Source organism: Electrophorus electricus, chromosome 5, assembly GCF_013358815.1.
Source record: "Electrophorus electricus isolate fEleEle1 chromosome 5, fEleEle1.pri, whole genome shotgun sequence".
NCBI classification, from domain to species: Eukaryota; Metazoa; Chordata; class Actinopteri; order Gymnotiformes; family Gymnotidae; genus Electrophorus; species Electrophorus electricus.
The window spans coordinates 28,360,869-28,421,816 of record NC_049539.1 but is presented as its reverse complement, the minus strand read 5'-3'; the positions used below and the strand labels follow the sequence as shown (position 1 = coordinate 28,421,816).

The following is a 60,948-nucleotide window of genomic DNA, read 5'->3' as shown; positions in this document are numbered from 1 at the left end:
ATGACCATTAACCATTAACCATTAACCATGACCATGATAACCATTAATCATTAACGATTAACCATGACCATGATAACCAATAATCATTAACCATTAACCATGACCATAATAACCATTTACCATTTACCATTAACCATTAACCATTAACCCTTAACCATTAACCATGACCATGATAGTCATTAACCATTAACCATGACCATGATAACCATTAACCATTAACCATTAACCATTAACCATGACCATGATAACCATTACCCATTAACCATTAACCATGACCATGATGACCATTAACCATGACCATGATAACCATTAACCATTAACTATTAACCATGACCATTAACCATTAACCATGACCATGATATCCATTAACCATTAACCATGACCATTAACCATTAACCATTAACCATGACCATGATGACCATTAACCATCAACCATTAACCATGACACATCCAGGGCAGGGGTGTGCCAGCCATGGTGAGCACACGATGCAGCGCCCATGTTGCTGCACACCCCAGACACCCCGTCACCCACCGGAAGAAAACCTGTCAGTGACACTGATCTAAGAAAAGCAAACAGATCCTGAAAATTACGAACCAACCCAATGTCCCCTGTTCTAACCACTCATCTTTTTAAATTTCTAATGTTACAATTTTTAGAAGTTGAATCTTCCAAATTAAAAAAATTGTAAACAAACTATTTATACGTGTGATTTTAATTAAGAAGAGCAGAGAGTCTCAGTCCCTTATTACATTAATATTAAACAAAGATAAAGACTCTGGTGATTATAGGCCAATCTCCTTAATACCGCTTGATGCTAGAATACTGTCCAAGATTTTGGCAAACAGATTAGACGGAGTAATTGTGTCATTGATCCATAAGGACCAGGTCAGTTTTATTCTAAACAGAAATTCCTCTGATAATATTAGGTGTGTCATTACTATAATGTCAGCAGTATCTGATGCCAGTATTTCTGTTGCTGTGATCTCTTTTAATACTTTAGAATGTTTATTTACATTTACGGAAGAGATTAAATCAACAAATCTCACATTATTGATTATTTAGAGCTTTCTGAACAGTCTGATATTGGCATAACATGTCCAGCGGGAAAGATAAAAAGTTCTTGCATCAGGAAATTCCACTTTTGCTCAGACACACTGCATTCCCCCTCATCACTGTAAACCTGCTGTTCAGACACACTGCATTCCCTCTCATCACTGTAAACCTGCTGTTCAGACACACTGCCTTCCTCCTCATCACTGTAAACCTGCTGTTCAGACACACTGCATTCCCTCTCATCACTGTAAACCTGCTGTTCAGACACACTGCATTCCCTCTCATCACTGTAAACCTGCAGTTCAGACACACTGCATTTCTCCTCATCAAAAATGTGTATATAGTAAACATGCATTTAATGAAGTCAACCAAATCCAATGTCAGTCCGCCACCTAGTGGTCTCATTGCTCTATGATAATGGATTCAAGACATGTGCTAATTGGCTATCCCATCATGAGCTGAAGCAGGTGCATTATGAAAGTGAAAGTGCTTGGGAAAGCAAAGGAGAGGACAGTCTCCATGACTACATGTCCAACATGAGAGATTAGAAGGGGCTTCACTGGTACAAGACCACCTACTGAGAGAAACGTTCAGGTGACTCTTATGTATTTCAGTCCATCAAATCTCAATTTATCATCATTTGACCCAAATCCTCTTCTGTAAAGGTTAAAATTCATCATTTGACCCACAAGCTTGACAATAACTTCACAGTCTCAAAACAGCATTTTTTTCTACATGAGCACAATTAATGATTCCATAAGTCAAGTCAAGTTTGTCATTTGTATAAACATACAGGACATTAATGCACGGAAGTGTTTGTGGTTAGGCTCGGGTGACTCCTCTGCAGCAGTATTAACATTTATACATGTAACTAATGATGAGATGACAATAATATACTAAATATAAACAGAATAAACAGAATATACAACAGCAGAGTAGACAAAATAAACAATGTGACTTCAGGAGTCGACAAAATAAACAATGTGACTATTGAATATATTAGCCAAGGGTAATCTGTAGATAAACTACACACTGTATATTAATAGTGACTATGTAGAAATGTTCAAGTAGTAGTGTGCTAAAATATATTAATAGTAGTAGTGATAAAGTGCCACAGTGAACTGATACTGGGAAGGACTAATTGTTTCACATCCTGTTTAAGAGTCTGATAGCCAGAGGACAGAAACTGTTTATCAGCTGGTTTGTTCTGCGTGTGTGCTGCGGACCCTCCTGCTAGATGGCAGCCCAGTGAACAGGCTGTGTGCTGCATGGTTAATGTCTAGCTGAATCTTAATGAACTAATCATGGACTAATGAGTTAGTGTTATTCACCATGAATTAATATATTAGTAATCATTTATCATGGTTACTGTCTAGCTGGATCTTAATGAACTAATCATGAACTAATGTGTTAGTGTTATTCATCATGAATTATTATATTAGTAATTATTTATCATGGTTACTGTCTAGCTGGATCTTAATGAACTAATCATGAACTAATGAGTTAGTGTTATTCACCATGAATTAATATATTAGTAATCATTTATAAGATGTATCTAAGCTCTCACTTCATAATTATCTGATCATGAATAGATCAGAAAGTCAGATGTTATGCTTAATTGGGTATTTAAGTGTTATGCTTAATTAGATAATGAATTGTGCCATTGCACATGTGCAGGAACAATGGAACTGCATTTAGTTAAAGTAAATGTTCAGAATGTTGTGAGGTTACTGTGTGTAGGGTTTGGAGTTGGGGCTCCAGGAGCTTTAGGTGGCAGGTCATATTTCCTAGAATAACCAGAGATGTTTCTTCACCTCTTGCCTTCTTTAAATGTGTTTTACAATAAAAGCCTCTTTGTGGGCACTGTCTTTGAGGACATGTCCTGCTGTAATAGTCACAGTCTACATGTGTCTTTGAGGACGTGTCCTGCTGTAATATTCACAGTCTATTAATATTCACCGTTGTGTTAGTCTGTGTTGTGTGAAGAGCTGTGTATGTTGTGTTAGTCTGTGTTGTGTGAAGAGCTGTGTGTGTTGTGTTACTCTGTGTTGTGTGAAGAGCTGTGTTGTGTTGTGTTAGTCTGCATTGTATGAAGAGCTGTGTGCGTTGTGTTAGTCTGTTATGTGAAGAGCTGTGTGTGTTGTGTTAGTCTGTGTTGTGTGAAGAGCTGTGTGTTGTTATGTTAATTTGTGTTGTGTGAAGAGCTGTGTGTTGTTGTGTTAGTCTGTGTTATATGAAGAGCTGTGTGTGTTGTGTTAGTCTGTGTTGTGTGAAGAGCTGTGTGTGTTGTGTTAGTCTGTGTTGTGTGAAGAGCTGTGTGTGTTGTGTTAGTCTGTGTTGTGTGAAGAGCTGTGTGTGTTAGTCTGTGTTGTGTGAAGAGCAGTGAGTTGTTGTGTTAGTCTGTGTTGTGTGAAGAGCTGTGTGTTGTTGTGTTAGTCTGTGTTGTGTGAAGAGCTGTGTGTGTTGTGTTAGTCTGTGTTGTATGAAGAGCAGTGAGTTGTTGTGTTAGTATGTGTTGTGTGTTGTGTAATTGATTTATTATTTGTTATTATATATTAGCTAAATATATGCAGCTGACGTGCTGTGATGTCTTAGGGTTAATATGATGAATGTGAACCTTGATGGCAAAGTTATAGGTTAGTTCATTATGTAACATAATGTAATATTGAATATAGTCTGATAATGTGCTCTCAGTGTACTAACTAGAGTAAGTGAGTTATAGGTTAGTTCATTATGTAACATAATGTAATACTGAATATAGTCTGATAATGTGCTCTCAGTGTACTAACTAGAGTAAGTGAGTTATAGGTTAGTTCATTATGTAACATAATGTACTATTGAATATAGTCTTATAATGTGCTCTCAGTACTAACTAGAGTAAGTGAGTTATAGGTTAGTTCGTTATGTAACATAATGTAATATTGAATATAGTCTGATAATGTGCTCTCAGTGAACTAACTAGATTAAGATCTCAAAGTGCTTATAAAAGTGAAAACAGAATTATTTTGAATTAATAAATCATATTCAATCATTTAATCAAAGCTGTGTTTAAACAGAAACGTTTCCTGCACTTATTTTTAGTTTGAATAAAATTGTTGTATTTTTCAAAGTTCAAAATCAAAACTTGAAGTTTCAGTTTCAATTTAGTTTTTCAACTGCAACGTTCATTTTCAAATTAATGAAACTATTGCTGCAGATTTCGTTCCACAGATAACAAGAGAGAGTAAGATGTATGTATGTATTTATATGTGTGTATAATACAGCTAGGGAAGGTGGGCTCACTCGGGTAAGGCACGGATCCTTTTTCGGCTTCCAAAATTTATGGGCGAGATATGGAGCCAAGAAGATTTCAGGTGAAAAGGTAAGGAATGAGCGCTTTAGACTGCATGTGATCACACGGCAAATTTTTAAATGAATGCTCACTACAGTCTGTACGCTGGACTACACAATGTACACATGCATGCATGTGCTCACCCACACACAGTGCATGCATTCATACATGTGCACATAGATAAGATTTTTCTCAAAGGAACCCTCTTTCCTACTGTTCAAATACAGCAGAGACCTACCACTAATGAGATAATGTGAAACCTGGTTGATGGGGAAATGTATTTTGCAGGTCATCTAAGACAGATTTTGTTTCAACTTCTTGATAGAAAGTGACATAAAAACATTACATTTTGTAAAGGGACCAGTCAAACCCCTTAAGATGAAATTAATAAATATCTTATAGAATTCAACTCATATGCCAGAAGACTTGGATTGCACCCAAATAAAACTTCATAAATAAAAATGTAAAAATATTTTAAAAAACAAACTAAAATGGGCCTGAAAAAGAGGAAGTCTTTGCAGTCTTATTCATTTCATGGAAAAATATCCCCTCATAATTTACACCCTTCGGTCATTCACGTTGTCATGCATCCCACCGACACACAGACATACAGCAACACACACACACAGTTTGTCCTATTGCTCCTGTGGTGAAGGTCACGTCTCGATCCGTTTTTTTGACTGAGGACTCGCTGTATTCCTCAACTTGCAGAATCAGCAAGTTCTGTGTAGTGTGAACATTAACCCCCTTCTGAGAGTGTTTTTGTGTGTAAACTGCTTTGGTTCCACACTGAGTAATGGCATAACAGGGGGATGTTATGACTTTATACGTTGCATGTTCTTTCTCTCTCTCAATATATGCACAGCTGTAAGTTAATAAGCCACATATTTGACTCTTGAAGTAATAAAATCAAACTGCATTAGCATGTGTACATAAGTGAATTTGCTTGGAATTATAGACCTCTTGATCCAAGCTCTCTTAACATTCAGACAGATCAATAGAATGAATAATGCTTCTGATCATGAAGTTTATGGACCAGCGTGTCCTGATAAAAAAACAGCTTCCTGTCTGGAAACCCAAGAAGCATTTAAGATCAAAGCACATTTTTTCACAAGATGGCAATGTTTCCAGCATGTTTTAAGAAAGTGGCCCTGCTTTGACCAAGAAAAAACACATAGCTACAGTGTTCCTGTATAACTATTTCAGTCACCACTGCCAGTTATTAATAAATGTTGAATAACACAATAAAATCTGTTTCGGCATTTCCAGTTAAATACACTGAAGTCTGCATATTGTAATGTCACGTTCTGTCAGTAGTGTTTTGATTGCTAGATCAGCAGAAAAGACAACACAAGCTCCTAATGCTGGGGTATTTAAATCGAGGCTTTGTGGGTGTGACGTCGGCGGCAGAGATGAAGCGAGAGGTGAAGTTCCAGTAACAGGATCTTTATTATCCATTCTCTCAAAGCAGCGATACCGAGTCTAGTGGCTTTTCAGGAGCAGAGTAACGTCTCTCCAGTAGGCTTGTGTGGTTTGACTAATAATGTGCAGCACCATCCCTCCGGTGTTCTTCTCTCCCGGCCTGTAGGTGACCTTGAACTGAAACTGGGAGAAGAAGATTGACCACATGGCCTGCCTGACATTTAGTCTCTTGGTGGTCTCGAGGTATTCTAGGTTCTTCTGGTCAGTATAAACTGTGAATGGGTGTATTGCTCCCTCAAGCCAGTGCCTCCATTCCTCAAAAGCGAGCTTCATAGCCAGAAGCTCACGGTGCCCAACCCTGTAGTTCCTCTCTTGGAAACTGAGCTCAGCAGAGAAGTAAGCGATGGGCCACAGGCCACCTCTCTCTCCCGTGTGTTGGGAAAGTATTGCGCCCACTCCCATGTTGGAGGCGTCTACCTTTATCACGAAAGGTCTCTCAGGGTCGTTGTTGCAAGACGGGAGAGGTTGTGAAAGTGTTCCTGAGCTACTCGAAAGCCTTGTGGACCTCCTGAGTCCACTTGATCCTTCGCACAGGTCCCCGCAGCTGGTCTGTGAGGGGCCTTGCCAGTGAACTGAAGGATTTAATAAACCTCCTATAAAAGTTGGCGAAGCCCAGAAAGCATTGTAGTGCTTTGGGTGTAAGCGGCCTTGGCCACGCCTTCATCTTGCCTGGTTGCATACTCACACTCCCTTGTTGAATAGCGTACGCTAAGAAGTCGACCTCCTTGCAGTGGAATTTGCATTTCTCAGCCTTGCAATACAGTTGGTTCACTAACAAGGTCTGTAGCATGGCCCGCACGTCACGCACATGTTGGTTCCGGGAGGGGGAATAGATCAAAATGTCGTCGCTAGAGGCGATGACGGATATTCCCAAAAACTCCCTAAAAACCTCATTAATGTAGGCCTGGAAAATCGACAGGGCCGTTGCCAGACCACACGGCAGAACTAAATACTCATAGTGGCCCTTGGAGGTGCTGAAGGCTGTTTTCCATTCGTCTTTGTCCTTGATCCGGATTAGGTTGTATACGCTGCGTAAATCCAGTTTCGTGAAATACCTGGCTCCTCTCAGTTGTTCAAGTGCTGCTGGTACCGGGGGAAGGGGATATGGGTACTGCACCAGCAGCTTGTTGAGTCCTCGGTAGTCCACACAAGGTCTCAGGCCCCTGTCCCTCTTCTTTACAAAGAAGACCCCTGCTGATGCCAGAGAGGTCGAGGGTCAGACATACCCTTGTTGCAGCGTCTCTTTGATATACTGTCCCATAGCCTGCTGCTCCTCCTGAGAGAGGGGGTAGATCCTGCACCGAGGGGGCACCGCTCCCTCCTTGAGTGTTACAGCGCAGACCCAGTCTCGATGCGGTAGAAGCCGAGTGGCTTTGCTGGAGCTGAAGACCTGCTCCAGGTCCTGGTACTCTAAAGGAATAGGCACCTACCCATCAGCTTCAGGGCTTTCTATTGAAGTAGCCTGGAGGGGTACTGCCTTGTTTGGGAAGCACCTCCGATAGCAGGACGGTGCCCACTGCAGGATCTGGTTTTTCGTCCACAGCAGACTCGTGTGGTTTGACTACTAATGTGCAGCGCTGTCCCTCCGAACCTGTGGGTGTACAAATACGCATACAGGTAAATGAGACGCAGGTGTCTCCTGTCAGAAGACAGGTGATTGCGAGCGGGGAAAGTGAGTGAGACAGTCCTAGTCTGGCAGGGGCGTATCCCCCCCTTTAGGGAACCGACCAACCGTGAAAGTGGGGAGTAAACAATCTAAGTGTCGAAGGCCTGCACAAGCTTCCTTCTAAATTACATCTTTAAAAAAAACATATAGCATATTTAATAATATTTTTTCAATGCATAAAGGTTTCTTTAAAGATAAATAAAATAAAAAACACTAAACCCCAGCTAACCTTTGACATGTCTGCTGTGAAAGAAAGTCAGTGCAAACATGTGTGATGTTGATTTTGTGGGCTATAATTTCAGTAATAACTTGGAATATTACAAACACATAGTGAATACATAGATCTGTTTATTGTGATATTTCATTTATTCACAGTGGTGTATGTCGACAGCTCCCTGTGGTAAAGACAATGCAGACAACACTGATGAGATTAGCCAGGTCTGTAATTAGTGTGAATAGTGCCCAACACATGATGAGTGTACTGCCGGGCCGGTGCAACCGCTGGGATGACTCTCTAACACGGCCTGCCCACAAGCACAGAGACAGACGAGTTTGGTGCCAGAATAGTGGCTCATGGTGCTTATGGCAGAGATGACGGAGGTGTTGGCGGTGGTGCTGGTGTCTTTGCGAAGGTCTGCTCCTATAGCTTCAGGCCTCAGACCTGCCCAGATTATGGCATGCAGGTCAGTGGAGTTGTTGGATTTGTGTGTCTTGCAAGCACTCAGCTGAAGTTCCATTTGTTTACCTGCACCAAGCTGATCGGTTCACATTTGATCAACAGCTAATATTGTAATACAGCAGCTTGGGGATTTCCCATTCAGCTGGTTCTGCACTACATGCTGTGGCTTTCCCACAGGGAAACTGGACATCCCCCTTTGGTGTGTGGAGAGAAGGAAGTGGGTCCCTGATTGCAGTTCCTTCCCTCTGATCTTTTCTTTTCTGCTCCCTCATGAGGAATATGGCTGAACACAAAAAGCCCCAAGTGTCTTTGGGTGTTTAAGTGCTAGGGAACTAAATGAATCATTGACTACTCTCTCACTCACTCTCTCCACAGCACAAAGACACCATAAACCAACTGTGTGATCATGTCACATGTCCCCTAGTTGAACTGGGGAAACCTAAAAGCAAGCAAGGGAGGGAGGCATGAAGATCAGAGAAAGCACATCAGAAGGAGAGCCAGAGCTCAGGCTGAATACCTGAAGCCCACTGTCTTGAGCAAACTGTTCAAGAGTAAAGTGCCTTGCAAACTGTCCATTATGTATTCAACAGTCAACGCCATTCTTGTTCATTCCTAGAGCATGGCATGAAAAAGCATGCAGTGCCTGTTAACCCTTTTAGAGTGAGATAACACTTATACTTAATCCCAGCCAAGAAGCTGAATTGTAGGAACAGAGCCAGTGAAGCGCTGGGATTCTGGCCCATCTCATAAAACTGCAACAATCACTAGATTCTACTGATTCCCCAATCCGAGCTAATGTTTAATTTATACTGGAGGCAGCACAACACAAGTGCACTTCTCATCCAACACGAGATCATATTTGAGCAGCCAAACACTAGAAGCCCGTGGGTCTTTTGTGCATCCAGTTGACTCCAGGGCTCCTTCAGCCGAAGGCAGAGCAGATCGGAGCGCGATCCTCTGCTGGAGTCCAGCCATGGTTCTTCCATTTCAGGTTGAAATTTGGTTCTCCCCTGCTTTGGTTGTGCAGTTATTGGGCTTATCTTTAAAAGCTGATAAACTGCTCTTTTTGCTCTTTGGAACAATTGGTAAAAAAGCTTGCCCTTGCTGCAAGAGTTCAACAGCTTTGCATAAATGTGTCTCTGTCTCTCTGTCTCTCTGTTCCTCCTTCTTTTTCTTGCTTTCCCTCTGCAGGCTGGGAGGAGAGGACCTGTGGCTGAAGAAGGCTCTGGCCACTGCTGGCTACGAGGTTCATTGTTTCGATCCCAGCATCGACGCGGCACACCTACAGGACTCAGGGGTGTGGCTGTACCAGCTCTCCATTGACTGGAGGGAGCCAAACCCAGCCATCTCAGCACAGAGGCAACGCAGCAGCACCAAGAAGCTGGCCGCGATCCTCAATGACTTTGGGCACAGACAGTTGACGCCAAACACCGCCAAGAGGTTTAACTTTACAAAGCCATCAGGGCTTTTAAATGTGCAAATTGGATGCTTTGACATCTTCATAGTCAAAGAGCACTAATTAAACGTTCCTGTAGAAACTCACTTTAGAGTTGGTGTTTTAGATGAGCCTCCTTAGCTATGTGTGTCATTGATGGCTCTTAAATGGAACTAGATTTCATATTCTGAAATGCGATGACATGGTCAGCTAGACATATGTGTTACATATGTGAATAGTTTCCAAGGGTGTACTTTTTCCTGGAACAACCAAAATAACAAAAACAATGAAAAATCCATAGTTTGTCTCCAAATATTTTGTAAATAATATGACAAAAAGAGAAGAAATTCTCTGGAGCAGAAAATACTGTCATGCACACTGATACTATGGTCCCTAATTCAGTAAGCTGCTTTGTGAGACAAGGGAGGTTTGTTGAAGTGTTAGTTTGTTACATCACAGTAAACTGAAAATCACATATGCATGTGACACCCCCACAAATTTAAAAATCAGACTACATAAAGTGAATCACTGCAAAAAAGATGGCTTCTGAGATACCATCCAAGAAGAACTCCATTAACTCTGTACGTACATAACCATTTAAAATAACAATCTCTAAAAGTCCGGGTGATTTAAAACAAAAGGGGGGGAGGTCTTTATAGAGGTTACCGGCTCTTCATTCAAATTCGTCAACACCTGTCATTCAGTCACTCTGCTCACAGCCAAATTAACCGAGGAATCACTCTCAGCAACTCACACTTCCTAAAGACTTTTCATAGATTCTAGCCGGCCCCTGAAGACTTCTTCTAGGCTCACTCTACTCTCCTAAGACGTGCCGTACATGCACATTTACAGTTATCCCCAAAAGCCTCAAGCTCAAATAATCTTCACCTATTACTACTACTCCTGTCCTTTGGTTACCTAATTAGAATACATCCTCCATCTTCTAAAGGACCAAGAAAATCCAGGGGAAAATAAAAATGAAATAAACTGTTTTAATGTTTGCTTTAAAATGGGAACATACATTGCACCTCTTTAATAACTGTTCAACCCTTGCTTTATAACTATGCCTACAAGTTTAGCCCACATGATATGCCCTTTCAACGTACATTCATTACTATTAGTATTACTGCTATGCTTGCAAAACGATCGGACAAACAAAGAAAGCAGTGAGTGCGCTTCACGCCCTGCTCTACACGCTGTGACGCAGGGCATCTATCCTGACTCATTCTGCATTCAGTCCTGAAAGCTGCGAGACACTCTCCACTGAATGGGTTTATCCTTGCATATCATCACGTTATCATTTAGCAAAACCTGAAATTTTCGCAGTCCTGCCAGGTATACCGCGCAGCCTGATAGCTGTCTGCAAAGCAAATTACAGCTGTATGTATGGAGTCTGTAGCGTGAGCACACTGGTTCATGTCTGTGTAAAATGAGGTCGTGTTAGTGCTGTGCCCTATGAATATTGGGAACTTTTCACACCCAGTTGTTTTAATGAATTGCTGACCCGTATTTAAAGCAAAGGCCACCATGTCATGTCACAGCTCGAGCCAAGAACTTCAGTACTGGTGCCACGTCCTCACTTGGTGCAGTGATACGCTTGTATTGCACTACATCACAGCGACAGCGCTGTCAAATGCCTACAGTCAGCGGGGCGTGCAATGATCTCACAGTTGACATATTACAACGCCCATCTCATCAGTCAATGTCTTTTTCAACTTCGCTCTGAACAGAAAGAACTATCTCCCCACCCCCATCCCTTTATCAAAATGATAATTGCTTCGTATTTATGCACCATATCCCAAGATGCCAGGCTTTTTTGTCACTCTCATATATCACTCTCCCACCTTCTCACGCTCTGAGTTTAATCATTGCAAATTAAATTCCGGCCCTTCACTGAAAAGCCTACAAACCACGCTCTGGTGCGTAGCATCAGCAAGTCGATGCTTTATACTCTATCGATTAAGCTTCGTGGCCCAGGTGGAAAACATTCCAGTAATAGAGTGCTCTCCAGAATTATTGACACCCTTGGTAAAAACAAGCAAAACCTCTTGTGAAAGATGTTTCTTGTTTATCATCTTAATTCAAAGGAAAGGGAAAAAAATAGAGACAATCTCTGGGGACTCTCGTCTTTAGCGCAACTCAAAGGTTTTCAGTGGGGTTTAGGATGCTTCTGTGGACACTTTGGTTTCTGAAGCTTCTGTGGTCACTGAAACATTTCTGTATGAATTTGGAAGTATATGCTCTGGATTCCAGTCACATTAAAAAAATAACAACTATCACCTATTCCTAGATTATCTTTTCTGGGATAAAAGGTTTCTTCAGAGTTTCAATGATGTTTACTGAACAGAGCAAATAATTTATTGGCATCGATATTTTAGACACATAGTGTCCTCAGGATTTAATCTGCTTTTACAGTTTTCCACCTGTGATCCGTGGAGGAAGTTTCACCTACTGTGGAGGCAAAATACACTTCCTTTTCCCAGCCGTTTTAGCTCATTTCAAATTTTCCTAATCATTCTCCTAATAGTGAATATAGTATAGTGGATATAGTAATAGTAGGAGTGGCATTATTTATTACAGCTTTTGTCTCATCTGATTGATTAAGGTCATTAATATTTAATACCATTTGTATATTCTCTAATGTTGATGGGTGATGAAAGGTATCTGGCTTGTGTGTTGCTAGATATTTACACCCAATGAAATAGGAACTCATGCAAGATGACTTAGGAGTTCCTGTAGACTCAAGGGTTCTTACAAAAAGGTCAAAGGTCAAATGTGAATGTAAATATTTGTCAGCTTTTGCTTATAAGAATATATAGAATAATGAAATATTTTTAAGGAGAAAATTGTTTGAATAACTTGAATGACGGGTTCAATTTCTCTATTATCCATATAAGATGATAAACAACAGATATTTTCTCACATGACTTTTTGCTTGTCTTAATCCTAGACAAGGAAAAAATGTGATGAGTCAAAAGGTGCTAATATTCTTTAAGACAGACGTTCAATAATGATAGACCATTCTGTTTAGCTAAACATGGAGACAGAGTAAATGAAGATAAATATGCAACCACATATACTTTCCACCCACTTCATTAGTGACATTTATTTCTAAGAAACACTGTGTGCAATTAGATGCTGTTAGCCCTTCTGTTTCTGTGCAGTTTGTGCTTGTAACCCTCAAACTCACTGGGTGGTTTCTGACCACAGGATGACCTGTTGCCTGGATGTTTTCGGGGGTAAACCACTCTAAACCCATGGAGGAAGCTGACACATGGAAAAACTACAGTGCCTGATGCAATCATACTGGCACAACACCCACAGCCCTGCCACCACCGTGTCACTGTCAGTGACTCTTTGAAAATGTCCCACTACCCAAATAACATCCTGTCAGAAACTGACCACAGGTGACTGGGATAGTGTGTGGCTGACATATAGTGCATGACAAGAGACTACAGACTGTAATAGTACACCTATAAAATGCATCTATAATAGTCAAATCAAATGTATTTATTGCGCTTTTTACAACAGATTTTGTCACAAAGCAGCTTTACAAATGACGGAGTCCAAGCACCCAGTGAGCAAGCCAAGGGTGTCACTGGCAAAGAAAAACTCCCTGGAGGATGAGGAACAAATCTTGAGAGGAACCAAGACTCAAAGGGAGTGGGGGGGTTCTCCTCTGGCTGACAATGGTCAACACAATAGTAACAATAGAGACAATAATAAAATGAAATGATTTCCAGAATCCCTAGTCTGGTCCCAATGGTGTATGCATGTCCAAAACCAATCCCGCACGAGAACGTCCATCAAGAGCAACTGATGAGTTGGTAGGGTGGAGGTGTGGTGGGCTACAGCAGGGGACATCAGGGGGTGGTGGGAGTAGCTATGGCAGCTGAGACGGGTTGAGGCTCAGTAACATCATGACATCGGGGGTAGGTGTACTTTGGCAGGAAGAGAGAATAGATTATTAGGCATATCCAGGTAAAGGGGTGTGTAAATTAGAGAACTATAATGTGCAAAGATGGACTCCAGCAGATCTATCTATGGCAGCAGACCTAAAAGAAGAGACCCAGAAGGAACCACAGGCATGAGGCCACCCTCATAAAAGGGGTGTAATGACAAAAGGGTCCAGCACTGAGTAGAGGTGCAAGGCAGGTGTTTCTGATAAAGTTGGAGGTGAATGTGTTTCAGGTTCAGGCATATACTGCATATATCATACTGTAATTCACAGATGATGCAAAAAGGTTTAAATTAGAGGTACACTGAGCCTGTTCAAACACACTTAGGAAACACACCTGGGAATTCCTAAAACTGTGGATGACTCTGGCTCTCCAGGTGTGGAGTTGGGCACCCTGGTTTAAGACGTCATTACTGCTCCAAGAACATAATATAAAAATTAAACATGAATAAACAGTAAAAACAGTCAAATTTATAATACATTTAAATGAAGCTCACCTTTATTCAAATAGAAACTAGTTAGGTGGGACATTTCTCCCTCCTTTTTCTTTGTAAGTGCCCCAGTTTTATTTTCTTGTGGGAAGGCATGATGGCATTATACAATTAACTACAATTAGTGACATTTAAACAAATCCATTTGCTGATCCATTTGCACTTCTGATTAGGGAGATGAACCACTGGGCCTCCGCTATATATATGGATGGAAAGTTCAGACTTTTAAGCCACTTATTTTGCCAAATCTTATTTACACAAATTTAATTTCCTAGAAACTGCATAAATTGTTGAGGACTGGAGTACCTTTGAGGTCATCCACAGCAATACTTTTCTGATGATGGCTTATAATTTGGTGCTTTTAAATGGCAAACAGTTCCTCATTTAAGGTGACAGTATTATATAATCATTACTCCTTAGCATTTATAACATGAAATGTTAGCAGCTGTATAGTGCTATATGGTTTATATTTTTTTCTTTTAAAGCATATTTGTTAACTGTGTTTTATTATTTCAGTTCTACATTTGTTTTTTAATGGTCACTGTGCAGTTTTTCAGAAGTAGGTCTATGTATCTTCCTTGTGTTGACAGGACTCAAATTCACCCTCTAATTTCCATACCAAGAGTTTCTGTTGCTGGCTTATCTTAGTCATTCTTCTGAGCTCTCCCACCATAATTAGTGTTTCATCCCTATTACCGCAAAGTCCATAATTGAATTTAAAGCAGAGGCTGAAAATTCATGTCCTGAAGCCAAAACTGTTAAACTTTGAACTGAGGTTTTGTCCTGGAAAATGGCCAATATTGTTTGCTCAGAACTATGAGCCACTTATCACATCAAGAATGCTGAAAAACAGGTGCTGGGATTAGGGTTCCTAGTTCAGAAGTGCACACTCTGTGAACCATCTCAAGAAAGGTCTTCTGGGGGAAACAAAATTTATTGAGAGAAATCTGATTTAGCACAGGCGACCATGCTAGGAGTTTAATTTACCTCAGACTTTTAAGCTTTTATTTATGGAATTTAGCTGATGCTTTTATCCAAAGCAACTTACAATTATGACTGAGTACTTTTAAGGGTTAAGGGCCTTGCTCAGGGGCCCAACAGCAGCAACCTGGCGGTGGTGGGGCTTAAACCAGCAACCTTCCAATTATGAGTCAAGTACCTTAACCACTGAGCTGTGGTGACACTAAACAATTTTAAGAAGGTTGCCTAGATCTAGCTTTTTAGTAAGCCAATCATTTCTAAATTCATTATAAAGTGTTCATCATTTGTAACCTAAGCATGCTTCCTTGTTGTCAAGAGGAACATAGAACTACATTTAAAATCAATAGACTACCTTCAATATACACCGATCATTTACGTTAAAACCACTTATAGGGAAAATTAATAACATTGATATATCCCAGCCCTTTGGCACCTGTCAAGGTTCTTGATGTTGATGTGCTGGAAGCAGGAAAATGAGCAACCGATAGGAACTATAGAACATTGACAATTGTGATGCCTAGTTTGGGTCAGAGCACCTCAAAATGGCAGATCTTGTGGGGTGTTCCCAGAAATGGTTAGTACCTACCAAAAGTGGCCCAAGCAAAGACAAGCAGTGAACCAGCAACAGGGTCATGTAGACACTGAAGAAAAGTGGCCTGGCCCAGTGGATCATGTTTTCTTTTATGTAATGTGGATGGCTGAGTGCAGGTGCTTTGTGTAACTGGGGAAGATATCACCAGCAGTCACTATGGGAAGGAGGCAAGGGCAATTTTCTGCCTGCATAAACATTGTTGTACACCAACTATACCCCTTCATAGGAATTGTATTCCCTAATGACAATGGCCTCTTTTAGCAGGATAATGTGCCTTACCACACTGGAAAAAAATAAAATTTCAAAAAAAGCTTTCAAGGTGATGAATCAGCCTGCAAATTTCCTAGATCTCAATCCAACCAAGCATCTGTGGGATGTGTTGGAAAAACAAGTTTGATCCATGGAGGCCCCACCTTGCAATGTATAGTACAAAAGTTCTGGTTCCTTTCTGGAATCTTCTTCAGCTGTAGTGTACTGTCATAAAAGTTGCAGAGATTCAATTCAAAATTGTAGTGAAGTACACAGTTTCCAGAGAAACACGACGCTTTGGACAGAGGTCCTTCATTGGCTATGCAAGCGCTTCTGAATTAATAGTAGGAGGAATCAGTTTCTATATGAAAAAGTACATGTTTAAATCATAACATTCATTCCAATGGGTTCTAAAGAGTGTATACTACTACTACTATTAATAATAATAATAATAATAATAATAATAATAATAATAATAATAATAATAATAATCATAATAATATATCTTCTCATGTTGAAGATGGCAAGTGTGGAAAAATTAGGAAGTAGCAGATCTTCATGGATTTTTTTTTCCTCATATACGCACGTTGATGAGAGTGTAATTAAAGCTAGATCATTAATGTCCCGCCAAAGGGTTGCATTCCCAAATAGCTTCTTTAGTGTTCCCTAAATGTTAATTAGCCAGCATGAAACACCCCATTCCTGTCCAACTGAACAAGTGCAGACAAAGCTGGAGTTTGAGAAAAAAAGAAAAAGACATTGAATTCCTCATTTCATTCAGGTCATCAGGGGTTTGATAATTAGTCGACAAATTAAAAGCACAACTTGGTGCCTGTGGAGGAGAGAACCCTTTTCAGGGGTTATATTCAAACTTATCTGCTTATACTTAAACAACAAAAACAGGTGGAACACTAGGGACCTTTAATTTATTCAAGTGCTCAAGAAGATGTATTAATTTTTTAATGCAGGATATAATAAAGAACTTGTGCTTTAATTATTATAATGGGCAGGCAGTCAAAAGAGAAAGTCCTTTGACCCCATCGCTTTAATAAACATTGAGTCAGGGTGTAAAAGCAGCAGCAACGTACCAGATGAACTCAGAATGCAAGATGAATCACCAATCATTTACACAATCATTTCTCTGTAGAGAGATTAATGTAAAAAAACAATCTGGACTGAGGACCTAAGTTACTTTAACTGGCTCAGACAACTTCTAAAATTGCAGACAACATGAGCCATTGTCTTAGAACTGGACTAGGGAGTGTTCTAGCTGGACACAAGATGGAGAAAGAGGGAATGCACCTCAATTCATGTGTGTGTGAAACACCCGTCTGGAGTTCACAGTTAATCTTCACTCAGGCAGCAGCAGGCTGAACCTTTTTAATGAAAGTCCTGAATGCATGAGAAATAATGAGGCAAGGGATCTCAGCAGTCGAAGTTTAGCTGTTCTTTGTCTGGTTTCCTGCCAACAGTCAGACAAAAGAATCATATGCAGTGCGATTGTTAGTCCACGATGAATCACTGATGAAGTGAATGCTTGTTTGCATGCTTTCTCCTCACAGGTGGATGTGCTGAAGGTAGACATGGAGAGTGCGGAATGGAAGATTCTAGAGAATCTGGTCCTGGAAGGAGTTTTGCATTCTGTAGGCCTCCTGCTTCTCGAGGTCCACCTGCATTGGGCGGGGTTCGAGGTGGGCGGGGACGAGCCAAACGTGGTGCGCTATTGGTTTAGCCTGCTGAGAGAACATGAGCGTGCACATTTCAGTCTCTAACGCAGCTACACTGTCTCCGCAAAGCCACGCCTCTTTCTTCAGAGGAACCTACACAACACAAGCAGCACTTATATACTGGGGTGGGTCAACACACGTTACGCTCCGCAGGGAGATCGACTTGCCTGGCACGAATTTGAATTAAGGGGAACATTGTTCAGAAGGGCATGGCAGCTGTGCTGACCAAAGTAAACTTTGAGGCCAAAAGTTGCAACCAGATGTGTTCAGATTTGACAGTTTGGCCTGTTCACTGTAGTGCTGTTTTCATATGGCAGAGCTGCATCATCCTTTGTAGGGAAAAAGATGAGGACAAAGGGGGGCTATAAGTGCTTCTAAGCGCTCAGCAGTGTTTTATGTAAAGGTCGCATTATTTCCAGAGGGTCAGCGACGCAGTTAGAAAAGCTTCCGCGGGAGAGAGCCCGTCTACTGCTGGCTACTGGTCAGGCGTTTGACCCTCCGCCTCTTATCGGAAGAATCTGGTCCGAGAACGATGACCCTTCATTCTGGGAGACACAGGGTGAGCGAGTCTTGGCTGGCAGGCAAATGAACAGGCTCAAAATAAAAGAAGTAATGAGGTTGGAATAGAGCTACAGGCAGGAAAAGAGCTCAAACCGAACACAGCAGACTAGTTTTGTCTCTGGTATGGTCAAAATCTAAGAGACACACAGCTGACTACAGAGCGGTCCTGCGATTTAAGAAGGTTGGTCAGAGAACACAGGAGAATGAGCCCCTGGGCTGTCGACGCAGACTGCTTGGACAAATGTTCCCTCCCTCATCCTTGGGGAGAATTTTTTTTAGTATCATCACCATCAGCACATAAAGCTTCACTGAAATATTAGCTGACTACATAGAAATGGTTTGACATTGCTGCATCAGAATACAGTGACGTGATAAATTATGGATGAGACCCAGGAAGTTGACTTCCCTTGCATGTGCATGCGTGCGAGGGAGACATAAGCCGTGCTTGCTTAAGCGCGTTCGTGTGCTTCGGCTTTCAGTACTATGGTCTCCTATGTGTAAAAACAAAACAAAAAACTATAGAAACCAGCCTTTCACACTTACAAAGCGGTCTCCCCCTTTATAAGTCAAATGCCTGGTTATATAGCTTCCAACGAGGCATCTGCTCCTCACTGAAGCCAGAACTCTGGGCACTTAATTAAACCAAACAAACGAGTAAATGAACTGCACTCACAGGGAACGAAAGTGGCATAAGAAAGGAGTGCAAAATAGGGGCTTTGCATTAGCAGTCTCACCTTGACTCCTCTTGTTCAAAGATAAGCAAACAATAAATCATCATCTGATTGTGGTGCACAAAGTACGTTCGCCGTCCAAAGGAAATTTGACTTGCCTTTGAGAATCAGGCATGTTTATCATCAAAAGGAAGCAATGCAGTTTGTCACTGCATCAGTAGATTCATGACACGAGGCAGATTAGTGCCTCCCAGTCCCGTGTTATTAATCTGCTTTTAGCTTTGTGTTGGCTGTTTGCTATCAGCTTGTTTAAAGGCCATAGTGAAGTTTGGGCAGAAACTGCCAAATGTCTTCTAGAAAAATTATTTATAGCACTTTCAGCCTGCTTGGAAACAAAGATGTTTTGTACACATTTGTCCCATTTCAGATGATTAGAAAATGAGGGCCAAAATCATCCTAAAATATCAGCTGCATGTAAACCAACTATAATATTGATCAGATCCAGTTAGACCAGGTTAGAGGAGAGGAACTGGCCATGGTGATTCATTTGGTTAGCCCATACAACGTAGTCAGAGGATAGAGACAACTTACATCAAATATACAAATGAGAACCCCTTGTGCTGTCAGCCATGTCTGATTCTGATCACCAGTGATACCAAACAGACTGATGTACAAAATGTTTTATTACACTTAGAAACAGATGCCTCACGCTGAACTGAAGTGCTGATATGCATCGAATGCATACTGGGCTCCACAATGTACTTGAAATCCACTGGAATGTCCCTAAAAAAACGAGAGGAGGTGTTTATGAAAACCAGACACCTTCAGTTCATGCAATGAGCGCATTTAATGTTTAGCACCAAACTATGGTGTAGAGGAAGCAGACCGGGCCATCTCGACCTGCACAAACAAGTGCAAATGATGTGGAGCTACATTTTTAAATATTTGAGCCTCAAACTTATTTTATTGTGGTTTTCCTCCTTTCCTTTCTGTTCTGGCTGTGTAACTAAACACTCTTGATTAGCCAGTGCCACTCTGTTGACAAAGAAGGTAAATTTGTCATCTTTCCTACCCCAAAGAGAGACAGTGGGTTTTGTAGTCCTTCCCAGACTACAAAACGCAAATACTGGCAGAAGCTACAAAATCTACTGAGAAAAATGTAGCTTGTAAGACAATGATACTGCAGTCCAGTCTTATCCTCATCCATCTCACGACCTAGGGAGCACATGTCAGTGTGGAGTGACTCAAAAAAAAAAAAAGAAAATCTCCAGAAAGTGGAGATTTAAACAGTTAAGACAGTGTATTGATGTGAAAATTCATCAAAAGGCAATGTCGCACAGAAGTTAACAGCAAATTAATGTCTCATAGCTAATGACACTAGGACAACAAAAAAGAAAATGTGAAAAAGTTCATGTTCTCCTTGATCCATTACACTACTAACAAATCAGATTAATATATTCTCCAAGAGAACTGTACTGCCTGCCTTAAAGTGATATTGGTTTTAGATAAAATTTTCTGACAAAAATGACTAATTACTTACAATGGAAGCTCCAAGTTTACTTTTTATCCAGAAAATTAATTCAAGTACCATTGGTCAGACTGTAAATCAGATGAAAAGCTATGAAAATAATTACCAAAGAGTATTCTAAAGGAAATTAGGGCTAAAGTTGTAGGGATGCACAAGATAGGGCAAAGTCACACAAAATAGTATTCAAGTGTTTGGATATAGCACTAAGTGCTACTGGATCAACTGTGAGGAAATGGAGCTGCATCATGCTTAGACATGGCCGAACCCAAAAACTGCTACATTCATCACATCTCACAGTAATTGCCCTGTGCCACACACTACACGATACATGGTATTTAATGCCTATTTAAAAAGTTACCGTGGGAATAATTAGTGCCCCAGTGTCAAACTACCACCAAGGCCTAAGCTGAAAGCCAATCAATATCTACATGTAAATAAGTCCACTCTAAAGACTCTCGCCAAGAGACAGATAACTGACTAGCCCCAGGTGTTCTATATTTTTTGCAGAGGGATCTGAATACTAGACACCCAAGAGAACAGACAAATCCACGTTATGGCCCAGAGCAATGGAGACTCCTCAAGCAGGGAGATCTCATGGCAAAGAACTTATTTACCTCGGTTCTGCATGCAATTACAATATTAAAACAGTGCATTTGCTTAATGTCTTTTACAGATTATACTGCACACAGATGTTGACATGGCCAGCTGGAGCGTGTCTATACACACAGTTTAAGTCAATGTTTTGCATTTGAAAATGAAACATTTTAAATATGCATCTAAAAACTTTCCCCATATGCACTGAATCCAACTATTGCTGGCCAATTCTGCATTCGACTCACACATTAACCTGCAACCCATCAAGTTCAGTGTGGTCACATACAACACACCGAGTTAAAATCAATATGAGAAACAAAAGGTTGTTCATTCATATGTGAATGTGGCACCGCCCACTCACCACTCCCACACGCGCAAGCTCTTGTCATCGGAGGTGCTGACGAAGCGGCGGTTCTCGTCCACAAACGTGATGGTGTTGACGGCTCCCAGGTGGCGGTCATACTCCTGCACCACCTCCCCAGAGCGGATGTCCCACTAGGTAGGTGACAGCGGGGCAGGAACAGGGCTTTATTCTCCACACACACACACACACACACACACTAACGTATCCCTACGGTAGCAGATCAGATGATGACTTTTGGTCTCTGCCTGTGACAGAGACTGATGAGATGGAGCTGGAGACTGAGGGAAGGAGAGGTGAGTAGTTTTTCAGCTTTGATTATTTACTCCCATCATGTTTGCTGCTGAAGGACTGCACTCATTCGCTCTCCTCCTCAACTTCTCCCTCATGTGAATCTATCCATCCTTCAGTACCCCTCCTCCTCACATTGCACATACACACACAAACACTCTCTCCTTCTATTGAGGGAAGCACAGAGCGTGAAATAAGGTCCTGTCTTCAGATTTACTGAGGGTAACCAAGGCTTCTCTTGGGTGTGGGTTTGGGGATGTGCGAGCATGCATGTGTGGACAGTCTAACACCTAAAAACTAACAGCAAGATGAACGCTAAGGACAGTCTTAGGCAGTCTATCTCAGGCATGTGCACACGTACACCCCCCCATGCATGCATATAGCTTACCTGCACAATCTTCTTGTCCGACATTCCGGCAACAAACAGGCTTTGTTTGTCCTCGTCTGGGTTAAACTTTACACAGTAGGGGACTTTCCTGTTAGTGAACCTGGAGATGCACTGACCTGAAGGCAGAAGGAATTCTGTCAAGAGTGGCCAGCAGACACGAACATCCTCCACCCCTCAACCTCTTTCAGCACACAGGAGGTGCACTCCTCTCCCCAGAGGAGTACGGGGTTGGAAGGAAGCAGGCCGCCTGAGTGAGTGAATCATAAGCTCAGACACGGATGGCACTGATCAAAGCACAGCGGTGCGAGTTACCCCACATCCGGTTTCAGAATCTGACCCAAGAACAACCCTGTGCGCCCTGTACGAGTGGCTCCTCCTAGTGGAGGAGCAGAGAGAAGGGACGAGTATATGCTGGTGAAGGAGACTCCCATCCGTACAGAGACGTGACTGGCAGAGTGCATGACTGGCAGAGTGCTTCTTTAAAGACCCCAACTACAGAAAAGTTGCATGCCAACTCAATGTGAGAGAAACACTTGGAAGCTAGGGAGGCACAGAAAACAGGTTGGTCTCCAAAAGGTGTGTGCATGGTGCTCACCTGTCTCAGAGTCCCACAGCTTGAGGTAGCGATCGTAACCGGCGCTGAGGAATTGAGTTCCAGCGTTGTTGAAGCAGATGTCGCGCACTGCCTTACTGTGACCTGCAGCAAGGAGAAGGGCCATGGAGAAAGCAAGCCATTAGCATTTGCCTTCATCTGTTCTGACACTGTTGTGTCCCGGACAAGCACATATAATAAGGTAGACTGAGATCACCAGCGGAAAACGACATGACAACAAGAAGTATAATGTGACAGTACATGTGAGAGAGAACGCGAAAGAGAGAGATACACCGACAGAGTATCCTGCTCTATTCTTTTCTATTTGTACATGCAACATGTGTGACAGTTATGAGACAAAACTTGCTGTGGACCACCCAGCACTGGTTTGGAGGGGTTTCTGCAACAGCTGGCGAATGTAACCGGGACGGTGCCCCACAGATACTGGCTTGGGTAGCAGGGACCCCTTAACGACGCCTCCAGTGAGCCGGTGCTCATGCTGCGGGGCTCGATCGCCCGGCAACCGCCTCATTGTTGAATAATACACGATGGATGGATCTCGACAAGCACAACCGGACCAGTAGAAAAGCCCGTTTCGACTTTACTCCACTTCGTCTATAGGCTGGGAAAACATCAGAAGATTCTGTACACGTTACCTGCACGCTCCCTCATGAAACCATAACACAAGCAAAAACATTCTGGTGGTATCTGACAAAGCTCAATAAAGAGAACAGAGGAGGGAGAGACAGAGGGAAGCAGGGAAAGAGGGAGAGACATTGATCAGAGGGCACCGTGTTCTGAGAGCCTTTCATGTTCTTAAGCTCAGTCTCATCAATTCTCTGCCTCGAGGTGCAAACAAAATAACATCACTATATTCATCTGGAGCACCAGATCTTTCTGCAGGTACATTGCAAACCTGAGTTCTTTTCCTTTAAAATTTGTGCCCTAAATGTCCTTTTACAACAGCATTCTAAGATGGAGTCAAGAGCTTTCTGGATTATGAAACAGCTACTCAGGAAACACCCCTTCTTACCAATAAATGTCCGTAAGCACCTCCTGTCACTGTAGACTTCCCAAAGCTACAAAAGGAAAAAAAGAGCTTTAAATCCCATGCCAGACAGATATGACAAATGGCAGAAACTGAAAGCAGTGCTAAAATGTCTTCCCAGGAAACAGTGCGTAAATGTTTGCGTGGGTTGGCTGGTGGACACATCCATGATCTCTTCTTAAATTCTGCTTTCAGCTATTTGAAATGATTGTTAGCATGGCTGAAGAAAGCAAAGGCAATCAGCAAGCTAGGGCAAATAGATCAAATTAATCACACTGCAGAGTGGGCTAAGAACAAAATGCTCCAAATTATGAAGATGACCCAACATTTGAACTCTGCTTTGCTGTCCTCTGTGCAGAGCCGCCAATGATAGCCCAATGGTTAAGATACTTTGCTTGTAATCAGAAGGTTGCCAATTCAAGCCCCACTGGTGCCAAATTGCCACTGTTGGGCCCCTGAGCAAGGCCCTTAACTTTCAATTGCTCAAATTGTACTCAGTCAACATTGTAAGTCGCTTCGGATAATATCGTCAGGTAAATGTAAAGCAGGCAGTACTGACCTCTACTGACTATGATATATCTATATGTTTGTCTAAGGGTATCTAAAAATAACTGATATCCAGTCAGGAAGACTTCTAAAAAGAGCCAAGCACAGTAAAACACAAGTCTGTTTTTCCATTATTCAGCTCTCCTTATACAGGCTTCCAAACGTTTCTTGAATGGTTAGGGATCAGATATTGCATGTAGCAACAATTTATTTTGCAAAAGTAAAAATCACTCATCTTAAGGATAGAACCAAGCTATCTGTAACTTATTTTATTCGTATTAGAGGGCAACCGCTATAAGATTTTCAATGGCTGATGGCAATATTTAGAGAGTAGGGAGGCAGATGGGCAATATATAATACTGGTATAACTTTCTGCACCTTATAAAATACAACAATTTAATATTAACAACAAATGCGACCAAAAATTGCAGAATTTAAATGAACATTTAACACTGTTATTGTCTGCATTATCTCTGTTGTAGATCTGCACTCTGTAGTGCACTGATTAAAAAAAAATGTAGCAACTAAATTAGAAAAAAAATGCAACAATTTCCAAAGGCAATTCTTAAACTAACTTTGCCACAGGGGTGAAGGGTGGAGAGGGGGCGATCAGCTAAAGCCGACCGTCACAAAATGGCATTAATCAGTTGATTAATTAGTCGACCACTAATTTGTAACATTATTATTATTGCTATTGCAAAGTGGCCTTAACAGTGAGAAACGTACTACATAAATTAATGATCATATTCCTCACTGAATACCCACATTTGGGAGCCTGTTAGGCGTAGGTATTCGGCATTATGCAACACATCCCTGCCGATACTTATAATAGTGAATTCTTATGAAAAACAATTGCAGACAAAGAGTAATTGCTTAGAAAAACGATTTGTAAACCCCCCCAGCCACCCACCATCCTCAGAAACAGCCATCAGAATGAACACCACTTTGTTTTCCCCAGAGGTATGCTCAATAAGTCTGAGTGTGAGAGATAAAACCTACCTTGATCTTACAGTCCATAGAGCAGGAGAGAAGCAGGTGGCCAGACCCAGGAAACAACTGAATGGCGCTGACACCCTACGAGTGGAAGGTGGAGTTGAGAGGAGATGAGCCAACTGTGTGTGTGCACTTCATGTGCAATTAAACACCACCTGCTTTCAAGAGCCATTTACAAGGGCCACGAGGTTAGCTTCTACTCTTTCGCACACTGGCGTCGTGGCCCACAAATGTAATGTTCAGTGCTGCCTTAATTGAGAGCTGCGTCCTGATTATTCTGTGGCTGCGTGGATAAACTAAAACGAGAGTGTTTTCAAGGAACGAATGACTGCACCCAGTGCTGACCACATTTCCCACCGTTAATAGAATGAGCCTGGACTGATGCCTTTTACACCATAACGAACAGTGGAGAAGTGGTAACAGAAGCATCAGGCCTCGACACCGGTACTGAAGTGCTCTACTAACTTCAGTAGCACCCTGACCGGTTTTCTGTACATATTGTATGTAAAATGGGGGCATTTCAACAGCAAGCTCACTTTGCTAGCTTAAGTGCAAACACTTTTGATTTCACACAGACATAACTGACATCACACAATGTGTTCACATTCAAAGTTTAGATGCCAATACGATGTGACTCCAACAGACATCAACAGCGCCAAGGTTCTGGACTTGGGATTGGCACTGGGAACAGAAAAGAATGTGGGGGAGCTGATCTCAAATCAACATTCTGACACTTGCTAAAATAAAGGAAGTGCTCTGAGGCTGACACACAGATGAAGAGATGAAGAAAGAAGGAAGAAAGGGATAGAAGAAAGGAGGAGCAAGAAAAGAAGGAGAGAGACGGGTATGTTGACCTCCAGTGCTCCAGAAAACATCGTGAGTGAATATCAGACCAGGCTAAGGAGTTCACAAGTCTAAACGGCAAACACCAATCACGTTGAAAGCAGACATTATGTGAGACAGAGTAAATCTAATCCTAATCAAGACTTGAGCCAATTCATTAACTGCAAAATTAAAACCAAAATTATGTTTGTGTTTCTCTCACTGGCTGATGCTTTAGAACACTGCAAGTTACAAACGGCAGTATTTTTCATATGAACGTCCCAACCACTGCATACGTCCAGGGCCCTCTAATTGTAGCTGATAGCCCTGGTGAACGTACTCTGTGTTCTAACAAATCACAGCTACTCAAACTTCCTGACCAATCACAGACATGCATTCTAACTTTGTAATGTAATACACTACTTACAGTTCATTTAAATTAATACTTGTGACCACAGTACCACTCTAAGATAAATCTACAAACCAATTACATTATAGTATATTGATTGAATATACAATTTCTTTCCCTTTTTTAAAAATAGTTTATAAAGCACCCTTGGCTAGAAAAGTCCAATATAAATGTAACATAATGATTTCATAGAGACTAAACTGAAAACAGGATGTATTCCAGCTCAAGTATTAGTGCAATCTCTATTCAAAATAGCTGAAATTAATATTTTGTTCATATTGTGCCACTTCGTAAAAACACTTCCATTCAAAAATGGTACCATGTAGGCAAGTAATTTCTCCGGATATTTTCCACCAAGCATAAAAGCATCCTCCTCTGTAATGCATTTCCCTTTCGCTCTCTCACTCCCAAATACATGAACAAAACTAATTTGTCATTCCATCATCATTATGCACTAGATATCATTATGCATTAGATAATTAATCAGAGTCGGTCTACTCACTACATTCCACTCATAAAAGCAGATGCGCACGCATGTGAACATGCGCGCACATGTGAATGCACAAGAACACACACACACACACGTCTCCTCACCTTGGTGTGCCCGGTCCAGACGTGCAGCTGCTTCTTGGGCAGGTAACATTTGTCGGGTATTTCCGCCAAGCGCAGGTTAATGCCCACGTCCTGCGGGACGTGCAGGTAAGAGCGGCCCTGGTAGTCATACGCGTCTTTGACTGTGGAGCAAAGACACATCAAAGGGTGAGGAAAGAGGCTTTTAGCCATTTCAACAAAAAGAAAATCAGAGAAACTTGAGAGGGATTATGGTAGTCCTGCTAGCTTTAAGAAAGTAACGGGAGCTGAACAAATTCATGCTGTGGACAAAAGTAAATCTGACTCTGTGAAGCGTAATGGGTTGGAACAGCTGCCATGTGTCTTACCGTGTAGAATGGTTTTCTCCTCAGCAAAGGCCTCTTCCTCATTCTTGCCTCTTTTCTGCCTCTTTGCCGTGATTTCGTCCAGCTCCTTCTGCTCCTCCTATCAAACAGAATATGACAGAGTGGGATCCTCAAAGTGCAATTGAAGTAAATGATATATAAACGCGCTGCCTAGGCTAAACCTAGCCTTTATGTTGTGAAGTAACGGCTAACAAATTTGGAGTAGACAGCCTGCCACAAGGTGCAAAGCAAGCAAATATAAAAACAAAAACAAACAAAAAAAACCCAAGTGATTATCATAGAGTGTAAGGAACCCATGTGGGCAAACTCTGACCTCTGAAGGTTTGGCCACGTCCTTCTCATCCTGATACTTGGCCCAGGGCCCCAAGAAGCTGTCGATCTCTGATGCGTCTCCCCCTTTCACACGCTTCCTCTTCTCCTTCTTTAGGCCCGACTCAAACACGGTCATCCCTGTGGAGAACAGATGTGCACAGCTGCAAAGAACTGTCCAAGCAGCAACAGGGAAGGTGGGATGGGGTGGTTGTAGCTTCAGGCAGACCCACAACCAATTGCAACCAATGAGCAGAGAAAAACCAGATCATGTCTAGTACCTTTCTTTTTCTCTGCTTCCTCCACTGCTCCTATGTAGCTGCTCGATGAGACTTGACTGCTGTCCACAGATGGTCTAACGCATACCCTATTAAAATATAGTGAACATCTCGTGCTCAGAAATAAAGATTTAAACTAAGTATGAATATTTCATAATACTCACTATAACTGGTGTGGTGAGAATACTGACAACACTGGCTATTGCACCATGATCAAATCATTCTGAGACACAAATTCTCTTTAGTAAATGTAAAATATGCATGTCCCTTACCGAAAGTGGAAAACGTCCTTCTTTGTTGTTCAAACATGAAATCGTTGACATGGGCGGGCTCAGCATATCCAGAAAGCATGTTCCTTGGCGCAGCCATTTGCTGCGTTTTGAATGGATTAACTGGTCCAAACTACAACACACAGAGGACGGGGCTTTACGTTAAACAAAACACTGAAATGGTTCCTTTACCACATATAAACTCTCTTGACCGTGACCTTACCTCGGGTGCAAACATGGTTTCGTAAGTAGGGTTGTAGAGGAGCTCTTTGAGTGAGGGATCAATGTGTGTGCCCGTCTCAACATCTTCCTGCAATACAGCAACACGAACACATAGTAAATTAACAGTCTAGATGGCCAACGAACGCTGGTTATTTAAGAAGTCAGGAAATAACGAAGCTAGGCAACATTAATGAAGGAAATTATTAAGATAGCCACCTAGCTAGCTACTTTGCAAGCTATTTACACATTGTGTTACTTCATGATATTCTTAGTTACGCTAGCGTTGTTGTCTTTTAGGCGGCACACCACACTTCATGTCACTGTGTATGAGTCCTATATAAAGGTTTTAAACATAACCACACGAAGAAACTCGCGTCAAATAAAATTTATCTAGGTAGCGTTAACTAGCTGAGCAAGTTATTTAGCTAGGTTAGCTAACTAGCTAATCGAGCTACCGTTAGCGAGTAAGCTAGTTAGCGTTAGCTACCCAGACATGCTAGCCGACATGTACCATACCTTGACGGCGACCTCAGGTGCTGAATTAAGAACAGATAAACTCGTCTTTCTTCCAGATTTTAAAGGCTGAAGATGTGAGACTGCGTCTGGGTCTACTTTCTCGGGACTTGTATTGGGCTGATTCATTTTCTGATTCTGAATCACTCCCGTATGCAGCGAGACAACCTGCCACTATCGGCATCTTGAATGTTGTTGGTGTTCGTCACGAACATTAATATCATTCATTAATGTTGCCTAGCTTCGTTATTTCCTGACTTTTGATTTTGAACTTTGAAGAATACATCAGCTTTAATTAAATGATTGAATATGATTGATTAATTCAAAGGAATTCTGTTTTCACTTTTAGAACCACTTTGAGATCTTATTTTTTTCAGTTTCAGACTTTTGGTCTTTATTTGATCAACAGACACTTTACAGTGTGAGGTTTCTCACTTCATGGTAGTTCTGAGTGCAGCATAACATCTGCTTGTGATGGCGTCCACTCCACCAGAACAACCTGCTGTCACCAGCGCTGCTTAGAGTAGGACTTCAAATTATTTAACTAAAGAATCTGTAAATGGTTGAAATGATCAAACTACTCAAAAAAAGAAGAATACAGCAGCTGACGTCCAGTATAACATTTATATAACATAAAAATAAGATTCTACATCTTTAACTGACAGCTAATGCTCCAATCACTGAGGAATGAGTACCAGGGTGAGCCACATCTATTTGTTGATCAGACTTTAGTGGAAAGCCAAACTTCTGTACTGCCTCTAAGAAGAAAACATAAAGGAACTCACTTACTCTAGTTAGTACACTGAGAGCACGTTATCAGACTATATTCAATATTACATTATGTTACATAATGAACTAACCTATAACTCTTACTCTAGTTAGTACACTGAGAGCACATTATCAGACTATATTAAATATTACATTATGTTACATAATGAACTAACCTATAACTCACTTACTCTAGTTAGTACACTGAGAGCACATTATCAGACTATATTCAATATTACATTATGTTACATAATGAACTAACCTATAACTCACTTACTCTAGTTAGTACACTGAGAGCACATTATCAGACTATATTCAATATTACATTATGTTACATAATGAACTAACCTATAACTCACTTACTCTAGTTAGTACACTGAGAACACATTACCAGACTATATTCAATATTACATTGTTACATAATGAACTAACCTATAACTCACTTACTCTAGTTAGTACACTGAGAGCACATTATCAGACTATATTCAATATTACATTATGTTACATAATGAACTAACCTATAACTTTGCCATCAAGGTTCACATTCATCATATTAACCCTAAGACATCACAGCACATCAGCTGTATATATTTAGCTAATAAATAATAAATCAATTACATTTACTACTGTTGTGTCTACTGTTGTGACTGTGTTTGGAGGAATGACACTTCACTAAGAGATATGGAAATAAGAGAGAGGACTGTGTTTGGAGGAATGACACTTCACTAAGAGATATGACAACATCCTGAATGCTGACTCTCATTGCTGTTGAGTGCTTTGATTTTTTGCATAGGTCAAATAAAGACAAAGTGGTATAATGTATGTGTGTGAGAGAGAGAGTGAAGTGTGTGTGTGTGTGTGTGTGTGTGTGTGTGCGTCTGTATGTGTGTGTGTGTGCATCTGTATGTGTGTGTGATAGAAAGAGAAAGAGAGAGAGGTGGTAGTGTGTGTGAGAGTGAGGTGTAGTGTGTGTGAGATTTTATATATATATATATATATATATATATATATATATATGAGAGAGAGAGAGAGAGAGAGAGAGAGAGAAGTGTACACTAAGTGTACACAAATTTAAGCGGCCAATTATTTGCACTTTTTGAACAAAAGGATAAAAATATACCTCCCCCTTCTCTTTACTGCTCTCACTTAATTTAACACAGTAAATCTGTTGACCTGGGACTTCATTTAAGACAGTATATCAGGGCAACAATGCTGTAGACCTTCGCACACTCACACCATAACTTGGATCATAAATAACAACTGGAGAAAAGTGATGACAAAACAGCAGGTGTTAATACACAATGATGGTCTGATCAAGCAGGTATTAATGGACGTTTGTCCAAAGCTCTCTAGAAGAGAAAGTGAGATTAAAAACAGAAGGCAAGACAGAGGACTGTGATTGGAGGAATGACACTTCACTAAGAGATATGAAGATAAGAGAGAGGACCGTGATTGGAGGAATGACACTTCACTAAGAGATATGGAAATAAGAGAGAGGACCGTGATTGGAGGAATGACACTTCACTAAGAGATATGGAAATAAGAGAGAGGACCGTGATTGGAGGAATGACACTTCACTAAGAGATATGAAAATAAGAGAGGGGACCGTGATTGGAGGAATGATACTTCACTAAGATATATGGAAATAAGAGAGAGGACCGTGATTGGAGGAATGACACTCACTAAGAGGGAGAAGGATAAAAGACCCCAGAATTAAAGTTTCAGTTGATGTCAAGGAATTCCTTTGTAGTAACCCCTGCTGGTATCAGTAGTACAGAAGTTCATCTTCTGATTTTTCAACTTCCTGAATGCTGACTCTTATTGCTGTTGAGTGCTTTGATTTTTTGTACATGTCAAATAAAGACAAAGTGGTGTAATGTATGTGTGTGTGAAAGAGAGAGAGAGAGCGAGGTGTAGTGTGTGTGAGAAAGAGGTATAGTATGTGTGTGTGACAGAGAGAAAAGTAGTGTGTGTGTGTGAAAGAGGTATAGTATATGTGTGTGAGAGAGAGAAGTGTAGTGTGTGTGAGAAAGAGGTATAGTATATGTGTGTGAGAGAGAGAAAAGTGTAGTGTGTGTATGTGACAGAGTGAGAGTGAGGTATAGAGTGTGACAGGGGTACAGTGTGTGTGTGAGAGAGATGTATAGTTTGTGTGAGAGAGTGAGGTGTAGTGTGTGTGTGTGTGTTTGTGATAGAGAGAGAGAGAGAGAGAGAAGTGTACACTAGTAGCTGAGTGCTGTAGCACAGCAGGGTTGCAGAGAGGAAGGAGAGAACATGGGGTGTATGAGAGAAAGCGTGATGAAGGAGAGGAAGAGGAGGAGAGTGGTGCTGTCATGTGCTTCCGTCACACTTTCTTCATGCTAAGAGCTTTACGCTCTTTCTCCGCCAGTTCTTTTCACAGAGAACTTTCAGAGCTGCCCATTTGTTTCCTTTGATGCTATTACCCCTCAAATCTAAATACCCCCAACAGCCAAATAGCCCACTGACAGCCCCGCAACACCTACCCCAGAAAGCAGCTTTACAAATGTCAAAGTCCAAGCCCCCAGTGACTAAGACAAGGGTGACAGTGGCAAGGAAAAACTCCCCAGAGCAAGAGGAAGAAACCTTGAGAGGAACCAAGACTCAAAGAGGAGGGGGGGCAGCATCCTCCTCTGGCTGACATTGGACACTACCCCATAGCCAATTAGCCTTCACTTCAAATTACAACCACAGGTACTGCGGAACTTCTACACCTGCACTATTGAGAGCATCCTCACGGGGAACATCACAGTCTGGTTTGGGAACAGCACCAAGCAGGACAGACAAGCACTCCAAAGGGTAGTGCGTTCAGCAGAGCGCATCACTCACACGGAACTTCCTGACCTGCAGACCATCTACTACAAGCGGTGCCAGACCAAGGCCAGGAGGATTGTGAAGGACCCCACCCATCCCAACATTAGGCTCTTCTCTCTGTTGAGGTCAGGGAGGCGCTTTCGCTCCCTGAAGACCAAGACAGAGAGACTGAAGAGGAGCTTCTTCCCACAGGCCATTCGGGCCCTGAATCAGGGAAACCTATAAACTGTGGGGACCACCACCACCATGTAACATAACTGTATATATATAGATATTCTATTCCACCATGTAACATAAAAACTGTAAAAACTGTAAATATATAATTTTACAAATAGATCTGTACATTCTGTACATTGTGTACATATACATACACAACCATATACAATGTGCATTGTGTATGTAAACATAATATACATATATTGTACATACACTGTTAATATATTTTGTACATATATAGAATATATATTTTTCTATGCACCCGTTTTCTTTTTTCTCAGTTTGGACAGAGAACTCTCAACCATTTCACTGTGAGTTGTACTGTGTATGACTGTGTATGTGACAAATAAACCAAACTTGAACTTGAACTTGAACAGTCCTTAAACAACTATCCCATCAGCCAAACTGCCCTCAACCATTTCCCACGCAGCTTAATACCCCTAAACAACAATTACCCCATTAGACTAACAGCCCTCAACCACAACTACCCCAACATCTAAATACCCCATCATCTTTCTCCAACTACCCCAAAAGCAACCACTTGGTAATTCCCTAGCAGCCATCTGGGACACCATAGCAACCATTTGGTAACATCCTGCCATTCACATAACAACTCCCTGGGAATGGCTTAACAGGTCAACAGTATTTCAGGATTCCATTTTATATGCAAGAAAAATTACCCCCACAAAAATATATCCCTCAACATTTACCCTAGCAACACCATAGCAACCACATTTATTATGCTAATAATCCATCATTTGTCATATTAAAAAAAGAATAAACTGATTTTAAAATCTACTCTACATCACATGATGTCAATGATTAAATGTTAAATGTAATCCTGCAATAATGCCGAAATCCTGAAACACTGTTAAATGGTATTTAAACATGAAATGTAATTTGCTGTGGAGTAGTTGAGGATGGGAGGATTCTTAGCTGTTGACACATGTTGTAGCTAGATTTAAATATACTGTCACCAAGTTTCCCCCTTTCATAACCAGTTACCCTCCCTCAATGTTTCTATACTTGTAATTTGTCTTTTTTCTAATGTCACTGAATAAGAGTCAAATAATTTCCCCACATTATGGTGTCATTGTACAAGAGCCAAAATACTTCAAAGGAATGTTTGTCATTTACTTAATTTAAATCATTTTACATTTAGACTGGCTGCAGTTGCTCTCTGTATTCGCTGAATACAGAAGGTTATGATTTAGATGGTAAAAACTGATGCCAGTTTTATGAAGTATTTAAAAGGAAACAAAGGCTAAGCCACAAATTTTATTCTTTAACTTACTTAGAGATGATGTGAGGTAATCTGAACATACAGAAACATAAATGAGGACATCAGTGTACATTTACAGCATTTGCCGACTTACAGAAGTGCATTATAGTCTCTGTCAAATACAGATGTTCATGTGAAAATAGAGAGGTCAGTGCCAGTAATACTCAGGATAAAGTCCTGATTAGACTGCAACTTGGATGTCGGCTAAAATGTCATAATTATGTTAAGAATAAGCTGTTATTAATTAATATGTTCTTAGTGTGTTGACACTTTTAATAGCAGCAAATACCTACATTACATGTTTTTAATAGAATCCAATGACATATGACCAGTTGTAAATACATACTGAAGTTAGCTGACTGACTAACATGTCTTGCATAGAGTGAAAGTATCCATTGGTCTGTTTCTGTTTTATATGTGGACAGCTAACTCTTTGTATTCTGCACAACAATGCATAGCTGTATGATAAAAGCACTTCAGCTTCATATGTGTATTGTTAATTTTGCTAATTTACAAATGCTTTCAAGTATACTGGTATTTCCACATAATCTCAGTAACTTCAGAACCACCGCAGTTATGCAGAAATGGCAGTTTTAATAACTTTCTACTCACTTTTAATGGATCTGACATAGACCTATGGACATACAGACACAAAAGCAAAATATTTAAACTTATAAAATTTCTCAAAAAAATATTCTTTTATCTTGCAAACAAAGTCTCAACTAAACAATACTGGCTTGTAAATATTTTTGTGATATCTTTCAACTCATATGACCCTGCTTTATATTAAGAGTGTATTTTGAACATTTATTGAAAAAACAAGTGAGCTGTCTACTGCTTCCAAATGAAATTTGACAAAAAGTCAAATCACTGTCCATCTTAATATGCAGTCACTGTCCATCTTAATATGAAAGATTAATCTTACTTTTAGAAACTAACCTATGGAAAGAGAAACAATTATCTTAATATAAGCATAATAATAATATATAACTATAAGCATAATATCAGCATAGGGCTGAGGCATTGCTATGTTTACCCAGATACAAATAAGCTCTAACTAATTAATATGTTGTATGCGTACTGTCATGTACCTACATATTTGCAATAATAAAATCTAACAGGTCACTAGTTAGTTTAAGGAACAAAATTCCTCTCGAATTTAAGTGCAGTGTCTCTCGTTGCAAAACAAAATGAATCATCAATACTTTTAGGACGAAACAACTCACTAAAATGCCTCAGACGTTTGCTGCCACTCACAGGCCTACATTTAGCTGCTAAACGGCCAGTTGTCAGCTGACTAATTAGCTCGCCTACCAAGCTCTTGGCAAACGATACGCAAGCAGACACCCACAGTTTTAGATTTCATTAGGCATTGTTAGTTAGCCAGCTAGCTAACTTAACCAAATAAGACTGTAGCTGAATAAAGCAAGCCCCGGACCAAACATACACACATTTATCAGGCTAACTAGCTAACATAGCTAATACAGTTAGCTAGGAGTTTTCTGTCATGTTCACAACGTTAAATAACTATCTAGCTAGCTAATAAACATGACAGAATTACACCATCATAGATCCAAATTATAATTACAAAGAACAACACTATTTTGTGACAACCATCTAGCTGTAATGGTTGGGTAATTTAGCTAGCTGGCTAACTAGCTTAGCTACCTTTCTTGAGGTACATTAGCTAACTAGCTGGCTAAGTTAGCTGGCTAGGCTAGCTAAGATACCAGTTATAATAGACGGAGCATTTCGCTATTTACATCTAATAATACATTTCCTAATTTTTATTTCCTCATTCCTCAAAACATTATTGTTTTGTCAAATTACAACGTTTCTCTTTGTGTTATATGTTATATGAACGTTGAATGATACTTATGGGAAATGCGCAGCCGTTTCGCCGCAAGTCGATAGAAATCGGTTGAGCTTTCTCGTACTTGGATGCACAAATGTCATTTTCTTAAAGCGTTTAACATAATCAAACATGATTTAATTTTCATTTAAACAGCACAGACCCTCTTCTCTCCCTAACTCCCGCAGCCAGAACTATAGGGAGAACTAATCAAACCCTCACCCACAACTACCACTCAGCCAGTTACCACTCAACCCTAATTATCCCCACAGCTAAACAGCCCTCGAGCTCGTGTATATATTATTGTTAACTAGTGTATATATTACTTGTTAACTAGTGTATATATTACTGTTAACTAGTGTATATATTACTTGTTAACTAGTGTATATATTATTGTTAACTAGTGTGTATATTATTGTTAACTAGTGTATATATTATTGTTAACTAGTGTATATTATTGTTAACTAGTGTGTATATTCTTGTTAACTAGTGTATATATTACTTGTTAACTAGTGTGTATATTATTGTTAACTAGTCTGTATGTTATTGTTAACTAGTGTATATATTACTTGTTAACTAGTGTATATATTATTGTTAACTAGTGTATATATTACTTGTTAACTAGTGTATATATTATTGTTAACTAGTGTATATATTACTTGTTAACTAGTGTGTATATTACTTGTTAACTAGTGTATATATTATTGTTAACTAGTGTATATATTATTGTTAACTAGTGTGTATATTACTTGTTATCTCGTGTATATATTATTGTTAACTAGTATATATATTATTGTTAACTAGTGTGTATATTCCTTGTTATCTCGTGTATATATTATTGTTAACTAGTATATATATTATTGTTAACTAGTGTGTATATTATTGTTAACTCTTGTATATATTATTGTTAACTAGTGTGTATATTATTGTTAACTCGTGTATATATTACTTGTTAACTAGTGTATATATTATTGTTAACTAGTGTATATATTATTGTTAACTAGTGTCTATATTATTGTTAACTAGTGTATATATTCCTTGTGTCTCTAGTTTTGTCGCTGGTTATTGTTCACTCATCCTGTGTTCACTGCACTAAGCCTCCATTTATATTAAGCCCCTGTCGTGTTCGCTGTTCGTGTAGCATGTGTTCTTTATTCCACATTTTTGCCATGTAACCTGTTCCCAGTTGTGTTTCTGTCGGTGTATTTGTTCTTTGTTATTGTGTTTTGCTTTCGTTTTCTGGCTCTGTCCGTCTCTACATGTCGACCCCCATTCTACTGACCCTGATTTTGTTCCAGTATGTTCCAGAATACTTGCGTCCTCTCATTGGTCTGTTCCAATTTGCCTCTCGAATTTTCATTGGCTCTCCTGTTGCTATCCCGTTGCTGTGCTGTTGCCTTGTCTCACTTCTGCTTTACAGCGTGCGGTAAGTGAAGCCGAGCGCCCTTTTTACATTTTCCCCTTCGCGTCCTTTCCTTCTGGCTTTAATTCCCGGTCTCGGTACGTCAAGACTTTACTGTAAAAGTGAGATTTAATGGGCGAACCGCCCGAGTAAGCTAGCCGCTCGTTAACCTGTCTGTCGGTCATTTCTGTGTGAAATACAGTGTCTGACTATCTGGCTACATGACATGATTAAAATGATTTAAATGACTGATTAAATTCACCCAGCGCGCATGGAGTGGTGCTTCACAACTCGAGATGGACTGTGTTGCTGCTTGTGTGGGGAGGCGTGTGTGTGAGTGTCTGACTGAGTCACCGAGTGCCTTTGAACGTGACTCCTTTCTGATGGCTGAAATTATTCATTGAGTTCGTATGCAGGCAAAGTAAACATCAGATATGTTCACATTTATAGTTATTAGAAAATATGACTCTGAATTAATTAACACTTTCCAGATTATGCAGTTATTAAACTGTCAACACACAAATTCAGAGATTAATTCTGATTCTCTTTGTCATGATGGGATTTTTGATGTAAACATAAATAAGTAAATAACCTCTGAAATATTTGGTGTTCTGGTACAGGTGTAAACACCACTCTCTCACAGAAGCCCTGGTGTTCTGGTATAGGTGCAAACACCTCTCTCACAGAAGCCCTGGTGTTCTGGTACAGGTGTAAACACCACTCTCACAGAAGCTCTGGTGTTCAGGTACAGGTGTAATGCACCTGTCCTTTGTCAGTCTTTTGTCATTTCCAGACTGGGCTACTGCCCCTCTCTCCTGGCAGGTCTTTCCCTCTGTGTCATCAGCCCCTTGCAGCTCACCCAGAATGCTGCTGCACAGCTTGTCTTCAACCTCCTAAAGTTCTCCATGTCACCCTCCTGATGTGTTCTCTCCACTGGCTCCTGTAGTAGTTCACATCAGATTTAAAACACTGACACTCACCTACAAAGCCAAAAATGAACCAGCTCCCACATGCCTAAAAGCACCAATCAAAAAATCTCTTTTTACTTGTTCACTGTGGAATTTTTCTCTGAGACATATTGGTTATTTGTAGTGGGAGAATGAATGAATGAATGAATGAATGAAGTAAGTTTTAGTGGGTAACAATCTCTTCTTCTGTTCTGTGGTTACCCACCTTTCATTTGAACTTCATACTGGTTATGTTCAATAATTTCAAGTTGATTTCTCAAGGTTATTTGAAGAAAAATTGCTTTTCATCTGGAAAGTTATGTAGTCCATTCATATTAATTCCTCTGTTGTCATGGTTACTGGTTACAGCACTTCCCTTCTGCAGCTACTCTGCAGTTATTGCAGTTACTCCACTGCTGCGCTCCCTTCATTGGCTCCCTGTAGCTGCACGCATCAGATTTAGAACCTTGATGCTTGCCTACAAAGCCAAAAATGGAACAGCCCCTTCATACATGAGGTCAATGGTCAAAGCCCGATCTGTACCTCGAGTACTTCGAACCTCAGTACTGCTCGGCTTGAAATACCTTGCTTCAGGTCTCATGGATGACAAGCATTGAGACCATTTTCTGTCCTGGCTCCAAGATGGTGGAATGAACTCCCGCTGGCTGTCCGGACAGCAGAATCCCTTGCAGTCTTCAAACGCAGACTGAAGACCCATCTATTTGCAGAATATTTAAAGGACAACTGACACTGCTCCCTTATTGACTGACTAATTTAGTACTTATTGTAGGGCATTATTTATGCTTTTTAACAAACTCTAGCACTTATTGTTTATAGCACTTATCATTGTTTAAGATAGACCTTATGTATTTTGCACATCTAGTTTATCAGCATTCATCCCTGTATTCTACAGTATTCTAGTTCATTGGTATGTTTAATTCTAGCCTACTATACTGTACTTGGATATATTCCATAAGTAAATGACAAAACACTTTTGTAAGTCGCTCTGGATAAGAGCATCTGCTAAATGCTGTAAATGTAAAATGTAAAATGCAGCTGCTGAATTTTATTCCTCTGTGGCCCTGCTGCCACAAGCCCCGCCCCCACCAGAACCAACAGCAAAGCCACTGTGGAGCTCTGATCTCCACATGACTGGACTTCTGGTACACACAGAAGTGATCATACAATATATACCAAGTTAGTAAGATAAGCCAGTCTGACACTGTAGGCTACCAAAATATGAACCACTATTTAATCAGTACCGCTGTAAAATCATATGTATATATACAAAGCCAACCAAATCAGATGATTTGGAAACTGGTCTCCTAGCTAGTTGTTCACATTGAGTTGTTCATGTTTGAAATATCAGGCTTGAAATATTTGCCTGTCAGCAAACAAGCAATGACATCTCTTACTTATTACTAACTGCTTTGAGAAAAGCTCAACAAATCATTTTAATTACGAGATACCACAGACCTCTGTATCAGGACAGCAGGACGGTCAGATTGATCGGGGGTGATGTACCCCTTCAGACTGTGTGCTTGGTGGATACTGTAGGAAGGAGGGACATTCTAGATGGACCCAAGTGCAGAGGAGGAAAGGGAAGTGGAGAAGAAGAAGAAGCCAACCAAAAGATGTAATGACTACAGGGAAGGGGAGTGAACTGAGAGAGTGGGAGCACTACAGAGCACTGCACTACCTGCTACAATACTGGAAAGACTAAAGAAACACACAAAGGTAGACAGTGCTTGGTGATTGGAGAAAGACACATTTGACCAGCCCAGTATAGGAATCAAACCACTGCCCTCACAAGGACATCCATATGAACCACCACACTACAGAGGAGATGCTTAAGATAGCCAGAGGAACAACTGACAGATAGACAAACAACTGATAGAGCAGGGAATTCTTCGCTCGAAAAGCAACTAGACACACACCACCACTTATTTACAACCTTCAGCTGACACTTTTATTCAAAGTGACTTGGAATCATGGCTGAGTAAAACTTTGAGCAATTGAGGGCCTTGCTCAGGTGCCCAACAGTGGCAGCTTGAACTGGTAACTTTTTAATTACTTTTTAAGTCAGATACCTTAACCATTGATCTTCCACTGCACATAGCAGCCTAACAACAACAACAACATGCTACCAAAACAGTATAAAGAAAATTTCAGTAGTTACAATAGTAACCACTTCAATAACCACCACCATTCACAACTCCACCATCACTCTGATGCTCCTTAATACCAAAATCCACCAAATAATAAAACATCATGACACAATAGTTATAGATGACATACAACCTACAGAAACAACACTAAACACACACCTTTCAACTGTGTAAGTATGAATGACCTCTTCATTACTGGTGTCCCTGATCATGTAAAAACTCCACTATCAGATGGTGCTGTTCCTCTCAGCTCAACAACAGAGATGAGTGACACTCTCCGAGTGTATTCAGGTTCACACTTCAGTGAGTGGCCATCCACTGTGCAGATCTGTCCACTAGAGGGAGCAGCTGCACCTGTGCTGTCCTCTACTGACTCTGATATGAGCAAATCCAACATCAGAGGTTCACCAAGCTTAATCTGAACTGAATAATTCAAAGCTGAGGAGAAATCCAGTAAGGAACTTCATTATAATATAAAGTTGCTTTGACAATGTAACTACAGAGCTGCAAATCTGAACATTAATGATAATTAATGATTGTGATGTTTAAAATTCTACATTCTACTGCTGATGCAATGCCCCCCCCCCGCTATATTTAGCATTTAGCTTATAGCTCTCTTAGCCTCACCTCAAAGTCGTTTAGTGCAAGTCAAAGCCAAGTCTAAAGTAACTCAACATGTTCAAAGTCAAGCCTAAATTATTCAGAATTGCAAGTCAGCATACTAGTTAAGAAAAAAAAAACTTTAACATCTATAACAAAAACCAGGAATTTGCATAGAAATATGAATTGTATGCTAGCAGCTGTAATGTATGATTAAATTAAAAAAAACATCAAGGTCGTGGGTATAAATGCAAACTTGCATTCTGGTTTTATTTAACTCATACAAATTTGTATATGTTCATATAATGTATTATTCTTATTTGTTCTCTAAACTCAGACTCATTCGCGGTGTGACATTAGACATTTTTGTTATCATTGGGCACCTGCAGGCCAAAGGAAAATGCTATTATACAGTCATGGTTGGGTTTATCTTGAAAAATGTGACAAGTGTGTCAAAGGAAAGCACAATTAGAAAAGCACTCGACCAGTTTATAAGGAAATGGACAATTGTTGGCTCTACAAGCTTTGTTTTCTTGAGAAACGCTTAAACAGATTATATGTGCTATAAATAGGGCATTTCCTGATATTTTGCAAGAGGCGGGACCACTATAAACAATTCAAAATAGTTTCTGCTCATGTAAAGAATCTTTCTTGTCCCAGTTAAGGATTAATATTAAAATATAAAGGAGCACAGAAACAAAAACACAAACAAAAAATAATACATACAAAATTAAATCAATGCAGGTTAACTGGCATGCATACATTTTAAAGACACTGGAAAAGAAAATCTTTGCAAAGAGCTCAAGTATACTTGAGATAATAACTGAGAATAATTCAAGAAGTTACTCATTGTTGGATATCTGAATACAGAAGCCTAAAGATCCCCTGGGAACTTTAATTCAAATGGGTTCTTTGAGGAATCCCAAACATTCTTACAGGTACCTCTAAGAGCACTAGGGAACATCTGAGTTCTTAGTGGAGCCTCTAGGTTCTTGGAGTAATCTTCAAGGAACTAGTACTTTTTTTTTACTGTGTAGGAAAGACATTCTAATGGATTTAAAAAACTTTATGAAAATGTTTATGAAAATATAGGCCTTCATGACGACATTTAATGGCAAAAGCGTTGAATTTGATATTTTTGCAGTACTATGCAGTAGGCATTATAGAAAATGGACTTGGGTAAGTTACATACATTTTTATTTCAAACAAATGAATAAATAAATGAACAAATATACTAGGAAATCACATTCTGAGAAATCTAGTTAAGGGTTTAAAAAACTGTTTCTGTTTTCACACAACTGTTGAGGCCCACTGAGTGCACTGTAATGATTTGGAAAAGTAGCAAATGGCAAATCACATTTACAGATGACAATTGTAAGTCACTTTGGATAAATATATCACTGAATACAATCTGAGTAACTGAGGACCAAGGGCCTAGCCCAGGGGCCCAACAGTGGCAAATGTTTAGTGTTGGGGCTTAAACTGGCATTTTTCTGATTACAAGTTGAGTACTTTAACCACAGAGCTACCACTCAGTTTTACCTGGTTCAGGTTTTTCATGTGTGCAGTCAAAACTCTATATTGTCTATATTGTCTTTCCATTCATATAACCAGTGTACCATCAACATTTTTTTTGTAATTAACAATCACTTAGCATCATTACACTAGCTTTGTCCAAATAGTGTTTAATGACTATTCCATTCACAAACATGTTCCTGCACATATCTTGAAATACAGAGGTCCCATGAAAAATAGTATGGGTATGTTTATTTTTAAAATAATTAGAAATTAAGAAATTTTGATATTATTTGTTTTTGTATTTCATAAAATGTTTTGTTTAAAACCCAGAATGTTATATGGCACTTAAATGCCCTAATTTGGGTTAGTTTTGACATATATTATCGTATGCAATGTAAACAAAAACAATGTTGAGTTTTCTAAAGAATAAATCAAATTGTGAATTTTATGAGACTTATATTCTGATTTGTGTACTGACTAATGTTCTTTAATAAAGCAAATGTAATTTGCATCCAATTATTCGATTGATACAGTAATCAAAAGTTGAAGTAATCGGCAGAATCCTTGATTAATAAAATAATCTATAGCTTCAGATTAATTGATTCTTCTACATATTGCTATGTACAGTTTATCAGCCACAAGAAAACAGTTTCAGGTTTTATAACATATTTGTCAGATAAATTTAAGGCTTGTAGCAGTGCAGCCAATGACTGACAGTTTCTGGGTTTCCCTGTCCCAGTACACCTGATCCAAGTCATCAGCTCATCATCAATTCTTCTATCAGATGGATCAGGTGTGAAACAGTGCATGGCAGTGGGTCTCCAGAACCACCAGATGTAGAAACCAGCAAATGTAAACTACTTTCATATGTAGGCTACTTTCATACTTCTCATGTGTATTAGTGTTACCAGAAATATCTAAATGTATGCTGGGAATTAGGGAATTGAACTGGGTGATACAACATGATGGCAGAACGTTGATGTGTTGGATCCTGGACTAATCCTCCTCTGGTAAACAAAGACTACTGTGCTGCTGAGGTGTTCTGGGGTTTAGTCCTGTTTTTACTGTGGGTTTGTGGGTTAGTCCAGTTTCTAATGTGGGTTAGTGGTTTGGTCCTCTTTCTACTGTGGGTTAGTGGTTTAGTCCTGTTTCTACTGTGGGTTAATGATTTAGTCCTGTTTATACTACATGACTAAAGACTAAATGCTAAAGGCAGACTATTGAAACACAGGGCTACAGGCTTGAGATGAAAACTCCTTTTTCACCGGGTATGACATAATGTTTACTCCAACATGGCATTGTGCACATGAATAAAATAACCTGGGGTTATTTCCACTGGTCATTACACAAAGGAGATTGAAAGTGGATTATTGTTATTTTCTGAAGTCCAGTTTTGGGGACCCACTGCCCTGCAACCAACCTTGTACTTGACAAACATGGTAATAAACCTGAAATAGTTTTTCTAGTGGCTGATACAGTACTTGGCCACATGCAGAATCAATTAGTCTGTAGTTGTACACAGGTCTGTAATGCACCTATAAAACAGGAGTACCTACTAAAGTCAATTGTCAGTAGGTGCAAGGTAGGAGTTCTTAATAAAATGACTGGTTAGTGTAGCAATATTCTAATGTCCTCGCAGTCAAAGGATCCATTAATATTAGGAAAGAAAATGTATGTAGGACTTTGATAACAATGACAAGAATTTAAAAAAAAAATATGGCAGGAGGCTTGGCAGGATGCAAAGACGAGCCGTGTAAAAGACGACGACGTTAATTGAAAGACACAACAAAGACAATGTAGCCCTTAGGCTAACCTGAGGTCAAACACCAACAACATCCACACTTAAACAAGAGACTTATATACACTATATTGTTATAACGACACAAAATGAGAAACAGGTGTAAAACACACGGAGGGCGTGGCACACACACGGAGACGACTGGGAGGAGGGGCCATACCGGGACACCAAGAAAATGTTTCCACCTCAACTAAGTATTTATTCCCCAAATAAACGTAATTGTATTTGGCGCCTGTTGTTTACATGAACTTTGAGTTACACTTATACTGTTCATTTTGCAAAATTATGCAAAATTATGTAGATACATTTAACCTGTCAATAATTAATTTTTTAAAAATAAATAAAAAAATTATACATCTAATCTGTCAATAACCACCAACAACCCACCATCACTCTGGTAATCTACCTCTTTATTTGATTTATTCATCCTCAGGTTTTAACTAACAAGCAGCAACTTTGGATCAAAGTACAAACTTTTGAAACGATAAAAATATTCTGAATTATTACAGGCCTTCATTTGATGATATTTTCATAAACGTTTTCAAATCTACTAATGCATTAGATAATCTATGTTCATTTGCCCTACCTTCACGATTAATCTGTTCATAGATTAGACTATCTGACCCCAATCACTTCTGCCTGAAATCCTGCTTCAACTATTTAGAATCCAAAAACATCAAAAGCTTTCCATTCAAACCCAACAAAAGTGCATGTCACTATGATAGCGCACATATTTAACAGCCATAAGAAGCAGCGCTAGAGATCATGTTGGTATACCAAACATTACATTAAACGCCTTCCTCGTCCTGCCTCCCACTAATCAAAGTGAAAGTACCTGCTTGTTTTGGACTGCGCATGTGCAGAACACCACGTTATATTACACTACCTTTGTACAGCAGTACCTCACTGGAACTTTACAATTTATAGCACTGACCACATCTGCAGAATACGTGGTTAAACCAATTGCAGATATAGAATACTCACTGCATTACTGGGTTGACTGCCAGGAAATGCATGTTCATTATTTCAAATCAAACATACGAACATTACATAGATGTGCTTGTTTGAAAATTACAGCCTGATATAGTCAACGGAAAAACTTTCACTTTTTAACCATCTTCTGTTTATATATAAATGCAGAGTTCTTAGCGTTAAACATATTAACAAAACAATTGGGTATAATAATTGGTCTATGCAGTGTCTTCGTTTATGTAATCGGTCAACGTAATTATTATAGGTTTCTATGCGTAATTATTTATGTAATGACTCTGTATATTGTTGCCTCTATAGCCAGTAATGCCACACTAAAGTACTACATCAGAGTAAGTAGACACAACACTTGAAAAGACACGGTGGTTGGCTTTTCTTCAGTTTCCATTATTCTCCAAAGGCACAGTAACCACCTTCATTTGGTTAGTGCCCTCTAGTGTCCAGTTATGCAAACTGCCTCCAGGTGCAAACAAACCATATACAATACAACTGGTTTAATGGCCTAGTGTCCTTGCACATCAGACAGCCACACAAACCCCCAATAGCAGGGTAGACTTTGGGTTATGGAACAACATAAAAATATTTAAAAAGCTCTCTTACTGTGGCTAAGAACTGTATACATAGGGGTCATAGGGGTCAAAACAAGCTTCAAGATGTACAACATACAAATGAAATATAATTGAAGACATTGTCATCTAGAAAGCAGAACTAAAGCCACAGATGCAGCACATTTCATCAGGACCTTCACTGAGAATGACCTCAACAGCATTAAACAATGTGGCAAAGGAAACAAAGTAATACAGCAGGACTTTGATTGTACAGTGGACATGTGAAGAGAACATGTAGAACATTTCACCAACAATTCTCTCATCTCTGACTGGGTGCCACTATTCCACACTGAAATAAAATATAAAAAAAATGTTTCAGTAACTATACACTTATTAATTATCATGGACAGTCCTCAATACACCTGCCTGTAAATCTTTTACCGGTCATCTCAGTAGCTTTGCCAGATCTTAATTACAATATACTATACTTGGAAACAAAGATAAGACAACAATGGTAAAACATTCAGTGACTGGAAGTTCATCGTAATGAGTTGCTGGCTGGTCACATGACCCAAAAAGTTGGGCTTTTTGTTTTGTTTGTTTAATAAACATCCTGCTGTGACACAGCGTACAGGTGATGGAACCAATCCTACCAAAAAAGCCAGACTTACAGAATGTGTGTGTGTGTGTGTGTGTGTGTGTGTGTGTGTGTGTGTGTGTGTGTGTGTATAAGTTGAAACCTGAGAGATAATCGCACCTTTTCTAAATTTATTTCTACTCCATAAAAAAGGTTTTTCTTTTTCACAGACCAAGGTGTGACATTCCCATCAATGGATGTTACAAAGGCACTTTTCATCATTTTAAGAAAGTAATGTTAAAGTATATAGTGAAGTATATAATGAAAATATAAAACAGCAGATTATAATAAATAATCACCTTTTACTGGAGGCAAAATCATGTTCTTTCCTACAATGACACCAGACTTATAAGCAACCAAAAGTCACACAGAGAGAGAAACAAAGAAAATGAAATCTTGCTATTTGATTAACACATGAGGTTACCTGAGAGTATCCTGAACATGACTGTGCTCAGGCAGGTTAAAGTCTTACCTTCTACGGTGACTCTAAAGGTGAATACAATCTTCTTATTCCTGATGTCCCATATGATGTAAATGCCACTGTCAGACTCTTTCAGCTCCTTCAGCTTCAGACTGGAACTGAATGACACTCTCTGCTCATACTCAGACACACTGAATTTCACAACCTATGACCTCACATAAGCTGACTGCGTTTGGACTGGCATCACTAGTCCTGTTAATAAACATCTCCACTGGCTCTGAGATGGGAGCATCCAGTATAAGAGATTCTCCAGAGGTAAACTGCATGGAAACCTCAGGAGCTACAAGGGGACACACACACACACACACACACACACACACAGATGGACTCACCTTATTTTTTTATTCTCCAATTGCAAATGTTTAGTAGGTTAAATAAAGGAGGACACTTACCCTCCATCCGTAGACTCACATCACACATGTCTACACCAACACACTCACAGGTGTACCAGGTCCTCTTAGTGTAATCAGCATCAGTGATGGTGAGGGAGAGGTTTCCCTTCAGGTACTGATCATGTGACATGTGAAATCCCTCCTTTGATTGGTAGGATGTCTGGTCACACTGAGCCAGAATGTCAAGTTGTTTATGGAACTCAGTCCATGTGACCAGACCAGAACACGTCTGAGTGCAGGGGAGAGTAGATCATCATGACGATTCACCTTTAGTGAGCTGAGAGATGATGCAGAATGAAGAACTGGAGAAGAGGAGAAGACGGAGGATGCAGAATTCTGTGTTACACAGCACACACTCAACCCACTCAACACATTCAACAGCATACACTCAACACACTCAACAGCACACATTCAACACACTCAACACAACAGCACACACTCAGCACATTCAACAGTACACATTCAACACACTCAACACATTCAACAGTACACACTCAACACATTCATCAGCACAGGGGAGAGTAGATCATCATGACCATTCACCTTTAGTGAGCTGAGAGATGATGCAGAATGAAGAACTGGAGAAGAGGAGAAGACGGATGAAGAACTCTCTGTTACACAGCACACACTCAACACATTCAACAGCACAAATTCAACAGCACAATGAGGTGAACTTAATCAGTTTTCCAGAGACTGTCAGCGAGGCAGGTAAGAGGCTTGATCCCTAGCAGGAGTGGGCATGTCGCTCCTGCTTGCTGGCCAACCAGCCGTGACAGTATGATTATGTGGGATTTTTTTTGTGTGGGAAATTTTAGCTTTAAGAAAGAAATAAGATAAGAGTTGGTTTGTTATACAAGTTTTTTTCCTCTTCTCTATTCTATTGGTATGTCATCTTGAATAATTAATAATTATGTCATATGCAGATTTATGACATCCAAGTAGTCATTAATTACAGCCTTTAGTGAGGCTGGGAGTCATCTCAATGGAATCTGGTTGTGGTCTGCTATAAAGGACCCCTAGATAGCTCACTAGGAGATTGCTCACTTAATATTTTAATACAGTTTTCATATAATGAGGAACTTGTTTGGTTCCTTCTTCTAATGGAAGAGCTCTGCAGTGATCCAGCTGTTATTTATTCTTACTGTTGTCTTGTATCTTTATCTCCTCTGCAGGGCATTTAAATCAATGCTAATACACATTTACTGCTATTCTACTACTAGACTGTGTTCTATGTGTTCTGTGTTCTATGTGTTCTGTGTGTTCTGTGTGTTCTGTGTGTTCTGTTCTATGAATTCTGTGTTCTGTGTTTAATATACAAATAATCTGCTTATTTAGAACTCATATATTTGTCTTAATGTAGAGTATTATGTATTAATGTTATATGGAGTTATCTAATGTGATTATATCTAATGTGATTGTGTGTAAAGTAATTTAAATAAGCAGTTTGCTTCTCTGAAAAATTACACACCAACAGTAAAAAAAAACAAATTATTAGTTGTGATGTTTCATGAATTTAAAGTATATTCATAGTATATTTTTGTTAATAATGCAGTGTTGTTGTTATTATTATTATTAAAGTACATCTTGTAGTTTTCTGATGTACAAAATAAAATACATGTAACCAAATAAATTCTTTTTCACAATACTTAAATAAATACTCACACACACACACACACACACACACACACACACACACACACACACACACACACACACACACACACACACTCCCAACATTCAGCCATTAAGAAGATTTAATATTTGTCATATGCACAACATGCCATGGACGTCCACACACTTACATGCTTATTGTGAGGCTGATTATCTGTCTAAATTACAATCATCTTTAAGTTAGATCTACAAACAAAGCGGTATGTGAAGTTCCGAAGTGTTTCAACGTACCGACATAGTGGAGATTTACTCTCTTACGTGGCTGTACTAAAATTGATGGAAAGCAAAATGTTGGCTGCTAAATAACATGACTGATCAGAAATCGGTTGTGTAATTGGTTTTAGTTAAAAATGATTGACAAGTGCTCCACCCTCTACTTACCCGCTGGTGTTCCTGTAGTCTCACCTGTTGTCATTATTGAAAGTTTGGCGGATTGGAGATACGCGCGTTTAAAATATTTCACGGTAAGTTCATTCTGTTTGTTAAAATGCGATGTCGGTGCAGTTTAAGCAACGTGTTTTGTAAGTACATCGTTGTGTGTTTAAATCGTAGGTTCACCCAATAGTCGAATGAAATGTAAAGATTAAAGTCCTGGTGAACTTACGCAACTAAAATGGCGGACACCCAGCATGATCACACAGTTATATTTAAAATAATAACTTAACGGGGTCAGATATACGTGCTCAGTTATTGTAAATCAGGATTTTAAGTCGTAGTTAGTCATTGATCTTTCCAAATGGTCCCAGTTAAAACTCCTCTGGACTAAAGTAAAGCCGTAACGTTGCTGTTGTGATGTGTGTTTTTTACAGTTAGTTTCTGTTCAGTTTCAGTCATTTTGTAGTGTTGTCCACATTCTCAGTGAACAGTTCAGATTCCCTGTATAGTTCATTAGCTGTAGTGTTACCTGTAGTTAGGATGGGACGGTCGACACTAACGTTTCTACGCTTGTTTCGAGTTTCTGAAGCGCAGCGTTTTTGAAACGCTGATCCGAAGTGTGGCTCAAAACGGCCATGTCACGTGACCACAGGTGACCTAAGCTTGTGTTTCTACAGGTGTTATACAGTACCTGCTGCTCCTGGCTTTGACTGACAGTGTCTGAAACAAACAAACACACAACCCTACAGAGTACATGTGAACCCACACACAACCCTACAGAGTACATGTGAACCCACACACAACCCTACAGAGTACATGTGAACCCACACACAACCCTACAGAGCACATGTAAACCCACAAAGCCCATGAGGTTATTTATCCCAGTAAACATACTGGCCTTTTGTTAATAGATTATCTTTCACATATTAAACATGAAACTGAAATACCAATAATTTGAAATGCCTTACAGAACATAACAGAAAACAAACATTTACTGAAAAACTATTTGAAAACTGTTGTTTGGTGATTTCTCTGAAATATTAATTGATCATATGTATTGGTAACCTGGCATATCCCACCAGAATAATATCTAGGCTAATTAGTTGGGACTGTTGTTTCACAGAATAGCACTATCAAGATTTGATTAAAGTGGCCAGTAGCTGTCACCATGGAGATGAGTGTCAGATTGTTTCTGTTGAAAAGGCCCAGAAATGATGGAAGATTTATAATGTGAATTCATATTAAATGAATATTAAATGTTTTTCCTTTATAATTCAATTATCTAGTCAAACTCTGTGTTATTGGCTAAAGATATCAGTTATATTGTTGCATGCATTCAGGCATCATTTCTTGCAGGAAGCAGATGGTGTTTAGTATTACCCACACAGCAAAACTCTGCTTGTGTTACTGTGAGTTCATATTGGGTTTTTTTGTGATGAAAAAACAATTTTAGTTGATGTTTACAGTTACTAACGAGTAGACAAACTACTCCATGAGCTCTCTGTATAGGTTTAGTTTCATGTTTTAGCATTTACCACATTTCTCCTCTGGTAATACTTTGTTTCATATCAGCTGGGAGATGTACTTCCTTTGTGTATCAGTCCTTGAGTTTGGGAGGTTTAATCAGTAGTTTAAATGTTAGTTGTGTCAGTGCATTTCTTGGTTTATCAAGTCACTGAGTCAGTTCTAGAGATTTGCCGCTAGATGGGACCCAAGCACCAGTTACTGTATATTGATCTCACTATAGACATTACGGTCGACTGTAAAAGGCTTTTCTGTGTATTGTGCAGGTTGTCATTTACAAGCAGCATTGACATTTAAAGTAATATCTGTATTTGTGCTTGATCTCTTAGCATTATTACCCTATTCCCTACTTCAGTTCTGTAACATCAAAACCCATACCTGTTATTACACCTTTGAACTCAGTATGGCTTTAAGTGTTCTGGCCAACACACCAGGTTGAACACAGTTATAAAGCCAACTAGTGCCAGTCATCCCAGTCCCCTACAGTAGTCTTTACTACACTTTTGAGACGTTGAAACTATTTTCAACACAACTGCTTCAAACATCTCAGTGTTTCGCAAAGCCTCACTTTTCCCACCACCACCTATAGTGTACTGTAAATGTAGTGAACTACTGATGTACACTGATTAAGGACAAAGATACCACCACCACCTATAGTGTACTGTAAATGTAGAGAACTACTGATGTACACTGATTAAGGACAAAGATACCACCATCTATAGTGTACTGTAAATGTAGTGAACTACTGATGTACACTGATTAAGGACAAGGATACCGCCACTTATAGAGTACTGTAAATGTAGTGAACAACTGATGTCTGTTATATGCCCTTAATCAATGTACATGTTGTCAGGTTCAGTATCACTATTTCAGCTGTACCCAAATGTAACAGTGACAGAATGTTAATGCAACAAGTAACAGAATAAACAAATCTTGTGCTGAAGAAATAAGCATTACTCTGTAGTTTTTGATTGACAAAATGGTAACATGGACATAGCTATAGAGCTGTGTATTAATAAAGTCACAGCATAACACAACTGAAACTATCAATCATCACTATAGTGTCTTACTTCAATGCAACTGCACCACTTTATGTTCCAGATAATTTGCATGATGAAATGTCATAGTGATATATTTCACAGACTAGCGTTGATGGATTCTGTCCGTCATCTCGCTAACGTGTACCCTGTGTAGTGTTCTGTCTTGCTCAGGACCCAACAGTGGCAACGGTGGGGCTTGAACCAGCAACTTTCCAAATATAAGTCAAGTTCCTTAACCACTGAGCCTGGTTTTATATTTGACTCGTTGTCTCTGGTGTGAGAGTGTGTGTGTCAGAAATTATGCAGTTGGTCCTCTTCCCGTCATGCACAGATTAACACACCATATGTATCACTAGTATAAATACATGTCTTCTCTATAGATTAATGTGCCGTATGCAGTGAAAAGCTTTGAATCAAGTAAATTTAAGTTGAGAACTCAGTGTAAATATGATGAAATTACACTTGAATTTCTTTGTCATTGGGTGTGTTACATACTGGTTGTGCTGGTTGCTAATTGGTGTTATTTGGTGCTTTGGCAGTTGACGGCCAGTGTGCACATATTTGGGGCCATTACGCGTCAGAATAACACTCCAACATAATGTGCACATATATACGGTCTGTTACGGTATCTGAGTGCTCAGAGTATCACTCCAGGGCCTGAGGGAACTTTGACGCATATATGAGAGCTTTATGTTCTCATCCACATGTATGTTTCATACAACTTTTTTATGTGTCTATATTTTTATATGTTCTTATTCTTCCACTTTTTATCTATTTTATGTAGTCTGTTTCACATGGCAACAGACAGTCCTACAATATTTCACTACATGTAGTACTGTGTGTAACTTTTGTGACGAGTGAGACGCACAGACTCCCTCCACTTTGTGAAACATTTACTGACATTAAACATTTAAGACAAGGGCGGCACTCACACGTTACATTAACAGGGAACAAAAACACTCTTAACCACAACACTGGCTGCACAAACATGGATACGAACATGCCGCTAACAATGACCAACACTGAGATGCGCACTGGCGGGTTAAAGAGACGGACAAATTCAACGCTGAACCCGGGGAGGTGCGCGTCATCACGGGGGCGTGGCCCCCTGCACCACGTGACTTACGGGGGCGGAGCAGTCCGTGAGAACAAATATCATAGACACAGTGAAGGTCTCCACAGGGCTTTGGGAATTAAGAACCAGCACTGAAAACCTTTACAAAATCGCTCACCAAATGGGAACTGTATAATATTAATGCATTAATACATTTGAAAGCATCCAGACTTCAGTTCCCACTGTGTGGAAACATTACATCTCCTGTGGGAAGCATTCTTGGGAAAGTTGATTACTTATTATGGGGATTTGCTATTTAATTTCTTTAAAATAGAAAAACATACAAGTGATGGTGCACAGCTTTTTGTGTGTTTAAAGGGAATTTTAAATATATTCAGTATAACATTATTTAGGTATTTAGTGGAATATGTAACTGAATCCAGTAGTGTGTTCAGTGTTCTGCTGTCATCACTATTTCAGTTGTCCACCTACCTTGTTAATATTAGTGTGTACTTCATTTTTAATATGTTGTCAATTTTGTCAGGAATTTATTCAGTGTGATTCACTCTGTGTGTATGAACAGGAAGCAGAGAGCAGCATCTCCAGTGTCCAGTGGTGTATGTGTGATTCTCCATAATGGGGAATTATAACTCCAGCAGTAGAGGAGGAACCTCTGATCCAAAGTGAGGAGCTTTCCATCAGCACTTAATCTGAGAAAACAGGAAGAGGGAATATTCAGGATAAATGGGATGTAGTGAAGGATGTAATTACTCAAAAGTTTCCTCATCTTCATCAGGGTAAAGAGAGCAGAGTCTCCAGCACCCAGCTGTGTGTCTCTGAAGAGTGATGTGTCCATGGGTCGTCTTCCTAGCTTCAACAGTGGACCTGTGCCGTCTGACCCAAAGTGAGTGACACATCACACACTCAGATTCTTTCATTATTGTAGGTGTGGAAGGGTGGAGGGTGCTGTTCTGTCAGTAATGTAAGGTCCACTCCATGTTTACAATTCTAAGCTCATTTGTAAGGTGTGTTACTGATGATCACTGAGTGATGATGACAGTCAACAATTCCAGTTATACAGCTCCTCCTTTTAATGACAACATGTATGACATAGTGGGGGAAATAAGAGTTAAGCTCTCTGAGAATGAGTTCTCATTAAGTGATATGTGTACTTTTTAAATACCTTAATAACTAATAGGGAAACAGATCACAGTGAGGTTTTATTTTTAGAACCTGGTTCAAAGTGACCAGTCCTTCAGGTTCGATCTCCTCCAAGTTCCCCCCAGCCCTCTGTCCTCTGTAGCCGGATCAATCCGGGGAAGTCGAGACACTGACACCAAGGTAGTGAATCAAGAGAGTTCCACTTTATTGAGGAAAGCACAGAGTATATATGTGTCCTGTATCTACTATCTAAATCTGCAGGATGACGGGGGGGGGGAAAAGCGAGGCATGATCTAAGGGCCTATGTAGAAAGGAAAGAGACAAGGTTAGTAAAGATGTTCTATGCATGAACGAGCCACGAGCTGTTCCCGTGCTAGCCATGAGCTACTCCTGTGCTTAGAGAGAGAGAGAGAGAGAGAGAGAGAGAAAGGGAGCGGTAAAGGAGACAAGAAGAGGGAGCGGATGACCTCGGGTGACCAGCTCACGGTCAAGCTGCCATGTCATGGCTGATGGGCAGAGACCTTGCATTAGGTGCCTGAAGACAGAAAGGCTCCAGTGTCTAACATTCCTAAGAGTTATTAAACACTCAGCTGGGGTTGTATAATTTGTACTCTACAGTACTCACCAGAGGAGGGTGAGGTGTTATTAAACACTCAGCTGGGGTTGTATAATCTGCACTCTACAGTACTCACCAGAGGAGGGTGAGGTGTTATTAAACACTCAGCTGGGGTTGTATAATCTGTACTCTACAGTACACACCTGTAACTTTTGAACACACACACAAGGAAGAGGATCCAATTGCAAGTGGTTTTAATAGTGAAATCAAACCGATCCGTGGGGGTCAGACAGGTGTTCGCGGTCAGGTTGTTCCGAGGTCAATAACACGGGGCAGAGTCTGGGGGGTGTCCAGGTGCCAGGAGGGAGACCGAGGTGTGAAAAACGGGCAGAAGTCGGGAAACCAGGAAGACAAACAAGATTCTAGAACACTCGGCACGCACCGAGTAGGAATTGTTCATGACGTGAACACAGGGGAGGGATGCTGATAAAGGGGCAGTAATGAGGAGAATGGGGATCAGGTGTGTGCTAGAACTCTGGTGAATCAGATCAGGGGTGTGTGCAAGTACGCATGGCAGTGCAGGGCTAAGTGTGGTTACTGGGGTTCATAACAGCAGAGGAGGGTGAGGTGTTACTAAACACTCAGCTGGGGTTGTGTAACCTGCACTCTACTGTACACACCAGAGGAGCCTCATGAGATTTTATTGGCATGGAGACCTGCATAAACTTTACAACAGTTCTGTTAGTAAAGTACCTATAAATGTACAGATGGAAAACTGGTTTACAAAGATACATCATCTAGAGATGAGAGTGATGAGTGAAGTGAGTCGTACAGGTAGTCTCTCTCTGTCTGATCTCTTAGTGTCTGGTGTGTGTGTGGTGTGTAGTACAGGTAGTCTCTCTCTGTCTGATCTCTTAGTGTCTGGTGTGTGTGTGGTGTGTAGTACAGGTAGTCTCTCTCTGTCTGATCTTTTAGTGTCTGGTGTGTAGTACAGGTAGTCTCTCTCTGTCTGCTCACTGACTATAAGACAATAAACATCATCTCAATAAGAGAGACACTGACTGTAAGGCAACTGAAGGAATAGCATTGCTTTAGTCTTGTAAACACCTACTGTTAATACCTCTATATCACCACTAAATGTCATCTTATACCTACCCAGAGTTACATGTCTAATTCTGTTAATACCTCTATATCACCACTAAATGTCATCTTATACCTACCCAGAGTTACATGTCTAATACTGTTAATACCTCTATATCACCACTAAATGTCATCTTATACCTACCCAGAGTTACATGTCTAATACTGTTAATACCTCTATATCACCACTAAATGTCATCTTATACCCACCCAGAGTTACATGTCTAATACTGTTAATACCTCTATATCACCACTAAATGTCATCTTATACCACTCAGAGTTACATGTCTAATACTGTTAATACCTCTATATCACCACTAAATGTCATCTTATACCACCCAGAGTTACATGTCTCCTCACCTTGAGGAATCTTCATCTATCTCAGTGGGTGCCAGTGGAGAGGTTTCTGCAGATTCATGTGTCTCTATTTTGTCTGGCTGAGAACAGAACGTGTTTCTTTGGAAATGTGCTTGTGAATGGATAGCTATCAGGGAATGCGCTCCTCCCACAGGTCACGTGGTTTGGCCCGCCGTGTGCAGTGGGAGGGTCTTGTTTGTTTATCGTGTTTGTAACCACGCCTGCAAACACCTGCACCTGGTTTAGTCTCGTTATGTCTGTGTATTTAAACCCAGACTGGTGTGTGCAGGATTATCAGTCATTGTTCATGGTTTGTCTTTGTTTATGGTCATGTTGTTGAAGTACTTGTTCACCGCGTTAATGTTAAACGTGTTCATGTCTGTTTTCACTATGTTCGTGTTCGATGACGTTAAATGTGAGTGCCGTAGTCTTCCGTCTTTATCAATAAATGTCTGTCTACGTCGACGGAGTCTGTGTGTCCTGCGACATTCAGATCGTTACAATAACATAACGCAGACTGGCTTCTCTAGGCTGTCTGTCCCTGGACTACTTTCCTAAGAGAGGATAAAAATGGATGTATTTTCTGATCAAATTCTAATACTAAATCATACTGTAACGTTGCTGCTGGCCCGAATGCTGATGGGCGTGGAGCAGGACGCACAGACTCCCTCGACAGAGTGAAACATTTATTAACATAAAACACGAACAACAATGGTGGCACTCACACAACATTAGGGACAGACATAACAGTACATTTAATTAGACACGGGTTACACAACATTGAACAATGGACATACACACGTTTAAACAGACTTCAGCAAATAATGACCAACACAATGCAAACACTAGCAGAGGTTTAAATAGACACATGACGGTAACCCGTGTAGGTGCGTGCAATCAAAAATTGCTTGGTTACCATTGACGGTGAACACCCCTGCACGGAGCAGGCCGTACCACGTGACTCGTGGGGGGGAACGTCCCGTGACGTACACATTACTTGATCAGTCCATAAATATAAAATTATATATTCTAATTTTTCCTGGAAGAGCTTGAAGCAGTGTGAAAAGTCTAACACTGTATACAACCAACCAGGGTGCCTGGATGTGTTTTAATGTTCCTTGTATGTGTGTAAAATGAGTTAAAATCGCATGCAGGGAAGATAACATGCACTGTTATCCTGAACTACCCTCAGAAACCAGCAGTGCATCTGTTAAGATATCAAGAGGTTTGGTATTTCACCAGTTTGATTGTTCCTGCAAACCTGCCAAATAGCATTAATCTCATACGACAGTGTAAGTTCTAGTTAAATTATTTAACCAGTCTCATAAAATGGTTGAAATTTTTATGTAACATTAAATTTAATCATCAGCATTAGCTGTTGACATTTAATAACAGTAAAGATCCAGTTACTTATTACTTATTACTCCAGGTGAGACAGTGCAGTAGATGTAGTGCTACTAGACTCTGACTGACCCCAGGTGAGACAGTGCTGTAGATGTAGTGCTACTAGAGTCTGACTATCCCCAGGTGGGGCAGTGCTGTAGATGTAGTGCTACTAGGTTCTGTCTATAATCATTTTTGATTTTTAGTGAATGCTGTTAAGCAGCAGTTTTGGGGTTTCTAGTGACATGCTCACTTTTGCCCTTAAATATGTCCCTCTAAAGAGTTTTTGAGGTAATTAGTAAACTGTACTCTTATCTGTATGTGTGTGTATATATAGTCTCCTCATTGACGTCATGTATGTATGTGTATAGTGACTCATCTCTGATGTGTGTGTGTGTGTGTGTGTGGTCTCATTACATGTCTGTATATATAGAGTTTCATTACTGATTGTGTGTATAGTATCATTAATTTGCATGTTTGCATATGTATAGTATTGTTACTCTCCTATCTATCCATCTATCTAGCTAGCTAGCTACATTTCAGACTCTTGCTAATGTTTTCTATAGTCTTTAACATTGTTCCATCATTTCTGACTTTCTTCTTGTTTTGCTTGTTCTAACAGTGTTTGTTTTTGTCATATGACCCCGTGTGTATTATGACCCATTTTTCCTGTCATTAGGAATGTCCTTATAATGTCAGTTACATCCTACTAACCTCTAGCCCCGCCCACCTCTGACTCCTGAGTGTTACTGTACAGTGTAAATCTCACGGTGTATCTCCCACTCTACTGTGTATCAGTCTGTTCCTCACTAATGCCCAGTTCTCCATCACTATCCAAGTTCATTTATTTCAGCACACAAGTCTGTTAATGTTTTCATTAGTACTTTATTATACAGTAGTTTCATTACTGCCATTATGACTGTATGTGTCTACAGAAGAACTCATCCTGTTCTACATCCACACAAAGACAAGGAAGAGTCCATACAGCAGGACTCTCGCACACCAGTGGATAATGTCCTACACAGAGTCTTACACACACACAAAACCAGCATGAAGAACAAGTATGAGAGTTTATTTGAGGGAACCAAATCACAAGAGAATAAAACCCTCCTGAACAGGGTTTACACACAACTCTACATCTTAGAGGGAGAGAGTGAAGGAGTAAATGAAGAACATGAGGTTTTACAGATGGAGAAAACACCCAGGAAACAGCTGGTACAAGACACACCAATCTACTGCTCAGACATCTTTAAACCTGTACAAGGTCCTGAAGGAGACATGAAGGAAGAGAAGATCAGAGCTGTGATGGCTGAAGGTGTCAGACACACAGAACCAAAAGAAGATAAAGACCCGGAAGTGCCAAAGCTCAGAACTGTTCTGACTAAAGGCATTGCAGGCATTGGGAAAACTGTCTCAGTGCAGAAGTTCGTTGTGGACTGGGCAGAGGGAAAAGCCAATCAGGATGTAGATTTCATGTTTGTGCTTCCATTCCGGGAGTTGAACCTGGTTAAAGATAATCAGTACAGTCTGCATAGACTCCTGTGTGACTTCCACCCTGAGATCAAAGACCTGGACCCAAAGATATATGATATGTACAAAGTTGTGTTCATCTTTGATGGCCTGGATGAAAGCAGATTTGAACTGAATGTTTCCCAGTGTAATAAAGTCTCTGACATAAGCATGACATCATCAGTAGGTGCGCTGATGTCAAACCTCATCAAAGGAGAGCTGCTTCCCTCTGTTCTCATCTGGATAACCTCCCGACCAGCAGCAGCCAATCAACTCCCTTCTCAGTACATCAACCGTGTGACAGAAATTCAGGGATTCACGGACCTACAGAAGGAGGAGTACTTCAGGAAGAGAATCAGTGACCAAGACCAAGCTGAGAAAATCATCTCACACATAAAGACAGCAAAGAGCCTCCACATCATGTGTCACATACCAGTCTTCTGTTGGATCTCAGCCACTGTGCTTCAGGAAATACTAAAACAAACTAATACAGAAATCCCTAAAACTCTGACTGAGATGTACATACAGTTCCTGCACACTCAGATCAACAGGAAGAATGAGAAGTATGAGGGGGAAAAGGAAAGAGATCAAAAGAAACATCTGGAATCCAACATGTCCATGATTCTGAAACTGGCTGAACTGGCTTTCAAACAGCTGATGAAGGGAAACGTGATGTTCTATGAAGAAGACCTGAGAGAGTGTGGCATTAGTGTCACTGAGGCCTCCGTGTACTCTGGGATCTGCACTGAGATCTTTAGGGAGGAATCTGTGCTGTACCAGAGGAAGATCTACTGCTTGGTACATCTGAGCTTTCAGGAGTTCCTGGCTGCTCTCTATGTGTTTCACTGTTTTATCAACAATAAAAGGAGGGCGCTGCAGGCTTTTAATTTACAGCCCTGGTTTTGGTCTAAGAATGTTCCTCTCAGTGACCTGCTGAAGGCAGCAGTGTGTAAAGCCTTAGAGAGTCAGAATGGACACCTGGACCTTTTCCTCCGTTTCTTGCTGGGCATCTCGCTGGAGTCCAATCAGAGTCTCCTACAAGGCCTACTGACACACACACACAGCAGCCCAGAGAGCATCTTGGGCACAGTCCAGCACATCAAAGGCAAAATACAAACAGAGGACCTCCCCACTGAGAGATCCATCAGCCTGTTCCTCTGTCTGTCTGAAATGAAGGACCAGTCTCTCCTCAGAGAGATTCAGGAGTATATACAATCAGAGAAACACTCAGCACAGAAGCTCTCTCCTGGACAGTGTTCAATACTGGCTTACATGCTTCTGACCGCAGAGGAGGTGCTGGAGGAGTTGGACTTGGAGAAATACAACACATCACAGGAGGGTTACAGGAGGCTGATCCCAGCTGCTGCAAACTGCAGGAAGGCTCTGTGAGTGTTTAACTATTATTTATTCAATAATGTATATTAGAAATTGAGTACTGATGGCTAAATGTTTCATTCACCCTCACAAGGAAGATGCCACACAGCTTTAGAGTTGATACACTGGATCATTTATTTGGGGTCCCTCCATATTATCCAGTATTCCCTCAACTCACACACACCACAACACACCACTAGGTGGTGTACAACCAGCAAAAACATTTAATATATTTCAATATGAAAATACCAGTTCCTAATGAGTGTTAATGGGGGTATCTGACTCAGAATTAAAACTAGTCTTAATGAGTGTTAATGGGGGTATGTGACTGTGAATTAAAACTAGGCTTAATGAGTGTTAGTGGGAGGTATGTGATT

At 40.2% G+C, this 60,948-nt stretch overlaps 2 protein-coding genes and 1 pseudogene across 2 annotated transcripts in view; 2 read left to right on the top strand and 1 right to left on the bottom strand.

The window, feature by feature from the left end:
- The first annotated feature begins 4,335 nt into the window (after window positions 1–4,335).
- On the top strand, window positions 4,336–18,283 carry LOC118241333 (annotated as a pseudogene).
- On the bottom strand, window positions 18,111–29,173 carry LOC118241311 (pre-mRNA-processing factor 17-like). The gene is given in 15 exon segments (XM_035525964.1): window positions 18,111–18,163; window positions 19,587–19,660; window positions 21,361–21,494; window positions 22,040–22,155; window positions 22,635–22,736; window positions 23,665–23,710; window positions 25,225–25,299; window positions 27,044–27,183; window positions 27,388–27,484; window positions 27,719–27,855; window positions 27,996–28,070; window positions 28,073–28,081; window positions 28,265–28,394; window positions 28,485–28,571; window positions 29,000–29,173. Coding segments are annotated over 15 exon segments (1,401 nt in total). The 5' UTR covers window positions 29,126–29,173.
- Window positions 29,174–49,525: 20,352 nt separating this feature from the next.
- LOC118241310 (NACHT, LRR and PYD domains-containing protein 3-like) overlaps window positions 49,526–60,948 on the top strand; it is a 20,598-nt gene continuing 9,175 nt past the window's right edge. Inside the window, exons 1-4 of the mRNA XM_035525963.1 lie at window positions 49,526–49,562; window positions 53,675–53,774; window positions 53,888–53,995; window positions 58,624–60,582. Coding sequence (XP_035381856.1) covers window positions 53,728–53,774; window positions 53,888–53,995; window positions 58,624–60,582 — 2,114 coding nt within the window. The 5' untranslated portion in view covers window positions 49,526–49,562; window positions 53,675–53,727. The remainder of the gene's footprint in view (window positions 49,563–53,674; window positions 53,775–53,887; window positions 53,996–58,623; window positions 60,583–60,948) is intronic.